This window comes from Myotis daubentonii, chromosome 9 (genome assembly GCF_963259705.1).
Source record: "Myotis daubentonii chromosome 9, mMyoDau2.1, whole genome shotgun sequence".
In the NCBI taxonomy this organism is placed as follows: domain Eukaryota; kingdom Metazoa; phylum Chordata; class Mammalia; order Chiroptera; family Vespertilionidae; genus Myotis; species Myotis daubentonii.
Genome location: NC_081848.1, coordinates 44,076,652 through 44,136,174, shown reverse-complemented (window position 1 = coordinate 44,136,174; position 59,523 = coordinate 44,076,652). Strand labels below are relative to the sequence as shown.

The 59,523-nt window shown below is 45.6% G+C and overlaps 1 protein-coding gene across 4 annotated transcripts; it reads left to right on the top strand.

The window, feature by feature from the left end:
* The first annotated feature begins 7,271 nt into the window (after positions 1 to 7,271).
* LOC132240874 (zinc finger protein 883-like) lies at positions 7,272 to 46,709 on the top strand. Of its 4 annotated transcripts, none has more exons than XM_059708663.1 (3): positions 7,276 to 7,646; positions 11,322 to 11,377; positions 16,603 to 19,639. In XM_059708663.1, the coding sequence occupies exons 2-3, from the start codon at positions 11,362 to 11,364 to the stop codon at positions 18,744 to 18,746; spliced, it is 2,160 nt and encodes a 719-aa protein (XP_059564646.1). In that variant the 5' UTR covers positions 7,276 to 7,646; positions 11,322 to 11,361; the 3' UTR covers positions 18,747 to 19,639. The 4 variants fall into 4 exon arrangements, with proteins under 4 accessions (XP_059564647.1, XP_059564646.1, XP_059564648.1 ...); XM_059708665.1 differs by lacking the exons at positions 7,276 to 7,646; positions 16,603 to 19,639 and adding exons at positions 7,690 to 7,952; positions 46,438 to 46,709; XM_059708662.1 differs by lacking the exon at positions 7,276 to 7,646 and adding an exon at positions 7,708 to 7,952.
* The last annotated feature ends 12,814 nt before the right edge of the window (positions 46,710 to 59,523 follow it).

Below are 59,523 nucleotides of genomic sequence, written 5' to 3'. Positions count from 1 at the left end.
GTAGATGACATAGGAAAGTGCCTATAGTCAGCCATCCACATCTCCTGATCCCCAACCACAGAGAGAAAACACTGTTTTTGCTCCTCAGTTGAATCCATGAATTTAAAACATGGGGTATTGCCGAAACCGGTTTGGCTCAGTGGATGGAGCGTCGGCCTGCGGACTGAAAGGTCCCAGGTTCGATTCCGGTCAAGGGCATGTACTTGGGTTGCGTGCACATCCCCACTAGGAGATGTGCAGGAGGCCACTGATCGATGTTTCTCTCTCATCGATGTTTCTAACTCTCTATCTCTCTCCCTTCCTCTCTGTAAAAAATCAATAAAATATATTTTAAAAAAATAAATAAAACATAGGGTATAGAATTGACTGTGTACTTACTGAAAAAAATCCACGTATGAGTGAACCCACACAATTCAAACCCAATTTTCTGTGAGAAGCTTAAAGGTGTATTCAAGTCTGTGATAGCATAACCTGCTTGGCACGTTTTACTTTTTCTCTTCAGGCAGGAACCATCCACAAAGAAAGAAAGGATATCCAAAGGGGTATCTAAGAGATCCACTGGGAGCATGAATAGTTTTATACCAGGTAAAGCAGCCATGGGGTTCTGCGTCAGTAGGTGACGGAAGGAGGATGGCCAGGCTTAGAGGATTGCAGCAATGCAATTCATGGAATAAATGCTTTTCATATTGATGTGTGAGGGGGAAGGCAACAGTGTATCACAGGAGGTGACTTGAAACCAAATTTGATTAGGGAGCAGGGCAAAATGAGGATGTTCTGTCTATGAAAGTCTGTACAGCACAGGGAAGGGTAGTGGAGACCTGAGAACTACGTCCATCGAAGCTTCCTCCAGCTTTGCTGCTGCTGCTGCCATAGTTCTTGAGCAGCGGACATGCCTTGTTACTGCTGCTAAGGGTTATGGGCCTCTGACCAGTGCCCTGCTGAGCCATTTGGAGCCTGTGCCCTTGGGTACATGTTTTTTTTTATTTGTTTCATGATTTCTTTTTTCCAGAACATTTCTTTTAAGTCACAAAGTATTTGAAAATGGAAAGTAGGTTATTATGATTCACATTATTTTAAGCTCAAATATTTTATTTATAGCAAAAAGAGTTTATTATAATTGAACATTCCTGGGTTTAATAAAAAGCAAATTCATCCCAGAGCAATAAAAGAGTAATAAATTTCTTTATATGAAAACAAAATGATTTTATTGTAAGAAAACAAAAAAAAATCTAAAATAAATGACAAGCTGAGAGAAACTATAACATGTAACATACATGAATGTATAGCATCTCTAACACACAAAGACGTTTTAAAATTGAGAAGGGAAAGTTGAAGAAACATGATGCATAAGTCAAAGACATGAACAGATGCTTCCCACACACAAAAAAAGAATAAAAAATGTTCCTTAGCCCTAACCGGTTTGGTTCAGTGGATAGAGCATCGGCCTGCGGACTCACGGGTCCAAGGTTCAATTCCAAGAAGGGCACGGAGTGTGCAGGAGGCAGCTGAACGATGTTTCTCTCTCATCGATGTTTCTAACTATCTCTCTCTCCCTTCCTCTCTGTAAAAAATCAATAACATATATATATTTTTTAAAATGTTCCTTAAGCATATGAAAACTATACAACCGTTTAATGAGAAAATTGCACATTAAAATAACACTGAGATATTTCTCACCTATCAGATTAGCAAAAATTAAAAAGTACACGAACACATTCTGTTGGCAAGCCTGGGGGGAAATAGGGACTCTTGGATATTGCTGGTCGGAATGCAAATTGGTATGCCAATTGTGGGAAAGCGGGCAACATCTAACAGAATGACACATGCTTTTCCCAGGTTACCCTGGTCAAACATTGCCAGTTGTACAAGAGTATGTATGCCCAAAGTAATTCATTTTAGCATTGTACTTGCAAAACCTTAGAAACAACCTAAATAATTGACATGGGAGAATGGCTGACTGAACAACAGTAGATCCATCCAAGGGAATACTATACAGTTATAAAAAGGAGAATAATATCTATAAACTGATATGGAATGGCTTCCAAAATATATTAAGTGAAAAAGCAAAATCTGAGAAAGTATGTCACCTTTTGTGAAAGAAAGAAGAAATAAGAAAAAAATCCTATATAATAAAAGAGAAAAATGGTAATTGGCGTACGACGATACCCTTTTCATTGGCTAATCAGGGCTATATGCAAATTAACTGCCAACTAAGATTGGCAGTTAACTGCCAACATAGGCGCAATGCTGGGAGGCGAAAGGGGAAGGAGGGAAGAAGCTGTCTGCCGCTGACTGCAATCGGAAACCCAGGCGGCAGCCAAGAGCCAGAGAACCGAGCTGCCTTTGCTTGGAGAAGCCAGGCCTCCTTTGCCGGCTTCTGTGATAAGAGAACCTGGCCGCCTTTGCTGGCCCTGGGCCAGTAATGGGAAAAGCTGGGTGGGGCAGGGAAGAGGCGGATGTCTGCCTGGCTTCTCAGATCACTGATCACCAGTGATGGGAGAACACTCAGAGGCGGGGCCAGAGGCCAGGCTGCATAGCTGCCTGGGGACACCATCTGGACCCCAGGGGCGACGCAGCCAGGCCCCAGAAGGAGACCCAGGGCCCGGGGCTGAGTTGCAGCTGTGGTACGCAATCCAGTGCCTGGGCTGAGGAGACCCAGAAGGAGACCCAGGCGCAGGGGCTGTTTTTGCCGCTGGGGCACGCAATCCGGTGCCCAGGCTGAGGAGACCATCCGGTCCGGGGGGGGGGGGGGGGGGGGGCGCGATACAGCCAGGCCCCAGAAGGAGACCCAGGCACCAGGGCTGTATCGCTGCTGGGGCACGCGATCCAGTACCTGGGCTGAGGAGACCCAGAAGGAGACCCAGGGGCCTCGCAAGAGGAGAGTCTCCATGGTCAGATGGCGTGGTGTCGGGACAGGAATAAAGACCCGAGGTGACTCAGATGCCTGGCCACAGGGTTAGACCAGCCAGCAGGGCCTTTCAGTTGGGACTGGGGTGGGGGTGGGGCGAGGGAGGCAAGCCGGAAATAGAGAACTACAACTCCCAGGAGGCTTAGCGGCCAGGGCCTGGGTGCCTGGCTGTGAAATCCGATGGGCTGTAGTTTCGCAAGCCACTTTAAACTAGAGGCTTGCAAGGTTGGAAGTTCCGCGCCGGGAGCCAGGGAGAAATGGAGCTGGAGCAGAGAGAGGGGTCCATGGCAGCTGTGGGCTTTGAGGAGTTCTCAGCACCTCCCGGCTGGGAGCTGGCGCTGCCTCCGCTGTTCGGTGGTCACATCCTGGAGAGCGAGCTTGAGACCGAAGTGGAGTTCGTGTCTGGGGGTCTGGGCAGCTCCAGCCTCCAGAAGCGAGACGAAGAGGAGGAGGCAGCCTGAGGCCAGCAAGGGCGGCGCCAACAGGAACTCAATCGCAGGAAGTACCAGGCGCTGGATCGGCGCTGCAGGGAGATTGAGCAGGCGAAGGAGCGGGTCCTGAACAGGCTCCATCAGATATAGAGGATAACATGGAGACTCCAGCAGGAGCGGAGGTTCCTCATGAAGGTGCTGGACTCCTACGGTGACAACTACCGGGCCAGCCAGTTCACCATCTTACTGGAGGACGAGGGCAGCCAGGGCAGAGACGCCCCCAACCCAGGCAACGCTGAGAACGAGCCTCCAGAGAAAGAGGGGCTGTCCCCGCCCAGGAGGACGCCAGCGCCCACAGAAGCCAGCAGCCCGGACCCTGGCGAGGGGCCCAGCAGTTGGAAGAGGCGGCGAGTGCCATAGGAAGGGCACTGGGCAGGAGTCCCGCTGACTCCGGAGCTGGCCCCATGCAGATAAAGGTGGAGGAAGACTTTGGCTTCTAAGCCCTCGAGGCTCTGGACTTAAGTTGGGTTTCTCGGGGGCCAGACAAGCTGCTGCCCTACCCCACCCTAGCCAGCTCCCCCTTTGACTGACCCCCCAATAAATGGACCCGATGCAAAAAAAAAAAAAGCTTATAGAGGCATGTTTATAGGATCAAATAGTATAAATATAGATGTAACAGGACAATAAAAAGAGAACCTGGCTATGATGATAACCTGAATGCTGCCTCTGTGTCATTCCTTCTTTGGGAACCCCTGGACCTGCTGGGGCTGGACCCCAACATTCCTCTTCTTATAAGGACTTCAGTGAGATGGGCTAAGGGTCCCACTGGAACTGCCACAATTTAATGTAATCCCCTCTTTAAAGATCTTATCTCCATATAAAGGTACATTCTGAGGTTCTGGGGATTAGGATTTTAACATACATTTTGTTGATTACCCAAATCAGCCCTTAACAACCAGCATGTTTCAGAAAGTAGATTCCTACAGGGTTATTTACCAAACATTCAGAAGTATTTTTAAAAGAGCTAAGCCCCTCGCCCACCATGTGGGCCCCTCCCAGCGAAGAGGCCTGGGTTCCGGGCACCGGAGGAAAACTGGTGCCAGCAGCCAGGGGAAGGGGCCCCAGATTGCGAGAGGGCACAGGGTGGGCTGAGGGACCCACCCGAGTGCACAAATTTTTGTGCACCGGGCCTCTAGTGTGTATATATATATATATATATATATATATATATATATATATATATATATATATCGTCTGTACGATTATACGCAAAGAAACTTGGGAAAGATAACCCAGAAACCAATGAGATTGGTTACATCCAGGGAGTGAGTGGAAATCGGGTGAAAATAATTAGATGGTGGAAACAGGGTACAAAATATGGCAACAGTGAGAATTGGTAGAATTTTGGGGTTTGTGCAGTTCTCACTTCTAGAACCACCTTAACATTTCACATACCCAAACTTTTTAATGAATAAAATCAAGAATAAAAGGGGAAAACTCTAACATAGAAAACATTTGGGAAAAAATGCACCTGAAATGAATGTCAGACACAGTGAAAAGGGGAGTACGTTTTGAACCAGTATTTTGCCTCCATACTCTCAGGTTCTAACAAATATTGAACTCTATGTAGTAGATTTGTTTTCCACAGCAGACTTAGTAATTATGCAAGTATATTCCATGTATTCTAGGATTAAGTAAATATATTGTAGATAATTGAAGGCTGGTTTTTCACTTTTGGAGAAGGAAATTACATATGGAAAGGGCGGGCGTGGACCTGCAGACTGAAGGGTCCTGGCTTTGATTCTGGTCAAGGGCACATGCCCAGGTTGTGGGCTCCATCCCAAGGTGGGGGGCATGCAGGAGGCACCAATGATTCCCTGTCATCATTGATGTTTCTATCTCTCCTCTCCCGCTCCACAATCAATGAAAAAAAAATTTATTTTATTTTTTGAAGGAAAAGGAAGAAAGGGAAGAGGTTGAAATGAACCTTAGGTGTTTGATTGGACCTGGAGGTATCATATGACGTCTTAGTTTTTTAAGCTGGATAGATAGAGAGTGTGGACGAAAGGGGCCGCAAGCTCAGGGGAGGCCTGCATGGCCGTCTTGCAAACTCAGAGACCTAAAGTAACCACAAAGGATGGTCTGAAATTAAACTTTAAAAGCAGTTATGGTGGGCAGTTACCTCCTAGGCCAGTATCTTCACTGATGTTAACATAAAAAAAAATTGAAACCTGTAAAGAATTTTCGTGAGTTTATTTGAGCCAAACTGTTGACATGTGCCGGGAAGCACAACCTCAAGGAATTGATATAATGCTCCAGGGAATGGCGGGGTTACATGTGTATTTATACATTTCAATCAAAGGAGGAACATAGTTGAGTTACATGAAATTCATTGGTGATAGATTAAGGAGGAGGGATAAAGCAAAGCGGGGGGGGGGGGGGGGGGCGTTGGTGGAGGGCGGAACCCCTGGGATTGGATAAAAAGTAAAATGATGGACACATACTTAGGTGGGTACAGGATCAATTAACATGATAAATGAAGGAATCAGTGGTATCTGTCCTGGGCCCAGCACACCTGGCTGTGCTCCAGGTGCTCCATAAAAAGGGAAGTCACAAGTTACCTAGTCATCCCAAGGGTATGTTATCATAAGTACAAAATGACAGATAAGCTCAGTTAAGGTAAAGGTTGACCTTGTTAGTGAAGATACTGGCCTAGGACGTAACGTCCCACCATAACTGCTTTTAGTTAAAGTTTAATTTCAGACCATCCTTTGTGGTTACTTTAGGTCTCTGAGTTTGCAAGGCCTCCCCTGAGCTTGTCAGGTCAGCATGTGGCCCCTTTCCTCCACACTGACAAGATCTACCTTTTTTTTAAAAAAAAAATATTTTATTGATTTTTTTACAGATAGGAAAGGAGAGGGATAGATAGTTAGAAACATCAATGAGAGAGAAACATCAACCAGCTGCCTCGTGCACACCTCTCACTGGGGATGTGCCGGCAACCAAGGTACATGCCCTTGACCGGAATCGAACCTGGGACCCCTCGGTCCACAGGCCGATGCTCTATCCACTGAGCCAAACCGGTTTGGCCAAGGTCTACCTTTACCTTAACTGAGCCTATCTGTCTTTTTGCATCTATAATAACACACCCTTGAAATGTCTGGGTAACTTGTAACTTCCCTTTTTCTGCAGACCCTGGGGAACAACCAAATCTGCTGGGCACCAGGACAGACACCCCAATTCCCTCATTATCATGTGAATTGATCCTGCACCCATCTAAGTCTGTGTCCATCATTTTACTTTTTATCCAATCCCAGGGGTTTCCCCTGCTTTGCTTTATCCCTCCTCCTTGTTCTGTCACGAAGGAGGTAACCCACCCACATCCCTCCTTTGATTGCAAATGTATAAATTCAAATGTAACCCCTCCATTCTCGGGAGCAATATATCAATTCCTTACAGTTTGGCTCAAATAAACTCACAAAAATTCTTCACAGGTTTCAATGGTTTTTTACGTTAACATTACTAACTTCATTTCCTTCTTACAGAGGCTTAGATCAACTTTCTGCTGCTGTTCCACTTCCTTGTACTTGGTTAAACCCCATTTCCTGGTACTCAGTTGGACCTGGAATACCAGCCCCACCCCTCCGGCGCTGCTGGAATTTGCCATTAGCGCCAGATTGGGAAGCCACGCCCTTAAGCCAATGGGGGGGGGGGGGTAGCCGTGAGTCAGCGACCGAGGACCGGGTTCACTTTCGGTGTGCTCGGCCGACACATTTCCCTGTGGCCCATGCACGCTTTCGGAGAAGTACATCTGCCTTGCCAAGTGATTCTCCAGTTCCGTGGCGCCTTTTCGGAGCATTTCTAACAACAACACCCCAGACCACCAGCACTCACTGCACAGACCAGGGCTCGCAGCTCGGACTCTGACCGGGCAGGACGGGGTAGCACCGCCCCCGAGGACCTGGGGCTTCCCTTCCGGTCCCCACAGCCCCAGGGTCCCGCCGAGCGCCTAAAGCAGCCTGGCCGCGGGGTCGGGCTTTGCCTGTCACGCGGCGGGAGGAGGTAGCCCCGCCCACGAGGGCGGGTCTCCAGGACGGAGCTTCCGGTGGTGGGGGCGCGCGCCCGGCTGGTGGGGTTGGTGCGCGCTGGGCGCACCCGTGTGCCCGTCACCGTCTGCGAGGCGGCCGCGGGCCCCTCAGAAGTTCAGGGCTAGACCCGTCCCCGGGCCGCGCCGGAGGGAGCCCGAGGAGCGCCGGCGGCCTTTCCTTGCGGGTCACAAAGGGAAACGCGAAGTGGAAGTGTGGCAGGTGAGTCTGGCGGGCGGGGGAGGCAGCACCCCAGACGGCACGGGGCAGCGAGGGCCGGGGAGGAAGAGAAGTAAGTGGGAAGGGCAGGGCCGGAGAAACAGTGTTCTGAAGACCAAGGGAAGCAAGTCTCCGCCCGAGCGGAGTGCCCCCTGGTTAAATGCCACTGCGATGCCCTGCGGAACATGAGGAACCAAATGAGGGCACTGGATTTGGCGGAGAGCGGTGTGTGGGTACTTCGTGTCCCCCTTACACTGAAGCCCGGACAGCTTTAGAAGTGGCCGTGGAAACACCGGTGATAGAGGAGAGGTATGCTTAGTGTCCTCCCCTCACCCGCTTCCAACATAATGACTGAGTCCCTTGGAATTTCAAAAGGTTAAGTGATTAAACCAAAACGAACTCTTGGCTTTTATATGTTAGATTAGTTTAGTCAACTGTTCTCAACCTGTGGGTGGAGACCCCTTTGGCGGTCGAATGACCCTTTCACATGGGTCGCCTAAAGCCATCCCGAATATCACATATATACATTATGATTCATAACAGAAGCAACATTACAGTTATGAAGTAGCAACGAAAGTAATTTTATGGTTGGGTCACAACATTTGGAAGTGTATTTAAAGGGCCAGAAGGTTGAGAACCACTGGTTTAGATCCTTGGGGGGACACACGTGTTTCCACTGTCCTCTAGGCAAGGGCGCTCAGGGATTAAGCATAAGGATTCCAGTAAACACCCAGGGGTCTGCATATGCACAGATATGTTTGCAAAGATCAGGGAATAATTTGGGGCACCGCCTTGGACACTCCCCTAAGTCGGCATTCTGGTAAACAGGGCAGGCGGCCTCCCACACACTTCCCTTTTATCAGAATGTCCTCCTTACAAACTTTCCAACCAAGTCTCTGTGCTCCCCAGCATGTAAGGAAGGGGTAAGAAAACAGTCAGAAATCTGGGGTGAATGAAACCTAAACCAGTCAGTCCCTTGGACCTTTAGGACCTTTGTGGATGAGCATAAAGGGCATCCAACCTCCACATCTGCGGGTGACGGTGTAGCTTATATCGTAGAAAAGCTGAATAAAATACTTAAAGTACCGGAAGGTATTAGAGAAAAATGAAGTCAGGCAGAACCTGAAGGAAATTGCTGGAGAGAATGTGGGAGCACCTAGGCAAGACCCACATTACCTGTGCTTTCCCCCCAGGGCATTTACTAACTGATAGAGCAAGGAACAGAAACCAAGCTGCACCTCCCACCTGGCGGGCTTGACAGCACCCCTGAGGATGTGTCCTCCACACTTGCCTGGGGGACCTGAGGATGTGCCCCCCCACCCAGCTGGGCTTGGAAGCGTCCCTGAGGCTGTCCCCCCCCACGCCCCGCACTGGGCCAGGGGACCTGAGGCTGGGCTCCCCACCTGGTGGGGCTTGTCGGGGGTGGGGCCGGCTGGGTCTCCTGTGATTTTGAGGAGTGCACAGGTGGCATTTCAGTTGGCTGGGAAGAAGGAAGTTGGCATTCAGAGATGCCATGGAGTCTGAAATTTGAAATGGAAGCGGAAACCTTAGAGAAATGAGCCCAAGATTCAATGTGCAGTTTCCACTGGAGGTGTTTGTCAGGTCCTAAGCCAGCCGTGGGCAAACTACGGGCCGGACGTTTGAAAAAAAAAAAAAGACCGTACCCTTTTATGTAATGATGTTTACTTTGCATTTATATTAGTTCACACAAACACTCCATCCTTGCTTTTGTTCCGGCCCTGCGGTCCACTTTAAGAACCCATTGTGGCCCGCGAGTCAAAAAGTTTGCCCACCCCTGTTAAGCTGTACATGCTCAGGGCAAGATTCCCAGCCTCTAAGTTGAAAGCAACAGTTGCGTGGCTAAACAGTTGTGCAGCCCAGCCAGCACAGCTCAGTGGTTGAGCATCGAACTATGAACCAGGAGGTCACACTTTGATTCTCAGTCAGGGCACATACCTGGGTTGCGGGCTCAATCCCCAGTGTGGGGCGTGCAAAAGGCAGCTGATCAATGATTCTCTCTCACCATTGATATTTCTATCTCTCTCTCCCTCCCTCTCCCTTCCTCTCTGAAATGAATACAAATATCCTATTTAATGAAGAGGGAATATGCAAAACGACCATCACAAAGATGGCTGCACCCACAGCAGAGGTGGGGGTTTTAGTAACACAAGATGGCTGCACCCAAACAGAAGTTAGGTAAAGAGACTTAACAAGCAATCAGCCGGGACCTGAGGCTGCATCCCCCAACTGGCGGGGCTTGATGGGGGACCTCAAGGAGCTCCCCCATCTCCAGCACTGGGCTAGGTAACCTCAGGCCACACCCTCTTCTGGGGGAGGGGCGGGGGGGGCGTGATGGGGACCTCAAGGCACGCCCCTGGCCTGGGGCAGGGGAGCTAAGGCTCCATCCCCAACTTTCATTCACCTGGGGACCTGAGGCTGCACCTCCCATCTGGTGGGGCTTGACGGCACCCCTGAGGCTGTGCCCTGCACACTGGGCTGGGGGACCTGAGGATGTGCCCTCCCACCCAGGGGTGTTGGAATGGTCCCTGAGGCTGTGACCCTTGCCCTGCACTGGGCCAGAGGACCTAAGGCTGTGCCTCCTGCCTGGCACCGGCCCAAGGAACCTGAGGCTAGGCCCCCCCCCCCCCCCCCCCCCGGCCTGGTGGGGCTTAATGGGGGTGGGGCCGGCTGGGTCAGGGTCTCCTGTTATTTCGATGAGTGCATAGGTGGGCGGAAACTTGAGTCTGGGTGTCACGGCACACCCCAGACTCTAACCGGAGGAAGATTTTCATGTACATTTTACTAATTTTTCATCTCTGACACTTCTATTATAGATAAAGGCCAAATAACAATATTAAACTGTTTCCTCTAATTCCCTTTTAATGTGCATGAATTTCACGGACCAGGCCTCTAGTATTAAAATTTTAAAAAAGATTTCACAGCCAAACTGGCTTAGCTCAGTGGATAGAGCATCGGCCTGCAGACTGAAAGGTACCAGGCTTGATTCCGGTCAAGGGCATATACCTGGGTTGCGGGCATATCCCCAGTAGGAGATGTGCAGGAGGCGGCTGATCGATGTTTCTCTCTCATCGATGTTTCTTACTCTCTATCCCTCTCCCTTCCTCTCTGTAAAAAACCAATAAAATATATTTAAAAAAAAAAAAGATTTCACCAAAACCGGTTTGGCTCAGTGGATAGAGCGTCGGTCTGCGGATGAAAGGTCCCAGGTTCGATTCCGGTCGAGGGCATGTACCTGGATTGCGAGCACATCCCAGTGGTAGGTGTGCAAGAGGCAGTTGATCGATGTTTATCTCTCATCGATGTTTCTAACTCTCTATCCCTCTCCCTTCCTCTCTGTAAAAAAATCAATAAAATATATTTGAAAAAAAAAACATTTCACAGAGTATACAGTTGAAATTACTGCACTGAGCAAGAGGACAAAGAAATCAACATTTTCATGCGATAAAAAACATTTCCCTAGTTCTTTGAGGCCCCAAATGAGGAATTTGTGAAAGAGTGGATGTGCCAATGAGTATACCAGTGTACTGATCCATTAATATTTTTTTGAAATTAAATTTCCAGAGTTTTACTTTTTATATTAAGCACTATCATTTTTGCATACAGTAAATCTAATTTGGAAGTTTACAGGTTAATATTTTTCTCTGTGCTTCCTCCAAGCTACCTGAGCTCCAGCTGCTCTTCTTCCCTAAGAAGATCCATGAGACACTCCTCAGGTGAGTTCTAGTCCATACTTCAGATTTTAGACTCAGAAATATGTCCAGGCCCGAGTAGAGGAATATGTAACAGTGACCTCTGCTCCCTCCCACCTGTCAAGATGACCAACCTCCTGAGAAAATCACATCCTGGGCATGAAGATGTCTCGATTTCCGTGCCTGAATCTTGGTTCTCTCCAGCTGGGCTCTCCTCATCATTCTCAGATTTCTATGATGTCACCACATAGTTTAATGGAAATTACCATCCCCTGGAGCCAGGAGAACCAATTTACTGCCTGAACCTACTTCTTTTTTTTTTTCCTGCAGTTTATCCAGTTACTTTCCCTGGGCCTCATTGAGACCTGTGCAGCTCCAATGGCAGTTGTCCGAGATTTCGCAGGACTGAGGTTTCCCAGGAGGCAGACTAGCATTCCAGAGCCTCCCCAGGAAAACTGGGTTGAGTCGGTTCCCCTCTTAACGGTGGAGTTTGTAGTCTGAGCTAGTGCACATGTGAAATTCTTTCTTTTTTTTTTTTTTTTTCAAATATATTGTATTGATTTTTTACAGAGAGGAAGGGAGAGAGGTAGAGAGTTAGAAACATCGATGAGAGAGAAGCATCGATCAGCCGCCTCCTGCACATCTCCTACTGGGGATGTGCCCGCAACCCAGGTACATGCCCTTGACCGGAATCGAACCCGGGACCTTTCAGTCCGCAGGCCGACGCTCTATCCACTGAGCCAAACCGCTTTCGGCTGTTTTGTTTTTAATACTTTTTTAAATATTAAATCTTTATTGCTCAGATTATTACAGTTGTTCCTCTTTTTTCCCCCCATAGCTCCCCTCCAACTCGTTCCCACCCGACCCTCTGCCCTTACCCACGCCACCCACTGTTCTCATCCATAGCTGTACAATTTTTGTCTAGTGTCTTCCCAAACCTCCCACACCCCTTCCCACCCCCGCAGAGTAGTCAGTCCACTCCCTTTCTATGCCCCTGATTCTATTGTATTCACCAGTTATTCTGTTCATCGGATTATTTATTCACTTAATTTTTAGATTCACTTGTTAATAAATGTGTATTCGTTGTTCATAGTTACTTCTATCTTTACCTTTTTCTTCTTCCTCTTCTGAAAGGATACCTTTCAGCATTTCATATAATACTGGTTTGGTGGTGATGAACCCTTTTTAGCTTTTTGTTATCTGTGAAGCTCTTTATCTGACCTTCAATTCTGAATGATAGCTTTGCTGGGTAAAGTAATCTAGGTTGTAGGTTCTTACTATTCATCACTTTGAATATTTCCTGCCACTCCCTTCTGGCCTACATAGTTTCTGTTGAGAAATCAGCTGACAGTCATATGGGCACACCCTTGTAGGTAACTGACTTTTTTTCTCTTGCTGCTTTTAAGATTCTTTGTCTTTTGCTCTTGGCATTTTAATTAAGATGTGTCTTGGTGTGGTACTCTTTGGATTCCTTTTGTTTGGGGTTCTCTGCACTTCCTGGACTTGGAAGTCTATTTCTTTCACCAGGTGGGGGAAGTTTTCTGTCATTATTTCTTGAAATAGGTTTTCATTATCTTGCACTCTCTCTTCTTCTGGCACCCCTATAATTCCGATGTTGGTACGCTTGAAGTTGTCCCAGAGTCTCCTTACACTGTCTTCGTATTTTTGGATTCTTTTTGTTTTTCAGGTTGGGTGATTTTTGCCTCTTCGTATTTCAAATCTTTGACTTGATTCTTGTTATCCTCTAGTCTACTGTTGGAACGCTGCATAATATCCTTTATTTTAGTCAGTGTATAATTTCTAGTTGGTCCTTTATCACAACCTCGAGGGTCTCACTAGATTTCCTTAGGATCTCACTAAATTTATCGGGGGTCTCACTAAATTTATCGGTGCTTTCTAGAAAATTCTTGAAAAACCTTAAAAGTGTGCTTTTGACCTCTATATCCAGTAGTTTGCTTTCCTCCATTTCTGTCATTTGTGACCTGTTTCTTTGTCCCTGCATTTTTTATGCTTCCCTGTGTTGGTAGAGTGGCTCTGTGTGCTACGTGTCCTATAGGGCCCAGTGGCTCAGCCTCCCCAATTACCTGAGGTGGACACTCTTGGTGCACCCCTTTGTGGGCTGTGTGCACAGTCTTGTTGTAGTCAAGCCTTGACTGTTGCAGGCATCAATGGGAGGAACCAACCCCCAGGCCAATTGGCTGTGAGAATCAGCCCTGTCTGCAGTGGGAGAACCCCCGAGCTGGAGACACCCATCTTGGGCAAGACCCGTGTCAGCGGGGCCCTGGTGCTCACTGAGTCCACCCCCTGAGTGTGTCCCTTATGGGTCTGAGGAGCTGCAATCTGGATGGTCCCACTCTGACCAGTGTGTACACTGGCTCTTGGATCTCTAAGGAGGTGCTAATTTAGCCTCTGCCTGAGGCTACCCAGCAGGACCTATGGAGAGATTCCTCTTCTTTGTTTGGGTTTGGAGGTGCCCAGAGGAGGCCCAGCTGTGAAGCAATCCAAGCTGCTGTGGGGCCTTGGGCCTTTTTTTTTTTTTTTAAATATTTTATTGATTTTTTACAGAGAGGAAGGGAGAGGGATAGAGAGTCAGAAACATTGATGAGAGAGAAACATCAATCAGCTGCCTCCTGCACACTCCCTACTGGGGATGTGCCCGCAACCAAGGTACATGTCCTTGACTGGAATCGAACCTGGGACCCTTCAGTCCACAGGCTGACGCTCTACCCACCGAGCCAAATCAGCTAGGGCTTTGGGCCTTCTTTTGGATGTTCTGGGTTGCTCTGATTCAGCTGCAGTTTGTTAGGTAATTTTCAGGTTGCAAAGGGCCAGGCCTTACATATGCAAAAGCCTCTGCGACAGCTTGGGTGGGTCGCGGTCTCGGGATCAACAGGGCAGAGCAAGCAGCTATGGCTGCTCCCCAGTCCTACCCTAAGAGGCTCCGCATCTCAATGTCCCGGTCATTGCTGCAAGCACCTCTGAGAGAAAGCCGCCCTCGAGTTCTTTCCGATGCCAGACAGTCCAGTTTCTCCCCGTATGAGTCTGGGTCCACATACTCACCCGGAACTGGAGTTCAGAGCAGTCGGGAGCTTGAGACTCCCTCCCAGTTGAAAAGACAACCATGTCCTCAGTTTCTAGCCCTCTCCATGTGCACCACGTCCTCACCTGCCAGCACTTTCCCCGGGCGCCTCGTCCTCAGCTGCCAGCCCTTTCCATGTGCGCCATGTCCTCAGTTGCCAGCCCTTTCTGAGTGTGCCCAGTACCTCTGCACTTTACTTCTGCACCTTCTCTGAGTCTCAGTGTGATTTTCTCTTTCCTTCCAGTTGTAGAATTTCCACTCAGCCAGCCTTCCTGTGGTTCTGGATGATGTCCGCTTTGTCTTTTAGTTGTATTTTTGAAGTGGCTGCGCGAGGCAGCAATTTCCAGTGTTTATATATGCTGCCATCTTGGTTTCTCCTCGGGAATTTCTTGGTGGTGATGGAACCAGCGTGCTTCCTGTTGGTGGGAATGATCCCCTCTGGGGAAACTGGATAAACGCTCAGGAACTCTTTATACTATTTTTGCAATGTCTTGTGTACCTTGAACTATTTCAAAGTAAAGAGTTTTTTTTTTTATTGTTTTTTTTTTTTTTTTTAACATTATAGTGTCAGCCCTGGCTGGGTGACTCAATTTTTTAGAGCAGCAGTTGCCATCCAGTTATCCGTGGACCACTGGTGGTCTGTGATGTCCGAAAGGTTGGTGATTGCTGGTTTAGAATGTCATTCTGTGCACTAAAAGTACTCTGTGGGTTCAATCCCCAGAGGGAGTGTATACAGAGGGCAACCGATCAATATTTCTCTCTCACATCAATGTCTCTTCGCTCCCTTCCTTTCCCCTCCCCTCTCCCCTCCCCTCCCCTCCCCCTCCCGCCCCTCCCCTCCCCTCCCCTCCAAAGTTCTTTCCCTTCATGTTGAGGATGTGCCGATGGGTGTACCAGTGTACCTGTCCATTAGTAATTTCTTTCAAAATTAAGTTTCCAGAGTTTTACGTTCCATATTAAGCACTAGCATTTTGTGCAGACAATAAGTCTACATTTAGAACGAGGCTGTTGACAATAAATGTGGGAAAGTATATGAGGAAACAACCCCTTCAATTAAGTCACTGCTTCATATAGGCCTCTCTGCTCTGGAGTCTGGAGGTGGGGAACATCTAGAGCAAGAATTCTCTCAGAGCCTTATCTTCTCTAGGGAGGACAGGACTTTGTGTCATCACAAAATTATCTCCAGAGCCATGGTAACTGTTTCTCTTCATCTGTCGCTGAGGCTCGGGGAAGTCTTGTTGGAGTGAGCCAGTGCGCTGACAGCTGACAGATGTGGCTCTAAGAGCTAGAGGAAGTGGTGACATGTGGCTGCATGGGCCTTCCTGAGATCTGCGAATTCTGGCCACTGTTGCACTGATCAAGTCAGATGTTTATTTTAGCTAAACATGATGTATTTAATTTTCATTTTTACTGAGATGGTTTTCCCTATAGTTAGTGTTTCTTTAATGTTATGAATGTCTTTTTTGTTACTGCTTCTTTTCTATCCATTTCAAAAATTTTCATCCTAGAAAAAAATGTTTCTCTCAAAGTTATTTTATGTCTCTCTGTAATTACTTCTATGAGAAGGTCCACCTTCTCCAGACACCTTTTCATTTGAAATCAGTAGCAATTCTCTTGTATTTCTGTGGCCAAACACATGATTTTATCTCCTCCAAATTCCTTCCAAACCCAGGCAACAAGTGTACTTTAGGACATGGGTAAACTGACTCTTTTTAAGCTATGCTTGCTCATACAAATTCTTTGCAGTGCAATTGTTTGCACTTTTTTTAAAACAAAATATATTTTGTTGATTTCTTTACAAAGAGGAAGAGAGGGGGATATAGAGAGTTAGAAACATTAATGAGAGAGAAACATCAATCAGCTGCCTCTTGCACACCCCCTACTAGGGACGTGCCTGCAACCACTTTACATGCCCTCGTCCAGAATCGATCCTGGGATCCTTCATCCGCAGACCAACGCTCTATCCACTAAGCCAAACCAGTTAGGGCAGTGGTTTGCCCTTTTTAAAGTCAACAGTTGGCCCTAGCTAGTTTAGCTCAGTGGAAGTGTTAGCCTGTGGACAGAAGGTTCCCAGGTTTGACTCCTGTCAAGGGCATATGTCCGGGTATAAATACAGTCAATAGTTGACTTCCAGTGTTCTCTTTGTGATGGGCATTTCCTCTTCTCTCAGGATCACCTAAGTGGGTCAGAGCATCCTCAGCACTAGGTCTTGGTGGAGACGCCAGAATGAGAAGGCGCAAGAGTCCTGGTCCCCACCAACCAGCCTCCCCGGTGACGAGTGCGGGGCCTGGGACAGGGACCACTGTGCTCCTGGCTGCCTCCTCTCCTGCCATCCTCACCCCGTTCAACCCACAGAGGCCCCCAGCTGATGTTCGTGTGACCTTTGAGGATGTTGCTGTGCGCTTCTCTAAGGAGGAATGGTGCCTCCTTGATGAGGCTCAGAGACACCTGTTCCTCGAAGTGATGCTGGAGAACTTTGAACTCATATCCTCTCTAGGTTGCTGCTGTGGAGCAGAGGATGTGGAGGCACCTCCTGAACAGCATGCTTCTGTGAGAGTGTCACAGGCAAAGAACCCCAATGTAGCTGTGTCCTCCCAGAAGAGCCACCCCTGTGAGAGTTGTGGACCAGTCCTGAGAGACATTTTCCACTTGGTTGAGCAGCAGGGATCAGAACACAACCTGAAACTATTGAGGTGTGGGGCATGTGCAAAGCAGTTTTATTTCAGCAAGAAAGCCATTGGCTGCAACCAGACGCTTGCTCAGGACCATGGTGTCTGTAATGGAATACAGTGTTTTGTGTGCCGTGAATGTGGAAAATCTTTTACAAAAATCTCTGATCTCCATTATCATCAGAAATTGCACTCAGGAGAAAGTCCATACGAGTGCAGTAAATGTGGGAAATGCTATAATCAACACTCCAAACTTATTCCACACCAGCGAGTTGATTCTAAAGAAAAGGGTCATGAGTGTGGTGAATGTGGGAAATATTTTACCAGAATCTCTGGTCTTTATTGTCATCAGAGCCTCCACACTGGAGAAAGGCCTTATAAGTGCAGTGAATGTGGGAAATCTTTTGTCACGAACTCTGAGTTGAGTTATCATCAGAAATGTCACACTGGAGAAAGGACTTATGAGTGCAGTCTGTGTGGGAAATCTTTAACCACTCCCACAGGCCTCCGTTATCATCAGAAACTTCACACTGGAGAAAAGCCTTATAAGTGCTCTGAATGTGGGAAATCTTTTGTCTGGAACTGTGACTTGCGTTATCATCAGAAATGTCACACTGGAGAGAAACATGAATGTAGTCAGTGTGGGAAATCTTTTTCCAGTAAGTATAACCTCCATTGTCATAAGAGAATTCACACTGGAGAAAGGCCTTATGAGTGCAGTCAGTGTGGGAAATCTTTTACCACTAAGGGTAACCTCTGTCATCATCAGAAAATTCACACTGGAGAAAGGCCTTATGAGTGCAGTCAGTGTGGGAAATCTTTTACCAGTAACGGTAGCTTTCGTTATCATCAGAGAATGCACACTGGAGAAAGGCCTTATGAGTGCAGTCAGTGTAGGAAATCTTTTACCACTACTGATGGCCTCCGTCATCATCACAGAATTCACACTGGAGAAAGGCCTTATGAGTGCAGTCAGTGTGGGAAATCTTTTACCAGTAAGAATAAGCTCCATTGTCATCAGAGAATTCACACTGGAGAAAAGCCTTATGAGTGCAGTCAGTGTGGGAAATCTCTTACCAGTAGGGGGAGCCTCCGTTGTCATCAGAGACTTCACACTGGAGAAAAGCCTTATGAGTGCAGTCAGTGTGGGAAATCTTTTACCAGTAGGGGGAACCTCCATTGTCATCAGAGACTTCACACTGGAGAAAGGCCTTATGAGTGCAGTCAGTGTGGGAAATCTTTTACCAGTAAGGGTAACCTCTGTCATCATCAGAAACTTCACAGTGGAGAAAGGCCTTATGAGTGCAGTCAGTGTGGGAAATCTTTTCCCAGTAAGAGTAACCTCTGTCATCATCAGAAACGTCACAGTGGAGAAAGGCCATATGAGTGCAGTCAGTGTGGGAAATCTTTTACCAGTAGGGGGAGCCTCCATTGTCATCAGAGAATTCACACTGGAGAAAGGCCTTATGAGTGCAGTCAGTGTGGGAAATCTTTTACTTATAAGTGTAGCCTCCGTTATCATGAGAGTCTTCACACCGGAGAAAGGCCTTATGAGTGCACCGAATGTGGAAAATCATTTGCCCTGAACAAGCAGTTGCATCGTCATCAGAGAGTTCACAGTAAAAAGGGTTCAGGAATGCAGTGAATGTGGGAAATATTTTGCCAGAAAGAGTCACTTTCATTCTCATCAGAGTGTTCACAGGGTGTGCTGATACTTTTGAAGGGAATTACTTTCAAAGATCTTGCAAAGGTCCGTGTGTCATAATGTCTGCAATTCCATTGGTGATGGTCACTTGGGTGTAGGATAGTAGGGTTTAGGCAGCCGTGGGCAAACTACGGCCCGCGGGCCAGATCCAGCCTGTTTGAAATGAATAAAACTAAAAAAAAAAAAAAGACGATACCCGTTTATGTAATGATGTTTACTTTGAATTTATATTAGTTCACACAAACACTCCATCCATGCTTTTGTTCCGTCTCTCCGGTCCAGTTTAAGAACCCATTGTGGCCCTCGAGTCAAAAAGTTTGCCCACCCCTGGTTTAAGGCAAAGCATAATTGCTACAGAATCACTGGCCCAATAAGGATTGTGCATAATTCTTAAAATATAGATAGGTTTCATTTATCTTTATAAATAACTCATAATGCAATTTCCAAGTCAGAGAAGAGGTGAATTTTTAACTTAAAGAAATTAGGAAATTCTGAATTAAGCCAATTGCACGTTTTTGCATTCTCCCAGCAGTGTATGACAGAGTTAATTCCTCCATATCCTAGAAAAGGTTTGGTCAGTTTTCCTTTATTTAAACTTTTTTGTGCCGTAGCCGGTTTGGCTCAGTGGATAGAGCGTCAGCCTGCGGACTGAAAGGTCCCAGGTTCGATTCCGGTCAGGGGCATGTGCCTTTGTTGCGGGCACATCTCCAGTGGGGAGTGTGCAGGAGGCAGCTGATCAATGTTTCTCTCTCATCGATGTTTCTGACTCTCTATCTCTCTCCCTTCCTCTCTGTAAAAAATCAATAAAATATATTTAAAAAAAAAATAAAAAAATAAACTTTTTTGTAACTTTGTCATGCTTTATTTACTGTTGTTCTATTTCATTCTTCCTAAGGCTTAATGGTGAGCCTTTTTTCAGATGTGCATTTGCTATCTCTATATTTGGTTAAATGTCTGAGCATATGCTCTGCCAAATCTATGAATTTTGGCAAGTTTATTTAACATACGGACAGTGAAACAAAAATGCAGGTTAGAATCTCACTCATTTTGTGTCTTTTTTGCTTTGTATGATAAGTGTTTTTCATATTGGAAAAAAATAAACAATTGACTTAAGATAAGGGTCTTATTTCATTCTTTGCATGTGAGTATCTAGTTTTCCCAGCACTGTTCATTGAAGAGAAAGTATCCTTTCCCAACTGTGTATTATTGGCTCGTTTGTCAGAGAGGAGCTGGCAGTATATACATGGGGCAACAGGACTACTTGGAAATAGGTCATTCTTCGGGACATCACAGTTGGCTGCAGAGGTTATCAAGATGAGGCACTGAGGGGAAGAGGAAAATGAACCAACTTGGAACTGATCTTCACAGTCAGTTTAGAGCAGTGGTTCTCAACTTTCCTAATGCTGTGACCCTTTAATACTGTTCCTCATGTTGTGGTGACCCCCAATTTCATTGTTACAAATTGAACATAATTAAAGCATAGTGATTAATCACAAAAACAATATGTAACTATAGTGTGTTTTCCGATGGTCTTAGGCGACCCCTGTGAAAGAGTCCTTCGAACCCCAAAGGGGTCACGACCCACAGGTTGAAAACTGCTTCAAAGGAAGCACTGCAATGTTACAAGAGCCCTGAGTTGAAATTTGTACTAACTACATGACTTTTCAAAGAATAAGAAGCACCTTTCACCATGAGATATAGTTTCTAAGAAGTAAAGTTTGTTGAGACTTTAAATATAGTAAGACAGTGGCTTACACAATTCTCAGTTCCCACCACATTGCCATGATGTAATAGTTCTGTTAGTGCATTTTATAGAACAGGAAGCTAAGGCTTAGCAGAGTGAGCTAAACTGTCACAAATCACAGGGCTAATAAGTGACACAACCACAGACTGTGCTGCCAGATCTTCTGGGTCAAAGACTCTTCCTCAGCCCTGGCTGGTGTGACTCAGTGAATAGAGCGGCGGCCTATGGACCTAAGCGTCCCGGGTTCGATGCCTGTCAAGGGCACATGCCCGGGGTTGCAGGCTTGATCCCCGGGTGGGGGGTGTGCAGGAGGCGGTCGATCCATGATTCTCTATCATCATTGATCTTTCTATTTCTCCTCCCTTCCTCTGTGAAATCAATAAAAATATATATTTTTTAAAAAAAGGCTCTTCCTCAGTTCTGCTGCCTCATTGTCAGCCACGTCCTGCTCTACCTGTGTCTCTGTACCTGTCCCTCTGTCTCTATGCTTTGTGAATTGTGTCCCTGTCCATTTCTCATATTAATTGAAATGTATCTGCATTACATGAAAAGTCTCCTAATTGCTTCTGGCATAATTTATTAAATTGCGCTAAAATTTACAAGGATTCAATTAAAAAATATCTTAATTCTAAATAATGTAATAGAAAATATATAAAAGTGTAGTTATAAGCACTTATCTGAAAATACAGATTTAAAGAAGTGAATTTAAAGAAGGGATTAGCCAAAGAATACATATGCACAACCCATGGACACAGACAACAGTATGGTGATGGCCAGAGAAAACTGGGGGGCAAGAGCTGGGTAGACGGGGCAAAAGGGGGGAAATAGGGACATCTATCCTATCTAATAAAAGAGAAAAATGGTAATTGGCGTACAACGATACCCTTTTCATTGGCTAATCAGGGCTATATGCAAATTATCTGCCAACTATGATTGGCAGTTAACTGCCAACTAAGATTGGCAGTTAACTGCCAACAACATGGCGGTTAATTTGCATATGTAGGCACAATGCAGGGAGGCGAAAGGGAAAGCAGGAAGAAGTCCCCTGCCAGTGACAGTGATCGGAAACCCAGGGGGGAGCTAAGAGCTGGGGGGCAGGGCAAAGGCGGCCCTGGGGGCGCCTTTGCCCTGCCCCCCAGCCATGATCGGAGAATCAGCTGCCTTTGCCGCCCTGGCCAGTGATAGCAGGAAGTAGGGGTGGAGCGAGCGATGGGAGCTGGACACGGTCGAAGCTGGCAGTCCCAGGAGCTGGGGGTCCCTTACCTGGGCCTAAAGCGGAGCCCACGATCGCAGGGCCGCTGCAGCTGTGGGTCCCTGCTGCCCGGGCTGGACGCCTCAGCCAGAGGTGTTAGGCCTGGGCAGGGGGGAGCCTGCAACTGCGGGGAGCTGGGGGTCCCCTGCCCAGGCCTGACACCTCTGCCGGAGGCCTCAGGCCTGGTCAAGGGGCCAATCCGGTGATTGGTGATCGGAGGGTGATGAGGGTCAACTCCTCTGGCCGAGGCATCAGGCCTGGGCGCGGGGCTGAGCCGGGGATTGGGGGAATATGATGGTCCCCTTGCCCAGGCCTGAAGCCTGGGTCAGAGGCGTCAGGCTTGGGTGGGGGGTGGAGCAAGCGATCAGAGGGAGATGGGGGTCCCCTGCCCATGCATGATTCCTGGGCCAGAGGCCTCAGGCCTGGGCGGGGGCCAGAGCCAGTGATCGGGGGGAGATGTGGGTCCCCTGTCCAAGCCTGACACCTCTGGCAGAGGCGTCAGGCCTGGGCAAGGGGCCAATCAGGTGATCGGAGGGTGATGGGGGGCTACGCCTCTGGCTGAGGCATCAGGCCTGCGCAAGGGGCCGATCAGGCGATCGGAGGGTGATGGGGGTCTATGCCTCTGGCTGAGGCATCAGGCCTGGGCTAGGGGCAGAGACAGCAATCGGAGGGGTCTGGGGGTCCCCTGCCCAGGCCTGATGCCTGAGCCAGAGGCATCAGGCCTGGGCTGGGGGCAGAACCAGTGATGGGGGAAATGAGGGTCCCCTGCCCAGGCCTGACACCTCTGTCAGAGGAGTCAGGCCTGGGCAAGGGGCCGATCCTGCGATTGGAGGGTGATGGGGGTCAACGCCTGAGGGCTCCCAGTATGTGAGAGGGGGCAGGCTGGGCTGAGGGACACTCCCCCCCACACACCCAGTGCACGAATTTCGTGCACCGGGCCCCTAGTATAATAATAATAAAAAAAGGCTAATGTGCACATTGTTGAACAGCAGAATGACCGATTGCTATGATGCGCACTGGCCACCAGGGGGCAGATGCTCAATGCAGGAGCTGCCCCCTGGTGGTCAGTGCACTTCCACATGGGGAGTGCTGCTCAGCCAGAAGCTGGCTCATGGCTGGCCAGCGCAGTGGTGGTGCCAGAAGCCTCTCCCACCTCTGTGGCAGCACTAAGAATGTCCAACTAACGGTTTAGACCTGATCCCTTGGGGGCCTAAGCCTTTAGTCGGACATCCCAAAGAGCTCCCTGGCTGTTAGAAAGATGTCTGACTGCAAGCTTAGGCTTGATCCCCTAGGGATAGGGACTAAACAGGTGGACATCCCCCAGGGGGTCCTGGACTGTACATGGGCACAGGCTGGGCTGAGGAACAGCCCCCCTCCCCCGAGTGCACAAATTTTTGTGCACCGGGCCGCTAGTCCTATCTAATAAAAGAGAAACATGCAAATTGACCATACCCAGAACGCTTCCCAATGGCTAATCAGCAGGATATGCAAATTAACTGCCAACCAAGATGGCGGCCGGCAGCCACACAGCTGAAGCGAACAGGAGGCTTGCTTGTTCCAGTGAAGGAGTAAGCCAACGTTCCCGGCCTGCGGCAGCCCAGTTCTAAGGTCCGGATGCAACAAAGTTGTAATTATAGAAGCTAAACAAGCTCCAGATAGCTGCTTCAGTCGGCAGCTGGCTCAGAGCTTAGAGCGCCATTGACGGCAACAGAGTTTCAATTATAGAAGCTAAACAAAGCCCAGATAAGCTGTTTTCAGCAGTTGAGGCTTCAAGCTGGAGCCGGCCTCAGAGCTAAAGCCGGCTCTCACCTCCAGTGACAGCCATAGAAAGTAAGTATATCCCAGAATAAAAAAGAAAAAAAAAGAAAAATAGGAGAGGTTGGGAGCTTCAGTCACCCGCCAGCCTGAAAACGGCCCTCGCCCCTTATACAGACTGGCCAGGCACCCCAGTGGGGACCCCACCCTGAAGGGGATGTGATCAGTTTCAAACAGCCATCATCCCCTCATCCACGCTTGCCAGGCACCCAAGCGGGATCCCCACCCTGATCCGGGACACCCATCAGGGCAAACCAGCCGGCCCCCACCCATGCACCAGGCCTCTATCCTACACTATTGGCAGGGCGGGACAACGCGAGCTGCCATCCGGGCCCCATGTGCAGCCGTGAGCAGCGGGGCATAAGCCCTGCCCCCAGCCGCGACCCCTATGTGCCACCTGAGCCCCACCCGGGACCCTTGTGCCGACTAAGCCCTGCCCCCAGCCAGAACCCTATGAATATTGGAGAGCAGGAAAGTGCCCCTGGGCCCTGGGTCACTATGGTGATCCGGCCATCGGTAAGTAGAAAAGTGCGGCCTGTAGGCAGCCCGCAGCTGGGCCTGATCCAGGAGCAGGAAAGCCTGGCCTGCAGGCAGCCCCCACCTGGGCCTGCTCCTTGGTTGCCATGGGGATCCGGGAGCAGGGGAGCAAGCCCAGCCTGCGGGCAACTCCAAGCTGGGCCTGCCCCCCGGCTGCCATGGAGACCTGGAAGTGCAAAAGCCTGGCCTGTGGGCAGCCCCCAGCTGGGCCTGCTTCCCCGTCGCCATGGTGATCCTGGAGCAGGAAAGCCCGGCTTGCAAGCAGCACCCCCATCCTGGCCATAGCTCAAGGGAGAGTACAACATGCAGTGGAGGCCAGGAGCCTGAGAGATCAACACAGAGGGGCTCCTGATCCAAGCCTCCATGGCAGGCCCCCAGCAGACACACACACACACACACACACACACACACACACAGGACACCTGCTCCAAGCTCTGCTGCCAGACTGTGTCCATCAGTAGGACATCCACTGAGGGCTCCCGGACTATGAGAGGGGCAGGCTGGGCTGAGGGAACCCCTGCCCCCCAGTGCATGAATTTCATGCACTGGGCCTCTAGTAATCTAATAAAAACCTCACTGGCTGACAGTTCAACTTTTTAATATTTTTTAAAATATATTTTATTTATTTTCCACAGAGAGGAAGGGAGAGGGATAGAGAGTGAGAAACACCGATGAGAGAAAAACATTGATCAGCTGCCTCCTGCATGCCCCCCACTGGGGATGTGCCCGCAATGAAGGTACATGCCCTTGACTGGAATCGAACCCGGGACCCTTCAGTCCGCAGGCCGACGCTCTCTCCACTGAGCCAAACCAGTCAGGGCCAGCTTTTTAATTTTTTTAATACCTTATACACACATGTTTGCATTTTACCCATCAATCCAAATCCAGCTATTCTCAAAAATAACCAGACAAATTGTAAAATGTACATTAAAAGATAATTATCATACCATTAGTTAGAACACTAAGAATTGGGAAGAACACACCAATAAAAAGTATTTTCAAAAGTGGATAAATTAGTTTGGTACATCCATGTAATGGACTGCTTGCTTGCATTAGCAACACCGTTGAACCTTGAGCGACATAGGGGTTAGGGCACCAACCCCCCATTTTACCATAGTGGAAAATTTGAGTGTAAGTGTTGACTCCCCAAAAGCTTAACTACAATCATACCCTGGTGTCCACAGGGGATTGGTTCCAGGACCACCCAGTGGATACCAAAATCCATGGATGTTCAAGTCCCTTTTAAAAAAACTAGAGGCCTGGTGCATATTCGTGCACTGGGGGCTGGACGTGGTTGTCCTTAGCCTGGCATGCGCCCCCTCAAAGTCCGGGACACCTTGCAGTGGTTCTCAACCTGTGGGTCACAAACAATGAAAATACCTCCTGCATATCAGGTTTACATTATGATTCACAAGAGTAGCATAATTACAGCTATCAAATAGCAACAAAAATAATTTTATGGTTGGGAGTCATCACAACATGAGGAACTGTATTAAAGGGTCACAGCATTAGGAAGGTTGAGAATCACTGCTACGAGATGTGCGCCTGCCAGCTTAGGCCCACTCCCCATTGGATATCCCTCTCGCAGTCCAGGGCTCTCATAGTCTGAGGCTCTCGCAGTCTGGGACCCCTCGCTCCTACTGCCCACCTGCAGCAGAGGCAGTAGAGGCTCACACCACCCTCGCTGTGCTCGCCAGCCGTGAGTCCAGCTTCTGGCTGGGCGGTGCTCCCCCTGTGGGAGCACACTGACCACCAGGGTCAGCTCCTGTGTTAAGCATCTGTCCCCGGTTTTCAGTGCACACCATAGCGACTGCTAGTTCCACTGTTTGGTCAATTTGCATATTGGGTTGTTTTGGTTTTTTTTTAATTTTTTTTTATTGATTTTTTAAAGACAGGAAGGGAGAGGCATAGAGAGTTAGAAACATCGATGAGAGAGAAACATCGATCAGCTGCTTCTTGCACACCCCCTAATGGGGGTGTGTCTGCAACCCAGGTACATGCCCTTGACCAGAATCGAACCTGAGACCCTTCAGTCCGCAGGCCGACACTCTATCCACTGAGCCAAACCGGTTAGGGCAATTTGGGTTTTATTATATAGGACTACTGGCCCGGTGCACAAAAATTTGTGCACTCGGGGGGAAGGGGGCGTCCCTCAGCCTGGCCTGTGCCCTCTCGCAGTCTGGAACCCCTCCGGAGATAATGACCTGCTAGCTTAGGCTTGCTCCCGGGTGGCAGAGGGCAGGCCCAATCCCTAAGTGCAGCCCCTGGTTGGGCACAGAGCAGGGCTGATTGGGGAGTTGGGGCGCCACCCCCTGGCATGCACAGAGCAGGGCGGATCCTGAGGTTGCGATGCCACCCCCAGTCACGCTCAGGTTTGGGCCGATTGGGGGGTTGGGGCACCGCCCCCTGTCACACTCAAGGCAGGGTTGATGGGGAGGTTGCGGCGCCACTCCCTGTCACTCACAGAGCAGGGCCAATCCTGGGGTTGGGGCGCTGCCCTCTATCACCCACAGAGCAGGGCCGATCAGGGGGTTGTGGTGCCGCCACTCTCACACTCAGGGCAGGGTTGATGGCGAGGTTATGGCTCTACCCTGTCACACACAGAGCAGGGTCCCTGAGGGGGTAGGGGGGTCCGCACCCTGTCACACACAGAGCAGGGCCGATCAGGGGGTTGTGGCACTGCACCCTGTCACACACAGAGCCGCAGGGCGATCAGAGGTAGGGGAGCTCCCCGGTATCAGGCACAGAGCAGGGATGATCAGGAGGTTGGGGCGCCCTCCCCTGTCACAAACAGAGCAGGGCGGATAGGGAGGTTGTGGCCCCACCCCCTGTCACACACAGGGCCGCAGGGCAATCAGGGGGTTTGGGCGCTGCCCCCTGTCACGGTGATCCCGTTGCCAGGAGGCCTCTCGGCTCTGCTGATCCTGGTGCTGGGAGGCATATTACCCTTTTACTATATAGGATAGAGGCCTGGTGCATGGGTGGGGCTGGCTGGTTTGCCATGAATGGTGTCCTGGATCAGGGTGGGGGTCTCCACTGGGGTGCCTGGCAAGCCTGGGTGAGGGGCTGAGGGCTGTTTTCAGGCTGGCAGGTGATGGAAGCTCCCAACCACTCCTTTTTTTCTTTCTTTTTTTTTTTAATTCTGGGCCAGCTTTCGCTCTGAGGCTCCAGCACTTAGGCCTCCGCTTCTGAAAGTAGGTAATCAAAACAATGTATAACTCCAGCTCTGACTCCAGCTCTGAGATCCGAGCTCGCTGAAAGCTGGTTTCTGCGGGTTTTTTTTAGCTTCTATATTTGTTAAAATGTGTCAAACTGCAGGCTCAGAGGCCGGCAAGGCAGGCAGGGTATGTTGGTTTCCTCCGTCACTGAAGCAAGCAAGCCTCATGTTAGTTTCAAGCTGCCTGGCTGCCGGCCGCCATCTTGGCTGTCAGTTAATTTGCATTTCTCGCTGATTAGCCAATGGGAAGGGTAGCGGTCGTACGCCAATTACCATGTTTCTCTTTTATTAGTGTAGATGACATAGGAAAGTGCCTACAGTCAGCCCTCCACATCTCCTGATCCCCAACCACAGAGAGAAAACACTGTTTTTGCTCCTCAGTTGAATCCATGAATTTAAAACATGGGGTATAGAATTGACTGTGTACTTACTGAAAAAAATCCACATATGAGTGGACCCACACAATTCAAATCCAATTTTCTGTGAGAAGCTTAAAGGTATATTCAAGTCTGTGATAGCATAACCTGCTTGGCACTTTTTACTTTTTCTCTTCAGGCAGGAACCATCCACAAACAAAGGAAGGATATCCAAAGGGGTATCTAAGAGATCCACTGGGAGCATGAATAGTTTTATACCAGGTAAAGCAGCCATGGGGCTCTGCGTCAGTAGGTGACGGAAGGAGGATGGCCAGGCTTAGAGGATTGCAGCAATGCAATTCATGGAATAAATGCTTTTCATATTGATGTGTGAGGGGGAAGGCAACAGTGTATCACAGGTGACTTGAAACCAAATTTGATTAGGGAGCAGGGGAAAATGAGGATGTTCTGTCTATGAAAGTCTGTACAGCACAGGGAAGGGTAGTGGAGACCTGAGAACTACGTCCATCGAAGCTTCCTCCAGCTTTGCTGCTGCTGCTGCCATAGTTCTTGAGCAGCGGACATGCCGTGTTACTGCTGCTAAGGGTTATGGGCCTCTGACCAGTGCCCTGCTGAGCCATATTGGAGCCTATGCCCTTGGGTACATGTTTTTTTTTTTTATTTGTTACATGATTTCTTTTTTCCAGAACATTTCTTTTAAGTGACAAAGTATTTGAAAATGGAAAGTAGGTTATTATGATTCACATTATTTTAAGCTCAAATATTTTATTTATAGCAAAAAGAGTTTATTATAATTGAACATTCCTGGGTTTAATAAAAAGCAAATTCATCCCAGAGCAATAAAAGAGTAATAAATTTCTTTATATGAAAACAAAATGATTTTATTGTAAGAAAACAAAAAAAATCTAAAATAAATGACAAGCTGAGAGAAACTATAACATGTAACATACATGAATGTATAGCATCTCTAACACACAAAGACGTTTTAAAATTGAGAAGGGAAAGTTGAAGAAACATGATGCATAAGTCAAAGACATGAACAGATGCTTCCCACACACAAAAAAAGAATAAAAAATGTTCCTTAGCCCTAACCGGTTTGGTTCAGTGGATAGAGCATCGGCCTGCGGACTCACGGGTCCAAGGATCAATTCCAAGAAGGGCACGGAGTGTGCAGGAGGCAGCTGAACGATGTTTCTCTCTCATCGATGTTTCTAACTATCTCTCTCTCCCTTCCTCTCTGTAAAAAATCAATAACATATATATATTTTTTAAAATGTTCCTTAAGCATATGAAAACTATACAACCGTTTAATGAGAAAAATGCACATTAAAATAACACTGAGATATTTCTCACCTATCAGATTAGCAAAAATTAAAAAGTACACCAACACATTCTGTTGGCAAGCCTGGGGGGAAATAGGGACTCTTGGATATCGCTGGTCGGAATGCAAATTGGTATGCCAATTGTGGGAAAGCGGGCAACATCTAACAGAATGACACATGCTTTTCCCAGGTTACCCTGGTCAGACATCGCCAGTTGTACAAGAGTATGTATGCCCAAAGTAATTCATTTTAGCATTGTACTTGCAAAACCCTAGAAACAACCTAAATAATTGACATGGGAGCATGGCTGACTGAACAACAGTAGATCCATCCGAGGGAATACTATACAGTTATAAAAAGGAGAATAATATCTATAAACTGATATGGAATGGCTTCCAAAATATATTGTTAAGTGAAAAAGCAAAATCTGAGAAAGTATGTCACCTTTTGTGAAAGAAAGAAGACAGAAGAAAAAAAATATATATATACACACACAAAGAATGTACACAAAGAAACTTGTGAAAGGTAACCCAGAAACCAATTAGATTGGTTACATCCAGGGAGTGAGTGGAAATGGGATGAAAATAATTAGATGGTGGAAACAGGGTAGAAAAGATGGCAACAGTGAGAATTGGTAGAATTTTGGGTTTGTGCAGTTCTCACTTCTAGAACCACCTTAACATTTCACATACCCAAACTTTTTAATGAATAAAATCAAGAATAAAAGGGAAAAACTCTAACATAGAAAACAATTGGGAAAAAATGCACCTGAAATGAATGTCAGACACAGTGAAAAGGGGAGTACGTTTTGAACCAGTATTTTGCCTCCATACTCTCAGGTTCTAACAAATATTGAACTTTATGTAGTAGATTTGTTTTCCACAGCAGACTTAGCAATTATGCAAGTATATTCCATGTCTTCTAGGATTAAGTAAATATATTGTAGATACTTGAAGGCTGGTTTTTCACTTTTGGAGAAGGAAATTACATATGGAAAGGGCGGGCGTGGACCTGCAGACTGAAGGGTCCTGGCTTTGATTCTGGTCAAGGGCACATGCCCAGGTTGTGGGCATCCATCCCAAGGTGGGGGGCATGCAGGAGGCACCAATGATTCCCTGTCATCATTGATGTTTTTATCTCACCTCTCCCGCTCCACAATCAATGAAAAAAAAATTTATTTTATTTTTTGAAGGAAAAGGAAGAAAGGGAAGAGGTTGAAATGAACCTTAGGTGTTTGATTGGACCTGGAGGTATCATATGACCTCTTAGTTTTTTCAGCTGGATAGATAGTGTGGACGAAAGGGGCCCCTAGCTCAGGGAAGGCCTGTATGGCGGTCTTCCAAACTCAGAGACCTAAAGTAAACACAAAGGATGGTCTGAAATTAAACTTTAACTAAAAGCAGTTATGGTGGGCAGTTACGTCCTAGGCTGGTATCTTCACTGACAAGGTCAGCCATCACTGAGACTATCTGTCTTTTTGCATCTATAATAACAAATCCTTGAAATGTCTGGGTAACTTGTAACTTCCCTTTTCCGAACCCCTTGGGGGAAACCTAATGTGCCTGAGTCCCTGGACAGATACACAAATTCCTCCATTGTTATGTTTTTCACATTAATTGTTGACTGTTAACTATCCTACACCCATCTAAGTATCCTGCCATCCTCTAGAGCACTATCCCAATCCATTGAGATACTGCTTCCTGGCAATTGCGAATAGTTGGTCTCAAATAAACTCACAAAAATTCTTTACAGGCTTGAATGTTTTTACACTAACAGGAGATACATAGGAAAAGAAATACGAAGATGATAGATGTGTGTGATTGTGTTTGTGTGTATATATTTATGCTAGATACATAGGTGTGTGTGTATGTAAACATATACACGTGTATGTACATAATAATGTATTATACACTGTAATATACATATCGTATACATACATGCCAGGGTTCTTGTCCCAGCATTACAAAGGGTTCAGCGATCTGGAGAAAGGCTGTGCGTAGATTAAGTAGGAGTCCAAAGACGAAAGATAATTTTGAAAGGCATTGGGGTTCAGAGGAGCTTCAGGTAAAGGAGCTAAAGACTCCAAGTTCTTAGTTCGTCTTTGTTCTTGTCTCAGGACCCTGTGCTTTTTATTTTATGTTTTTCAAAATATATTTTGATTTTTTTTTTTTACTGAGAGGAAGGGAGAGGAATAGAGAGTTGGAAACATCAATGAGAGAGAACATTGATCCGCTGCCTCTTGCACACCCCCTACTGGGGTTATGCTCCCAAGCCAGGTACATGCCTTGACCAGAATGGAACCTGGGACTCTGTAGTCCGCATGCTGACGCTCTATCCACTGAGCCAAACCGGTTATGGCGCCTTGCTTTTTATTAACACAAATTGTCCTAAGGCAAGGTGGAGACATACACTTCAAAGGGTAGGGATTACAGAAGCATTGTCAGATTGGGGAATAGCCTATAGCTGTTCAGCTGTTTGGCCAAAAGGAGGCAATAACACGTAGATTAAGATGTCCTGAGCTGTCTGGCTGTAAACAATAATCCTATTCAGGTTTGGGGGACGTGCCTATTAGCCATTCCAACATATGTGATTATATATGTGACTCAGCCCTTGTTGAACCCACAAGTTTCATCAACATTTTGATAAAATTCTTGTAATTATGACATGGTGGAATTGGCTCCCGGCACATACGTACTTGTGTATATATATTTAAAGCATATGGTAAAGGCCATGCACAGGTCCTAGAAAGGCAGAGTTTTAATTACACCCCTCTTTCCAGCTACAATATGGCACATATTTGGCAGCAGAGAAATCACCAGCTCCACAAGGGTTGCCTCTCACCTTCCTAGTGAGGCCTTAGATCCAGAGCAGCCAAGACTCCATGGTGCCAGGACCACAGCATGGTGTCCCCATGCCCCAATGCAGGTCCCACACCTCCCTGTCACCTCAATGACCTGCCCAACAACTCCGACTTAAAGATCTCACCTCTCCTAGAAGGTTTCTGGCTTTCCATACAAACAGAAACACTGGGAAGACCAGAGTGAACCCAACTACCTCACGGATCCTACAGCCATGGGGTGCAGGCCTACCGCAAAGCTACACATACACACATGCACGCACGCTCCAGGAAGAGCTGGTGCTGAGGGACAACCAGTGGCTGTGGGACTGCAGCAGCTACAAAGTGAGGACAACTCTGACAGGAATCGGCCAAGCAAAAGCAGATTCAGGCTTCCTCACCAGGAAGAGAGAAGCCACCAGCGGTCAGCAAGGTGGGTCCTCAGGCGACCTCTCTGTGGGGCAAGGGCTGGATTCTGCCCAAGAAGAGCACCACCTGCATGGAAAGGAAGTGTCTTCAGGCAAAGAACTGCACCTGACAATCCATCTTCCTCCCTGAGCTGTCACCCACCGCACTGTTGCCATCACCCTCCTAGGGGTCCTCTGGACGTGGGCATCATCCTCCCAGCCTGGACACCAGCGCCTGCTGAGCCACACCGCTTGGCCTCTTGGCAGCTAACCGTAGACAAGTGATGGCGAACCTATTGTCTGACACGGGAACTCATTTTTTTGGTTGATTTTTCTGTTAAATGACATTTAAATATATAAAATAAACATGAAAAATATAAATCTTTCTTTTACTATGGTTGCAGATATCAAAAAATTTCTATATGTGACATGGCACCAGAGTTAAGTTAGGGTTTTTCAAGATGCTGACACGCCGTGCTCAAAACGTTCGCCATCACTGTGACCATAGGACGCTGTTACCCTCTCCTAGATAGAGAAGAACGTCAGTGTGCCCAGGATAAATTCTTCCCGGCCCTGAGTAGGAGCAGGGGTGATGGGAGGAAGGCAGGCCACCTCCCAGAAATAAGCCTCCCAGAGTCCACAAGTCGCCATTGTGGGGAGGCCCAGGGCAGCTCAAGGGCACACCCTCACCTCCCTCAGGGGAGAACTCTGAAGTATGGTAGCAACCATTTCAGGTGGAAACTGTAGTTTAACTCTAACCCTGTTGTTTGGCTTAACAATAGAAAGGTTACTTTGATTTTCTAAATTGTATAAGTCATCCCATTCGATTGAATGCCTTATTGATTGAATGACTATTCCATTGATTCTTATCATACTGGTCTTAGAGAGCACATTCTTCTGTACCTGGGAAACAGGACAGCACAATTACCCTAAATTGTTTTAGTGGCCACAGGTGGTGCATTCCAGCTGCCTCAGTGGTCCCGAGACCAGGACAGCACAATTATTCTAAATTGTCCTGACAACTCAGTTGTCGGGAGACCCGATAGCTTCAGATAATGTGTTTCTATCAACTCAGTGATCCAGAGACCCAAAACTGTAATTTAGATAACATGCCTAAGTTTAACCCAGGTTACCTAAGGACTCTAGATAATGTATTTCTGTCAATTCAGTGACCCCGAGACCCGAAACTCTAATTAACATGCTTAATTCTGCTTCTGTAATTTGCTTTTTTGTGAGCCAGGTGCCACATTCCAAACCCTGGGATGTAATCAATACCTTTGTGATTTTTGCCTATATAAGTCTGGTTTTGCCACGATCTTATTGCTATGAGATTTGGGAATGCCCCCTCATAGTCCCGGATTGCAATAAATGTGACTCTTTAATTCAACTTCTTGAGGCGTCCTTCTGTGATTCGCGGGGTACATTACAACATTTGGAGGCCCCAGCTAGATGCAGCCCCTTAGGGGTGCTGTTTCGGATGCAACGGGAGGCAAAACCTCCCCTGAGCCGTTTGTGGAGACTGAGGGATCTGTAGGGGGTGCGCACCCTGAGAAGTTGCAGGGCTCCGGAGAACTCCCTTCGGATCCAGCGAACGGGCAGGGGACGTTGGCCCGTCCCTAAAAAAATTCATCGGAGTCACCTGAAAAACCTCTAGAGGTAGGTTCTGGGACCTTGCCTTAATGGCAACATGGGACCTGCAGGACTGGCGGATGCCGAAGGGTCCCACAGCTTCTCCCCCCCCCCCCTCTGTCCATACGCTGTCTCTTGCCTCATGAGAGAAGGGGAGAACGGAGCCGGGCCCTGGACTGGGGTTTCCGGATGAAAGGAAACTGGCTGTGGAGAAGACAGGGGCTCCGGCTCCGGACCGGGGTCATTTGCCACCGTGGGACCGGTGGGGGGAAGAGCATACGGGGGAGGCCTGACCCTGGGGAGTGCCTCCTCACCCGTATCTTGCAAAACAGGGGGAGTTTTGCCCTTCTTGGCTGAGGTCAAAAGGACTGTCTGTCTGTCCCAATTTCCCTTCTTTATTCTGACAACTCTGTAACCACCTTGGTTTTTCAGTCAAAATATCGACCCACACTTGAATATAGGGAATTTGGTTGGGGTGGCCCTGCCGGCCGTAGATAACATGGTGAACCCGATAAGCAGTGGTTAAATCATAAGTCCCTACGTCCGGCCATCCCACCTGGAAAGTGGGCCACTCCCTTTCACAGAATTTCTGCAAATCAAAAGCATTAACATCATGACCATATCCTTCAGCTCGCTCCTTGAAGTCCTGAAAATTGTTCAAAAAACATTGCAGTGGGGTGCACACAGAAGCAGACGACGACGACCCTTGACCCATTTTGACAAACACCAAGACAACAAATATCAGACAGACAAACCCTGTTCAGCCTACAGCCGCACGAATCAGGGACCCCTGCCACCGTCGCGGCCGTGGGTCAGGACCAGGAGTACCGCTGCGTCCAGCCCACCATATAGGTCCTTCCGTGGGACGTCCCAATTCCAGTTTAACGACCGGTCCTTACCTCGATTGAGAGTCCAGGTGGATCGGTTTCCAAATTGAAAGTTTTGGGTGGAGTGGAGGCCTCCTTGGTAGTCGTTTTCCACAAGTGTGCGGTATCTAGCCGAGTGCCTGGCAACAAGTGGGGGAGAGCCTCCTGCCTTGAATAGGGGGTCCGTCTCCTCCCTTCCGGGGGAGAGCCTCCAGCCCTAAATAAGGGGTCCCTCTCCTCCCTTCCGGGGGGAGAGCGTCCATCCCTAAATAAGGGGTCCCTCTCCTCCCTGCCAGATATCTCGCTGCGGGCCTCCAAATTTTATGGGTTGGCTCAGCGAGATAGACCACCGACACAGAATTTAAATTTAAGAGCCTTTATTAAGCTGTCCAGCTGACCACAGCCTGCACCTCCCCCTCTGGGAAGGTTTGAAGCATGTGGCAGAGACCAAGGGTGCAGTATGATCCTTTAGCGCAAAATCACACAGTGTTAGAAAAAAAGAAAAAACCAACTACAAAGCATTTCATTATAAGTTCATAAAAAGTTCATAAGTACAAAGGGGAGGTAAACAGAGTCACACCTCGCTGGAGCGTATCATAACACATTGTTTTTCTAAGACAATCTAGCAATTTTTCTTCCATGGTCTCTAACCCTTACACAATCCTTCATAACCTGACACAATCCCTCTCCATATGTCAGTCCCCCCTCCCAGCACATTCAGTTTCTCATGTTTCATTTCCTTTCCTTAGTACGGTCTGTAACATTTTGTAACCCTTCCATGGCTCAGTCCCTCACCCTAGCACAGACCACCGACTCAGAATTTAAATTTAAGAGCCTTTATTACGCTGGCCAGCTGGCTAACAGCACGTCCCTCCCCCCACAATAACCTCCCACCTGCAGTGCCGAGGAAGAGTGCAACCAAGCTTTTATTGGAAAAAAACTACAAAGCTTTAACTGGCAGGGTAAAAGTTCAGGAGGAAAACGGCGTCACACCTGGCCTGGAGCATATCATACCACTTGTTTCTTTAAAACAATCAGTAATTTTTCTGTCACAGCCCCTACCCCCAACACATTCAGTAATCTTTCCATGCCATGGTCCTTCCCCCAGCACATTCAGTAATCTTTCCATGCCATGGTCCTTCCCCCAGCACATTCAGTAATCTTTCCATGCCATGGTCTCTGCTCCCCATCACAGGCACTGGATTTGGCGGAGAGCGGTGTGTAGGTACTTCGTGTCCCCCTTACACTGAAGCCCGGACAGCTTTAGAAGTGGCCGTGGAAACACCGGTGATTGAGGAGAGGTATGCTTAGTGTCCTCCCCTTACCCGCTTCCAACATAATGAATGAGTCCCTTGGAATTTCAAAAGGTTAAGTGATTAAACCAAAACGAACTCTTGGCTCTTGTGTGTTAGATTAGTTGAGATCCTTGGGAGGACACATACGTTTCCACTGTCCCCTAGGCGAGGGAACCCAGGGGTTAAGCATAAGGATTCCAGTAAACACCCAGGGGTCCGCATATAAACAAACTTGTTTGCAAAGATCAGGGAACACTTAGGGGCACCGCCTTGGACACTCCCCTACGTCGGCATTCTGGTAAACAGGGCAGTAGGCCTCCCACACACTTCCCTTTTATCAGAATGTCCTCCTTACAAACTTTCCAACCAAGTCTCTTGTGCTCCCCAACATGTAAGGAAGGGGTAAGAAAACAGTCAGAAATCTGGAGTGAATGAAACCTAAACCAGTCAGTCCCTTGGAGCTTTAGGACCTTTGTGGATGAGCATAAAGTGCATCCAACCTCCACATCTGCGGGTGACGGGGTAGCTTATATCGTAGAAAAGCTGAATAAGATACTTAAAGTACCGGAAGGTATTAGAGAAAAATGAAGTCAGGCAGAACCTGAAGGAAATTGCTGGAGAGAATGTGGGAGCACCTAGGCAAGACCCACATTTACCTGTGCTTTTCCCCCAGAACAGTTACTAGTTCATTGAGCAAGGAACAGAGAGCAAGCTAAAAGAGGTGGCCAGGGCTTGTGGCATTTCAGTTGGCTGGGAAGCAGGAAGTAGGAGTTCAGAGATGCCATGTGCCGGGGTCCAGCCCCGGGGGTCCAGCGGTTCCCAAAGGTGTGGACCGAGTTGGTGAAGAATGTTTTACACGGAGACAGCGTTCAGAACTCTCTAGCTCTCTTTAGTCTCTGGGGATCTTTCTGTGCCTGGCTGAGGCCACAGGGAAAGATCCTGAGGCAAACTGAGCCTTTATTTTATAGTCAGAGGTAAACAAGGTAGTGGTTACCAAAGTTACACTGTTCTTGTGAGTTTCACTTGCTTACACTGTTCTGGTGGGTTTCACTTGTTTTTGTTCTTGTTGCACTACCCTCAGCCCATTAGCTTCCCAGGTAAGATCTAGGGAGCCCTATAAGGTCAAGCCTAATTATGCTAAGAGGACTGTGCCCTCTAAGCTGGGACTTGTTTGTGACTTTGCCAACAGGTCAGTCCGAATCTTGTAATCCTATATTGGCTCCCCACAGCCATGGAGTCTGAGATTTGAAATGGAAGCGGGAACCTTAGAGAAATGAGCCCAAGATTCAATGTGCAATTTCCACTTGAGGTGTTTGTCAGTTCCTAAGCCGTTCATGCTCAGGGCAAGATTCCCAGCCCCTAAGTTAAAAGCAGCAGTTGCGAGACTAATCAGTTGTGCAGCCCAGCCAGCGTGGCTCAGTGGTTGAGCATGGATCTGTGAACCAGGAGGTCACAGTTTGATTCTCAGTCAGGGCACATTCCTGGGTTGCGGGCTCAATCCCCAGTGTGGGTCTTGCAAAAGGCAGCTGATCAATGATTCTCTCTCACCATTGATATTTCTATCCCTCCCTCCCTCTCCTTTCCTCTCTGAAATCAATACGAATATCCTATTTAATGAAGAGGGAATATGCAAAATGAACATCACAAATATTGTGGTGCCCACAATAGAGGCAGGGGTTTCTGTAACAAAATGTCTGCACCCAAGCAGAGGCCAAGTTCCCGTAATGAGACTTAACCAGCAGGGACCTGAGGCTGCATCCCCCGCCCGGCGGGACTTAAAGGGGATCTCAGGCCATGTCTCCCACCTGGCAGGGCTTGACAGGGGAGCTCAAGGAGCTCCCCTCCACCGTGGCATTGGGCCAGGGAACCACCTCAGGCTGCACCCCCACCTGGCAGGGCTTGATGGGAGACCTCGGGCCACTCCCCCCAGCCCTGGCACCATGCCAGGGAACCTCAATCCAAGCCCCCCTACCCAGCGGGGCTTGAGGGGGGACCACACGGCACGCCCCTGGCCAAGGCCTGGGGGCCTAAGGCTCCACCCTCACTTGGGATGCACTGGGAGATCTGAGGCTGGGCACCCCTCCTGGCAAGGCTGGACAGGGGTGGGGCCAGCTGATCTGGGTCTTGTGCAATTTCAAGGAGCGAGCGGGTAGACTGGGATTTGACTCTGAGTCCCACAGCACACCCCATACTGACAAGAGGAAGATTTTAGGGTTATGGGCCTCTGACCAGTGCCCTGCTGATCCATATTGGAGCTTGTGCCCTTAGGTACAGGTTTTTTTTATTTCTTACATGATTACTTCTTTCCAGAACATTTTTTTTAAGTGAAAAAGTTTTGAAAAATGGAAAGTAGGTTATAATTCACATTATTTTAAGCTCAAATATTTTATTTATAGCAAAAAGAGTTTATAATTGAACATTCCTGGGTTTAATAAAAGGCAAATTCATCCAGGAGCAATAAAAGAGTAATAAATTTCTTTACATGAAAATAAAATTATTTTATTGTAAGAAAACAAGAAAAATCTAAAATAAACGACAAGCTGAGAGAAATTGTAACATGTAACATACATGAATGTATAACATCTCTAACATACAAGAATGTTTTAAAATTGATGGGAAAGTTGCAAAAACGTGATGCATAAGTCAAAGACATGAACTGATGATTCACACACACAGAAAAAGAAAAAAAAATGTTCCTTAGCCTAACCGGTTTGGTTCAGTGGATAGATGGTCGGCCTGCGGACTCAAGAGTCCCAGGTTTGATTCTAGTCAAGGGCAGGTACCTTGGTTGTGGGCACATACCCAGGAGGGAGTGTGCAGGAGGCAGCTGATCAATGTTTCTCTCTCGTCGATGTTTCTAACTCACTATCCCTCTCCCTTCCTCTTTGTAAAAAAATCAATAACATATATATTTTTAAAAAATGTTCCTTAAGCATGAAAACCTATACAACCGTTTAATGAGAAAAATGCACATTAAAATAACACTAAGATATTTCTCACCTATCAGATTAGCAAAAATTAAAAAGTACACCAACACATTCTGTTGGCAAGCCTGGGGGGAAATAGGGACTCTTAGACATCGCTGGTTGGAATGCAAATTGGTATGCCAATTGTGGGAAAGCGGGCAACATCTAACAGAATGACACATGCTTTTCCCAGGTTACCCTGGTCAAACGTCTCCAGTTGTACAAGAGTATGTATGCCCAAAGTAATTCATTGTAGCATTGTACTTACAAAACCCTGGAATTAACCTAAATAATTGACATGGGAGCATGGCTGACTGACCAACAGTAGATCCATCCAAGGGAATACTACCCTATCACATAATAGCCAGACATGGTAATTGACCGTACCTTTTCTATGCCTCCCATTGGCTAATCAGCATGATAGCAAATTAACCACCAACAAAGATGGTGGGTCATTTGCATATACCTGCTGGGAGCGAAGCAAGACAGGCGGCGGAGAGTGGAGCAAAAGAGGCTGGGAGGCAGAGCGAAGCAAGCTGGGCAGGGTGGCAGAGGGAGACGGGAACGAAACAAGCCGGGCCAGGCGGAGGAGGGAGGCGGGGGCAAAACAAGCCAGGCCTGGGAGCTGCGGGAGGCGGGGGCGAAACAAGATGGACATTTCCCGAGGGGTCCCAGACTGCAAGAGGGAACAGGCTGGGCTCTGGGATCCCTCCCCCTGAGTGCACAAATTTTTGTACTCCGGGCCTCTAGTACAGCTATAAAAAGGAGAGACCTGACCAGTTTGGCTCAGTGGCTAGACTGTCAGCCTGTGGATTGAAGAGTCTCAGGTTCAATTCCGGACAGGGTATGTACCTTGGTTGTGGGCACATCCCCAGTAGGGGGTGTGCAGGAGGCACCTGATTGATGTTTCTCTTTCATGGATGTTTCTAACTCTCTATCCCTCTCCTTTCGTCTCTGTAAAAAATCAATAAAATGTATTTTTTTAAAAAAGAACAATATCTATAAACTGATATGGAATGGCTTCCAAAATATATAGTTAAATGTAAAAGCAAAATCTGAGAAATTATGCCACCTTTTGCGAAAGAAAGGAGAAATAAGAAAATATATATCATCTGTACGATTACACAAAGAGAAACTTGGGAAAGGGAACCGAGGAACCAATGAGATTGGTTACATCCAGGGAGTGGGTGGAAATAATAAGATGGTGGAAACAGGGTAGAAAAGATGGCAACTGTGAGACTTGGTAGAATTTATGGTTTTGTGCAGTTCTGACTTCTAAAACCACCTTAATATTTCACATACCCAACCCCAGGGGTCCTCAAACTATGGCCTGCGGGTCACACGCAAATACAATTATTTTATTGTATGCCCCGATTTCAAGATCCCAAAGACCACACCAGGGAGCCGAGTCCCATGCAAAAGCAGAGAGCCTTCATTCAAGCTCGAGCCCGGTCCCTCTGCCTCTACCGACGCAGAGGCAGGATGCGAGGGAGCCCCGAGTCTCAAGAGAACAAAGATTTTATAGGGCTTGGGGTTTGGAGGTGGGGGCATACTTCTAATTGGTTGGGTGAGGGCTAGGGGCTAGTGAAGCAAAGGCAGGGTGTGGCTAGGTTCTGGTTACACAAAGACGGGGTGGTCAGCATACTTTTGGCCTTGGGTTAGTTCCCCTTGCATTCCCATTGGCTGACTTAATGGGCGGGATGGGTAACTGACACATTCTGTGGTTTTTTTCTTGGAAGAGGGGTCAGGGACACAGCTACCAGTCCCGTTCTGTCCTTTCAGTATTTGTTCCCATTTTGTTTTTTTACTTCAAAATAAGATATGTGCAGTGTGCATAGGAATTCGTTCATAGTTTTTTTTTGAAACTATAGTCCGGTCTGAGGAACAGTGAACTGGCCCCTTTTTTAATAAGTTTGAGGACCCCTGCCCAACCTTTTTTTTCTTCAACCTTTTTAATGAATAAAATCAAGAATAAAAGGGGAAAGCTCTAACATAGAAAACAATTGGGAGAAAATGAACCTGAAATGAATGTCAGACACAGTGAAAAGGGGAGTATGTTTTGAACCAGTATTTTGCCTTCATACTCTCAGGTTCTAACAAATATTGAACTCTATGTAGTAGATTTTTTTTCCATAGCAGAGTTAGCAATTATGCAAGTATATTCCATGTCTTCTAGGATTAAGTAAATATATTGTAGATAATTGAAGGCTGGTTTTTCACTTTTGGAGAAGGAAATTACGTATGGAAAGGGAGGGCGGGGACCTGCAGACTGAAGGGTCCTGGCTTTGATTCTGGTCAAGGGCATATGCCCAGGTTGTGGGCTCCATCCCAAGGTGGGGGGCATGCAGGAGGCGGCCAATCAACGATTCTCTCTCATCATTGATGTTTCTATCTCTTTCTCCTCTCCCTCCAAAATGAACGAAAAAAATTTTATTTTATTTTTTTAAGGAAAAGGAATAAAGGGAAGCGGTTGAAATGAGCCTTAGGTGTTTGATTGGACCTGGAGGTATCATATGACCTTTAAGATGGATACATAGAGAGTGTGGATGAAAGGGGCCCCATGCTGACCTGACAAGTTTGCATGGTGGTCTTGCAAACTCAGAGACCTAAAGTAACCACAAAGGATGGTCTGAAATTAAACTTTTAACTAAAAGCAGTTATGGTGGGTAGTTAAATCCTAGGCCAGTATCTTCACTGACAAGGTCAACCTTTACATTAACTCAGCCTACCTGTCTTTTTTTTTTAATTTTATGTTATTTTATTTTATTATTTTTTATTGCTTAAATTATTACAAAGAGTATTACATATGTCTCCTTTTTTCCCATCCTTAACAATCCCCTGGCCTCCCGTACCCCCAGTGTCTTATGTCCATTGGTTATGCTTATATTCATGCATACAAGTCCTTCGGTTGATCTCTTACCCCCCACCCCCACCCCCCACCCCTGCCCCTCAACCCTACCCAGCTTTCCTGCTGTAGTTTGACAGTCTGTTCAAGGCAGCTCTGCCTCTGTATCTATTTTGGTCATAAGTTTATAATGGTTGTGGGAAACTGATATAGGATTGAGCCTTGGACTGACCTGCTGGCAAAGTCACAAACAAGTCCCAGCTTAGAGGGCTCAGTCCTCTTAGCATAATTAGGCTTGACCTTATAACACTCCCCAGATCTTACCTGGGAAGCTAATGGGCTGAGGGAAGTGCAGGGAGTGTAAACATGATCAAAACAGGTGAAACCACTGCATTGTTTACCTCAGACTATAAAAGGTCGGTGCGGACTGAGCACGGGTGGAAGTCCTTCCTCTTGAGTTGGACGTACCCGCCTGGTCCCCCAATATTTCCAAATTATCTCTTGTCTTTTCCATTTCATTTGTGTGCGGCTCCACTTCCAGATATTGAACCCTGAACCACGTTGGACGTGGGAGGAAACATTTACGACATCTGGCGCCCGAGTGGGACTCTGGAAGTGAAGGTTTTGCTAGAGCGAAAAAACGAAGTTTCACTGGCAAAAGTGAGGAACGAAGAATTCACCGTAAAGGTAGGAAAATTCACCATAAAGGTGAGGGGTTATTTCACCGCACACAAATGGCCACAATCAGCTACAGTAGTCCGGAGCTGTAGGCGGTGTGGGAACGTTTTCTCAACTAGGCTAACGGGGCAGGATTCGGCTTTAAAAAAGTAGATTCGGCTTTTAAAAAGTAAGAAACTGTAATCTCTTATAATTTTTGCTTGATATAACCCTTGGTTTCTTGAAAAAGGTACATTAGATCTTAAATGCTTGCCAAAAAGTTAGAACTTTAAAAAGGGTCAGCAGCAGGGAAAAACTTGCCTCCAAACTGTTTTTCCTTGTGAAACATGGTACTTAATTTGCTAGAGCCTTTAAGAGAGACCAAGGAGGCCGAAACCGGTTTGGCTCAGTGGATAGAGCGTCGGCCTGCAGACTGAAAGGTCCCAGGTTCGATTCCGGTCAAGGGCATGTGCCTGGGTTGCAGGCACATCCCCAGTAGGAGATGTGCAGGAGGCAGCTGATGGATGTTTCTCTCTCATCTATGTTTCTAACTCTCTATCTCTCTCCCTTCCTCTCTGTAAAAAATCAATAAAATATATTTAAAAAAAAAAAAAAAAGAGAGACCAAGGAGGATAAATCTCTTCCCTTTGCACCCTGTGCTCCTTAAGAGGAGCAGAAAGAAAAGAAAAAATAGGAGGCATAGCCTTCATGGCTCCCTCCACCTCCATGTCCTAATTAATTCTCCATTAAGAGAATCACCTGTGCAAAAACGCCGGATTATAAAGAAATTGGAATATTAAAAGGTACTCTTTTAAATCAGGCTGAAAAATAGAGTGCCATGGTCATCGTAATGTGGTTTCTTTTTCAAATTAAAATCTTAATTTATATTTGGAATCTAAAATCTGTAATAAGAAATGAAACCCTCCTGCCGAATCCACCTCAGGTGTGGAGAGATTCAAAGGTGGCAGGAGAGAGCAGAGCTATTGGCTCGCCCCCCAAAAAGACTAGCTTTATTACACCAGGCAAAACAGATTATCAAGGAAGGTCCCACTTGCATGTTACATCTACCTCAAGGGCCTAACACAGGAGTCAACCCTAGAGGTTTGCTAAGGGACCATATCTGGCAAGTGGATGTAACACATTATACTCCTTTTGCCGTCTTGGGAATGCCAAGAATTATTAAAGCTGATAATGGACCTGCTTATACAAGTTGTCAATTCCAGGAATTTTGTAAAAGGTGGAAAATTCAGCACATTACAGGAATACCATATAATTCCCACGGATAGGCCATTATTGAACGACAGCATCAGCGGCTAAAATCCCAACTTGAAAAACAACAAGGATGGACGGTGGAGAAATCACCTACGGTAGGTTGCACCAAGCCTTGATTACTTTAAATTTTTTCACTTGTGATGCTGATGGAACGACACCTATGGAGCTACATTGGTGTCAGAATAAAACAAAAGAAAATGGTCTATTTAAATGGAAGGATCCCGAATCTGGTTTATGGAAGGGACCTGACCCATTATTAACCTTTGGCAGAGGGTGTGCTTGTATATTCCCAGAGAATTTTTCCAAACCCATGTGGATTCCTGCTAGAAATATTAAACTGCAACAGGGATCCAAGAGAGAATCTACCCAGACTAATGAGGACCTTGTGTCTTGAGCCACATCATGCAGCTGCAGACAATCCACTACCTTAGCCACAGAGAGCAGCAACTCCAAGCAGTCTACTGAAGCTGAGCAGCAGGAGGAGGACAAGCTGGACAACAAACAGCCTGGAGACCACCTGAGGCATGGTAAAGAAGATGGTACAGACACCTGACGTCTGAGAACATCTTTCCTGCCATGCCAGTGGTAATCATCTGTACGGTAATATTACCTAGGGAAACTCCCCCCAGAAAGCATGTGGGGAAGAGAAGAAGGGAGCACATGGCAATCCAATATGGACGCCCCCTCCCTAAGTATTCTAATCTAAAGTATATTAATTATGAAGGTTCAGTGGCCCAGGGAGAAACTAGCTTAGCTCTTTGACATTTAAATGGACCAGGTGAGACCAGGGGAAAACAGTTTTTTCCTGAGGCTGCGATCTCGTGGCCAATTTTGAAATTTCCTGCTGGCAAGCAACCGGCAGGAAATAATGTAGCTCTTGACTTTCCCCAGAGAAAAAATTATGGTCGTTTTAAAGTCAAGGGCTGGGCCAGGCCTGTTTGCCAGCCTTAAGCGTGGTTTTCCAGAGCCACTGGGAACTTGGGACCTTGAAGTTTACAGAATCAAATGATAAAAACTTATACCTAAATATTTTGAAGTGAAATAGTATGAGGATGCTGATTAGAAATTACTCTGCAAGAAAATAATAGAAAGGGGTTTTTCCTTCAAACATCTGGAGGACTGTAATTAAATGTACTAGGTTTAATATAGAAAGGTAAATAATTCAGGTTTTTGCCTTCCTGAATATAGCTAGTGAAAAGTTACTGAAAGACTAATTGAAGAAATTTAATTAATGTCATTTCCAGCTTAAAATTGACTTGCCATGGCCTAGAGCAAAGAATATCCTTACGTGTTATTATTCTACAATGTCATCAATGATTTTTGATATTTCACAACAGTATATTGTACATTTATCCCAAACAAACTTACAAACTAATTCTTTGAATGTTTGGAAGGACACGAAAGGATTTAATCCTTTCCACTGTGTGGAAGGCCTCCCTGAGAAGGCACTTGAGCATTCTGTACTGACCTCTCTTGCCCTTTTTGCCAAGAGGGTCCCTCTTCTTACAATCCAATTGCCCACAGCTGTTGCCTGAGCTCTGTTCATGCTGAGGTTGAAGCCTCGTGATGGTTGGTACCATGGATCTGTCTCTCGCCCAACGGCATGAGCTGGGCCCTCTCTGGAGAAGAAACCTGGGTTCCCCATGATCAATGCCGGGGCCCCGCCAGCAGGCGAGGGGATCCCAAGGCAATTGCTGGGCGTGGAGGCCACAGGGGCATAGGCTACCAAGGAGACAGAACTGAACCTCACATCACCCTGCTTGGCCCCAGAGGATGGCTGGTAGTCAATGACAGGTAAGACCCCTCTGGGAGGGGCGACCTAAGACAGGCACAGTCACAGTCACAGAGGGGCCACCAGGAGAGAACTTGGGGGTCAACAGAGGTGGGGCACAGATCCTCACCGCCCCAACTATGCAGGGGCTTGAACACTCGCCCCTTCTGAGGGAGGTCTCCTGCCCCAATGGCTTCTGCGCTTCCCATGCCCAGCTCAGATAGGGACCCAGATAACAGAAAGAGACTTGGCCCAGCTGAGATTGGTACCCAGAAAACAGAGACTTGGCTAACAACAGCTACCTTATATCTAAATCCAGACTAACACCAGGAATGCTTAGGGCCTCCTCAAGGATGCAAAATAATCCTTTCCATTAATACTTACAGTGTAAACTAAGATTGTTGTTAGAGTATTAAATTTGACAGTAACAAGTTTAATTGAAATAAGTAGTATTAACCAAAATTTTCATTTCATGGTAAGATTGCTTAACACACAATGAACTTAAAGCAGTCATTTATTTGTGTAAAAAATTAAAAATTTAAAGTTATCTAGACTGCATTATAAAAATTTTCCAAAAGTCTGCTAATAATTAAATCAAAAAAGGAGGGATAGTGGAAAAATACCATGTAAGGAAAAATATCCTGTAACTAATTTACATCTGGAATTTTTTTTTCATTTGTAATGCTAACAGCAAGACACCCATAAAAAACATACATGGTGTCAAAATAAGCCAAAGGAAAATCATTTGGGAAAATATAAAAAGGACCCCAAGTAAAATTCCCTTTATTAACCTTCGGTCGAGAATAGGTTTGTATGTTTTCAGAAAACAGCTCCAAGACCATGTGGATTCCTGCCACAGAGAGGAATTCTCAGGAATGCTCCAGCCATGAAGACAAGAGTAAAAACAATCCAGGGATGGAAGACACTGAAGACGCCTTGCCATGCTAGCAGTCACCAGCTGTGTGTCACTGCAGGTTGCCCAGGATCAAACCAGAGAAGTTCGGACCTGCATTGTCATCATTTGTCCACCATCCAGAACTAAAATATCATTGCTGACATGTACACATAAGGAACTGTCGGACATTGAAACTTGGACTCAGAAATTGGGATTTAAACATTCTTTGTTCTTAAAATGATATGTTTAAGTTTTAAAATGTTTTGGGTTATGGATTGGCATTGTTTTGTTATTTTTTTAATAGCCAGAGTTCTGTTCTTGATGTTTAAGTTTTATTTTCATTATAGTAGCTAATAATAATAATAATTTAAGAAAAAAGGGTGAGATGTGGGAAACTGATATAGGGTTGAGCCTTGGACTGACCTGCTGGCAAAGTCACAAACAAGTCCCAGCTTAGAGGGCTCAGTCCTCTTAGCATAATTAGGCTTGACCTTATAACACTCCCCAGATCTTACCTGGGAAGCTAATGGGCTGAGGGAAGTGCAGGGAGTGTAAACATGATCAAAACAGGTGAAACTCACAAGAACTGTAACTATGGTAACCACTGCATTGTTTACCTCAGACTATAAAAGGTCGGTGCGGACTGAGCACGGGTGGAAGTCCTTCCTCTTGAGTTGGACATACCTGCCTGGTCCCCCAATATTTCCAAATTATCTCTTGTCTTTTCTATTTCATTTGTGTGCGGCTCCTCTTCCAGATATTGAACCCTGAACCACGCTGGACGTGGGAGGAAACATTTACGACAATGGTCTTTATTATCCATGAATGAGTGAGATCATGTGGTATTTTTCCTTCATTGACTGGCTTATTTCACTTAGCATAATGCTCTCCAGTTCTATCCAGGCTGTTGAAAATGGTAAGAATTCCTTCCTTTTTACAGCAGCATACTATTCCATTGTGTAGATGTACCACTGTTTTCTAATCCATTCATCTACTGATGGGCACTTAGGCCGTTTCCAGATCTTAGTTATGGTGAATTGTGCTGCTATGAACATATGGGTGCATATATCCTTTCTGATTGGTGTTTCTGGTTTCTTGGGATATATTCCTAGAAGTGGGATCACAGGGTCAAGTGGGAGTTCCATTTTTAGTTTTTTGAGGAAACTCCATACTGTCTTCCAGAGTGGCTGCACCAGTCTGCATTCCCACCAGCAGTGCACGAGTGTTCCCTTTTCTCCGTATCATTTGTTGATTTGTTGATGATAACCATTCTGACAGGTGTGAGATGGTACCTTCTTGTGGTTTTGATTTGCATTTCTCCGATGATTAGTGATTTTGAGCATGTTTTCATATGTCTCTTGGCTTTCTGAATGTCCTCTTTTGAAAGGTGTCTATTTAGGTCCTTTGCCCATTTTTTGATTGGACTGTTTATCTTCCTTTTGTTGAGTTGTATGAGTTCCCTATAAATGTTGGCGATTAAACCCTTATCGGTGATAACATTTGCAAATATGTTCTCCCATGCAGTGGGCTTTCTTGTTGTTTTGTTGATGGTTTCTTTTGCTGTGCAGAAGCTTTTTATTTTGATGTAGTCCCATTTGTTTATTTTCTCTTTAGTTTCCAATGCCCTAGGAGCTGTATCGGTGAAGAAATTGCTTCGGCATATGTCTGAGATTTTGTTGCCTTTGGATTCTTCTAGTATTTTTCTGGTTTCCTGTCATACATTTAAGTCCTTTATCCATTTTGAGTTTATTTTTGTGTATGTGTAAGTAGGTGGTCTAGTTTCATTTTTTGCAGGTATCTGTCCAATTTTCCCAACACCATTTATTGAAGAGACTATCTTGGTTCCATTGTATGTTCTTGCCTCCTTTGTCAAATATTAATTGAGCATATTGGTTCGGTTCGATTTCTGGGCTCTCTATTTTATTCCATTTATCTATATGTCTGTTCTTGTGCCAGTACCAGGCAGTTTTGAGAACAGTTGCTTTGTAATACAGCTTGATGTCTGGTATTGAGATCCCACCTACTTTGTTCTTTCTCAGGATCGCTGCAGTTATTCAGGGTCTTTTTTTATTCCAGATGAATTTTTGGGGAGTACGTTCTAGGTCTGTGAAATATGCCGTTTGTATTTTAATGGGAAGTGCGTTGAATTTATAGATTGCTTTGGGTAGTATGGACATTTTAATGATGTTGATTCTACCAATCCAAGAACATGGTATGTTTTTCCATCTGTTTATGTCTTCCTCTATATCTTTTTTTTAAACGTCCTGTAGTTTTCTGAGTAGAGGTCTTTTACCTCCTTAGTTAAGTTTATCCCTAGGTAGCTTAATTTTTGTGGTGCGATGGTAAATGGGATTGTTTCTTTAGTCTCTCTTTCTGTAAGTTCACTATTGGTGTATAGAAATGCCTCAGATTTCTTGGGGTTAATTTTGTATCCTGCTACATTGCCAAATTCATGTATTAGGTCTAGTAGTTTTTTGATGGAGTCTTTAGGGTTTTGTATGTATAATATCATGTCATCTGCAAATAAGGACAGTTTTACTTCCTCTTTTCCAATTTGGATGCCTTTTATTTCATCTTGTTGTCTAATTACAATGGCTAATACTTCCAGTACTATGTTGAACAGGAGTGGTGATTGTGGGCGTCCCTGTCTTGTTCCTGTTCTTAGGGGAAATGGTGTTAGAGCCTACCTGTATTTTTGCATCTATAATAACAAATCCTTGTAATGGCTGGGTAACTTGTAACTTCCCTTTTTCTGAACCCCGTGGGGCACAACCTAATATGCCTGAGCCCCTGGACAGATACACAAATTCCTTCATTGTTATTTTTATCATGTTTATTGTTGACTGTTAACACATTGTATGCGAGATGTATTTATACGTTTTACTTTGGTAGTTGAGCGTAGGACGCGTATGAATACGTTTTTCATAGACTAGTGGTAGAATGTGGGTAACGTATAAATACGTTTATTTTTATACTTTTTATTACTCTAAAGGGATGCTAACATGCAGATATACAAATTCCAAAGGACAAAATTTGGGTCTCTAACACATACAATGGTAAATTATGTATGTACTTCCAGGTATAATGGTAATCTATTCAACTGCGTAGAGTCATCCCTTCACACAATTCTCTGCCTTGCCACGCATTAAGTGCGATTCTAAGAAAAATAATTCAGTATACATTTTATAGTAAATCACAAAAAGTTTCATTGAAAAATAAATATGTAAAACTAAAGTTCTCATATTTTTGGAACGTTGCCATTTGTGCAAAAAATTAGCAGAAATGGCCCGCGCCACCTGTTAGCGCACGATAAAAACTACCCGCAAACAATGTGTTAACTATCCTACACCCATCTAAGTATCATGCCATCCTCTAGAGCACTATCCCAATCCATTGATATACTACTTCCTGGCAATCGCGGATAGTTTGTCTCAAATAAACTCACAAAAATTCTTTACAGGCTTGAATGTTTTTACACTAACAGGAGATACATAGGAAAAGGAATACGAAGATGATAGATATGTGTGATTGTGTTTGTGTGTATATATTTGTCCTAGATACATAGGGTTGTGTGTGTATGTAAATATATACACATGTATGTATATAATATAAATGTGTAAATATATTTAAATATACATTCATATGTATTATACACTGCTTATATACATACTGTATACATACATGCCAGGGTTCTTGTCCCAGCATTACAAAGGGTTCAGCGATCTGGAGAAAGGCTGTGCGTAGATTAAGTAGGAGTCCAAAGAGGAAAGATAATTTTGAAAGGCATTGGGGTCAGAGGAGCTTCAGGTAAAGGAGCTTAAGACTCCAAGTTCTTAGTTCCTTTTCCTTCTTGTCTCAGGACCCTGAGCTTTTTATTAACACAAATTGTCCTAAGGCAAGGTGGAGACATACACTTCAAAGGGTAGGGTTTACAAAAGCATTGTCAGATTGGAGAATATCCTAAAGCTGTTCAGGTGTTTGGCCAACAGGAGGCAGTAACACGTAGATTAAGATGTCCAGAACCAAGATGGCGGCATAGGTAAACACCGGAGAATGCTGCCTCGCACAACCACTTCAAAAATACAACTAAAAGATGGAACGGACATCACCCAGAACCACAGGAAAGCTGGCTGAGGGGAAATTTATGCTGGCTGAATAAAAGAGAACACCATACTGAGACTCAGAGGAGGCGCAGTGCAGAAAATATAAAGGTGCGGAGGTGAACGCAGAGCGGGCTGGTGGCTGAGTGCGCAGTTGTTGTTTTCAATCGGGAGGGAGGCTCAGGCCTTGAGCTCCAGTTCTGGGCGAGTCTCTAGGGACCCAGACTCAAACGGGAGAAGCGGGACTGTCTGGCATCGGTAGGAATGCGAGGGCAGCTTTCTCTCCGAGGTTTGAAGCAGTTGCTGGGACTGTGAGAGGCAGAGGGTCTGGGGACAGGACTGAGAGCAGCCATAACTGCTCCCTCCGCCCGCTCTGTTGATCCCGTGGGACCCGCCCCGCCCAAGCACTGCACAGAGCCATTTGCCCGATAGCCTCAGGCAAAGGCTAGATTAGCACCTCCCCACAGGACAGAAGTTTTCCCACTGCAGACACAGCTGACTCTCACAGCTAGTTGGCCTGGAGGTCAAATCCCCCCAGTATTAACTACAACAATCAAGGATTAACTACAACAATACTGCACAGAAAGATCACTAGGAGGTGCATCAAGAAAGCATAAAAAAAATGCGGAGACAAAGAAACACAACAAAATTGTCAATGGAAGATATAGAGTTCAGAACCACACTTTTAAGGTCTCTCAAGAACTGTCTAGAAGCCGCCGATAAACTTAATGAGATCTATAAGAAATCTAAAGAGACCCTCGATGTTATGATAAAGAACCAACAAGAAACTAAGCATACACTGACTGAAATAAAAAATACTATAAAGACTCCCAACAGCAGGCCAGAGGAGCGCAAGAATCAAGTCAAAGATATGAAATGCAGAGAAGCAAAAAACACCCAACCGGAAAAGCAAAATGAAAAAAGAACCCGAAAATACAAAGATAGTGTAAGGAGTCTCTGGGACAGCTTCAAGCGTACCAACATCCGAATTATAGGGGTGCCAGAAGACGAGCGAGAGCAAGATATTGGAAACCGATTTTTCAATCCCAGCAACAACACAGAGTGGTGCCTGGTACACGATGCTTTGTTGTGTTGTATTTTGTGCCTTTAAATCAACGCAGCAGATCCAAACAACAGCAGCCTCCTGAGCACCACACCCTCTGTCTGAGGAACAGCAGCTGTACATGAAACCTCCACCTACCAGCCAGAAGAGCCACCACAGCTGTGAACAGCACCCACCAGAGGAGCTGCTGCCAACTGAGAAGCAGCTGCTACCGCAACCGCCTGAAGAGCAACCACAGTCCAAGGAGTCACTGCCACCAAGGGAGCAGCCACTGAACGACTCAACGTCTAGATATGTCAGTGAGATCAAACATGGGTAGACAAAGAAACCCCCAAAGGAAAGAAAAAGAGGACTCGCCAGAAAAGCAGCTAAGTGATACAGAGGCATGCAACATGACCGAAAAAGAATTCATAACAAGGGTCCTAGAGTTCATAAACTGGATGGGGGGAAAAATCAATAACATATGCAAGAAGCTAGAAGAAACAGATGAAAAAATCAACAACTTAAGTAAGACCCAAGAAGAAATGAAGAGTGATATAGCTGCAATAAAAAACACCATTGAAAGTATCAACAGTAGACTAGGAGAAGCAGAGGACCGAATTAGTGAATTAGAAGACAAGGAAGCAAAACACACCCAAACTGTACTGCAATTGGAGAAAAAAATTAAAAGACAGGAGGAGAGCCTAAGGGAGCTTTGGGAAAACATGAAACGAAACAAAATACGAATAATAGGGGTGCCAGAACAACAGAAAGAGGAACAAGGATTAGAAAACCTACTCGAAGAAATAATATCAGAAAACTTCCCTGAGGTGGGGAAGAAAAAAGTCACACAAGCCCAGAGAGCCCCAAACAAGGTGAACCCGAAAAGACGCACACCAAGACACATCATAATTACCATGGCAAATGTTCAGGACAAAGAGAGAATCTTACAAGCTGCAAGAGAGAGACGGAAAGTTACATACAAGGGATCTCCCATTAGATTATCAAATGATTTCTCAACAGAAACACATCAAGCCAGAAAAGAATGGACGGAAATTTACAAAGTGATGCAAAGCAAAGGACTGAATCCAAGAATACTCTATCCAGCAAGGCTATCATTCAAAATTGAAGGGGAAATACGAAGCTTCACAGACAAAAAAAGGCTAAGGGAGTTTATAACCACCAAGCCAGCAATGCAAGAAATGCTAACAGGACTGGTGTAAAAAGAAGAAATAAAAAGCTCAGAAAGAAAACAGCCACACAAAAAAAGAAATGGCTACAAACAAGTACCTTTCAATAATAACTTTAAACGTAAACGGACTAAATGCTCCAACCAAAAGACATCGAGTGGCTGAATGGATAAAAAAACATGACCCATACATCTGCTGTCTACAAGAGACCCACCTCATTAGAAGGGACTCAGATAGACTGAAAGTGAAGGGATGGAAAAATATCTTTCAGGCAAATGGAAAGGAAAAGAAAGCTGGGGTAGCAATACTTATATCGGACAAAATAGACCTCAAAGTGAAGGCCATAACAAGAGATAAGGAAGGCCACTTCATAATACTAAAGGGATCAATACAACAAGAAGATATAACCCTGGTAAACATATATGCACCCAATGCAGGAGCACCCAAATTCATAAAAAAAACTCCTGGAAAATATCAAAGGAGAGATCAACAACAATACTATCATAGTAGGGGACTTTAATACACCACTGACAGCACTGGATAAGTCCTCTAGACAAACAATCACCAAAGATACAGCAATCCTAAATGACTCACTAGATCAGATGGACTTAATAGACATCTTCAGAACACGTCACCCCAATGCCACGGAATATACATTCTACTCAAGTGCTCATAACACATATTCAAAAATAGACCATATATTGGGTCACAAGCAAAGTATCCCCAAATTCAAGAAGATTGAAATCATAAAAAGCGTCTTCACAGACCATGATGGCATAATATTAGAAATAAACTACAATAAAAACAACCCAAAATACTCAATCACCTGGAAGCTGAATAGCATGCTATTAAATATTGATTGGGTTACCAATGAAATCAAAGACGAAATTCAAAACATCCTGGAAACTAATGACAATGAAAACACAACAATCCAAAACCTATGGGACACAATGAAAGCAGTCCTGAGAGGGAAGTTTATAGCTCTACAGGCCTATCTCAAAAAACAACAAAAGCCGAAACTGGTTTGGCTCAGTGGATAGAGCGTTGGCCTGCGGACTGAAAGGTCCCAGGTTCGATTCCGGTCAAGGGCATGTACCTGGGTTGCGGGCATATCCCCAGTAGGAGATGTGCAGGAGGCAGCTGATCGATGTTTCTCTCTCATCGATGTTTCTAACTCTCTATCTCTCTCCCTTCCTCTCTGTAAAAAATCAATAAAATATATTAAAAAAAAAACAACAAGAAAAAATGGTAGTAAATCATCTAACTCTACAACTCAAAGAATTAGAAAGACAGCAACCAGAAAACCCCAGAGTGAGCAGAAGGAAAGAGATAATAAAGATCAGAGCAGAAATAAATGACATAGAGACCAAAAAAACAATACAGAAAATCAATGAAACCAAGAGCTGGTTCTTTGAAAGGATAAACAAAATTGACAAACCTCTAGCCAGACTCACCAAGAAGCAAAGAGAGAGGACCCAAATAAACAAAATCAGAAACGATAGAGGTGAAATAACAACAGACCCCACAGAAATACAAATGATTGTTAAAAAATACTATGGACAGCTCTACTCCAACAAACTAGACAACATGGAGGAAATGGACAAATTCCTAGAAAAATACAACATTCCAAAACTCAATCAGGAAGAATCTAAAAATCTCAACAGGCCAATAACTATGGAAGAAATTGAAGCAGTCATCAAAAAGCTTCCATCAAACAAAAGCCCAGGACCAGACGGCTTCACAGGGGAGTTTTACCAAACAGTCAAGGAAGAACTAAAACCTATCCTCCTCAGACTACTACAAAAAATTCAAGAGGAAGGAACACTTCCAAGCTCATTCTATGAAGCCAGCATGACCCTAATACCAAAACCAGGTAAAGACAACACAATGAAAGAGAATTACAGGCCAATATCCCTCATGAGCATAGCTGCCAAAATCCTCAACAAAATCTTAGCACATCGGATCCAGCAGTACATCAGAAAGATCATATACCATGACCAAGTTGGATTTATCCCAGGGATGCAAGGATGGTACAATATCCGCAAATCAATAAACATGATACATCACATAAACAAATTGAAAGAAAAAAACCACATGGTCATATCAATTGATGCAGAAAAAGCATTTGACAAAATTCAACACCCATTTTTGATAAAAACTCTCAGCAAGGTGGGAGTAGAAGGATCATACCTCAACATAATAAAAGCCATATATGACAGGCCCACAGCCAACATCATACTCAATGGACAAAAACTAACACCATTTCCCCTAAGAACAGGAACAAGACAGGATGCCCACTCTCTCCACTCCTGTTCAACATAGTACTGGAAGTGTTAGCCATTGCAATTCGGCAAGAAGAAGAAATAAAAGGCATCCAAATTGGAAAAGAGGAAGTAAAACTGTCCTTATTTGCAGACGACATGATATTATACATACAAAACCCTAGAGACTCCACCAAAAAGCTACTAGACTTAATACATGAATTTGGCAATGTAGCAGGATATAAAATTAACCCAAGAAATCTGAGGCATTTCTATACACCAATAGTGAACTTTCAGAAAGAGAGATTATAAAAACAATCCCGTTTACCATTGCACCAAAAAAATTAAGCTACCTAGGAATAATCTTAACTAAAGAGGTAAAAGACCTCTACTCAGAAAACTATAGGACATTGAAAAAAAGATATAGAGGAAGACATAAACAGATGGAAGAACATACCGTGTTCATGGATTGGTAGAATCAACATCATTAAAATGTCCATACTACCCAAAGCAATCTATACATTCAACGCACTTCCCATTAAAATACCAACGGCATACTTCAGAGATCTAGAACGAACTCTCCAAAAATTCATCTGGAATAAAAAAAGACCCCGAATAGCTGCAGCAATCCTGAAAAAGAACAAAGTAGGTGGGATCTCAATACCAGATATCAAGTTGTATTACAAAGCCACTGTTCTCAAAACTGCCTGGTACTGGCACAAGAATAGGCATATAGATCAATGGAATAGAATAGAGACCCCAGAAATCGGCCCGAACCAATATGCTCAATTAATATTTGACAAAGGAGGCAAGAACATACAATGGAGCCAAGATAGTCTCTTCAATAAATGGTGTTGGGAAAATTGGACAGATACCTGCAAAAAAATGAAACTAGACCACCAACTTACACCATACACAAAAATAAACTCAAAATGGATAAAGGACTTAAATGTACGACAGGAAACCATAAAAATTCTAGAAGAATCCAAAGGCAACAAAATCTCAGACATATGCCGAAGCAATTTCTTCACTGATACAGCTCCTAGGGCACTTGAAACTAAAGAGAAAATGAACAAATGGGACTACATCAAAATAAAAAGTTTCTGCACAGCAAAAGAAACCATCAACAAAACAACGAGAAAACCCACTGTGTGGGAAAACATATTTGCCAATGTCATATCTGATAAGGGCCTAATCTCCAAAATTTATAGGAAACTCACACAACTTAACAAAAGGAAGATAAACAATCCAATCAAAAAATGGGCAAAGGACCTAAATAGACACCTTTCAAAAGAGGACATTCAGAAAGCCAAGAGACATATGAAAACATGCTCAAAGTCACTAATCATCCGAGAGATGCAAATCAAAACAGTAATGAGGTACCATCTCACACCGGTCAGACTGGCTATCATCAACAAATCAACAAACGACAAGTGCTGGAGAGGATGTGGAGAAAAAGGAACACTCGTGCACTGCTGGTGGGAATGCAGACTGGTGCAGCCACTATGGAAGACAGTATGGAGTTTCCTTAAAAAACTGAAAATGGAACTCCCATTTGACCCAGTGATCCCACTTCTAGGAATATATCCCAAGAAACCAGAAACACCAATCAGAAAGGATATATGCACCCCTATGTTCATAGCAGCACAATTCACCATAGCTAAGATTTGGAAACAGCCTAAGTGCCCATCAGCAGATGAGTGGATTAGAAAACTGTGGTACATCTACACAATGGAATACTATGCTGCTCTAAAAAGGAAGGAACTCTTACCATTTGCAACGTCATGGATAGAACTGGAGAGCATTATGCTAAGTGAAATAAGCCAGTCAATGAAGGAAAAATACCACATGATCTCACTCATTCATGGATAATAGAGACCATTATAAACTTTTGAACAATAGATACAGAGGCAGAGCTGCCTCAAACAGATTGTCAAACTGCAGCAGGAAGGCCGGGGAAGGTTGGGGGGCAGGATGTAGGGGGGTAAGAGATCACCTAAAGGACTTGTTTGCATGCATATAAGCATAACCAATGGACATAAGACACTGGGGGATAGGGGAGGCTAGGGGACTGTCTAGGGCAGGGGGATAAAATGGACACATATGTAATACCCTTTGTAATACTTTAAGCAATAAATAAAAAATAAAAAACAAATAAATAAATAAAAATGATGGTAAGTAGGGAAATATGCAATAATAGTATTAACATTTGCCTTTTTTTCCCTGGAAACACTAAGCATGTTGCTTCCTAACTATACTGCCTCATTCTGAGAAATCCCAGAAAGCTTGTGATGCTCCAAACCTCCGTCTGAGGATCTTTGAACGCAGCCCCCATGCTACAGCCCTCATGACTGGATACCAGACACAGCAGTTTGACTAAGAATCAGCATCTGCCCAAAGCAACCTCTCCTAGGCTGGCCTGTAGTCTGAGAGATGGCCCAACACCACTCTACACCCCAGGGCACTCTCTGTGTGTCAGTGACTGACTATGTAACCCAGACACTCTCTTGGGAGAATTTGAATGGGAGACATTCAAAATGGGTCCCTAACCGGTGGTTGATATTCCCTGGGGTGAGGAGTTCAAAGGCTGGTTCATCTATTGTGTGTGCATGTGAATCCTGCAGAGCCATCTCTGAGGGCCCTTGATTCAGCAACTAGAACACTACAACTACAACACCCAGTAGGTACTTAGAAAATATTTGTGGGCTGATTGATGAGAATAGGGAGAGCAGACTGGAGGCAGGTGTCCTACCATATTACAAGTGTAAAGGCCTTGAAAAGCATAAACCCAGCACCCTTGCATAGTAGAGAAATACACAATGTGATTACATGTGATTATATTCCTATGTCATTCAAACAACAGAAATTGGCAAATATGCTAAAGTATAAGTGTGCCAAATTGACAGCTATTTTTTTTTTTAGGAAAAAACATGTGTCTTTGATATTTCCTTTGAGCAAATGCATTGAAACTGAATGACACAAGTGGTGATTACTATCCCCCTCCCCCATCATATGTACCCATTGTAGAGAGTGATTCCTATGATCTGTACTGTGAACATGCATTATTGATCAGTATTTGGACCAATGGGACTGGTAAAATCAACCGCAAGTTAATAAAATGTGAAGAAAAAAAAAAAAGATATTGAAAACCTATTTGAAGAAATAATGACAGAAAACTTCCCCTACCTGGTGAAAGAAATAGACTTCCAAGTCCAGGAAGAGCAGAAAACCCCAAACAAAAGGAATCCAAAGAGGACCACACCAAGACACATCATAATTAAAATGCCAAGAGCAAACACAAAGAGAGAATCTTAAAAGCAGCAAGAGAAAACAAGTCAGTTACCTACAAGGGAATGCCCATACGACTGTCAGCTGATTTCTCAACAGAAACTTTGCAGGCTAGAAGGGAGTGGCAAGAAATATGCAAAGTGATGAATGCCAAGAACCTACAACCAAGATTACTTTATCCAGCAAAGCTATCATTCAGAATTGAAGGTCAGATAAAGAGCTTCACAGATAAGGAAAAGCTAAAGTAGTTCATCACCACCAAACCAGTATTATATGAAATGCTGAAAGGTGTCCTTTAAGAAGAGGAAGAAGAAAAAAAGGTAAAGATACAAATTATGAACAACAAATATGCATCTATCGACAAGTGAATCTAAGAATCAAGTGAATAAATAATCTGATGAACAGAATGAACCGTTGATTATAATAGAATCAGGGACATAGAAAGGGAATGGACTGACTATTCTTGGGGGGGAAAGGGCTGTGGGAGATGCGGGAAGAGACTGGACAAAAATCTTGCACCTATGGATGAGGACAGTGGGTGAGGAGTGAGGGCGGATGGTGAGGTGGGAATTGGAAGGAGGGGAGTTATGGGGGGAAAAAAAGAGGAACAAATATAATAATCTGAACAATAAAGATTTAATAATAAAAAAAAAAGGATGTCCTGAGCTGTCTGGCAGTAAACAATAACCCTATTCAGGTTTGGGGGAAGTGCCTATTAGCCATTCCAACATCTGTGATTACATGTGACTCAGCCCTTGTTGAGCCCACAAGTTTCATCAACCATTTGATAAAACTGTTGTAATTATGACATGCTGGAATTGGCTCCTGGCACATACATACGTGTATATATTTAAAGCATATGTTAAAGGCCATGCATACACATCAGGTCCTGGGAAGGCAGAGTTTTAATTACACCCCTCTTTCTAGCTACAATAGGGCACATATTTGGCAGGAGAGAAATCACCAGCTCCACAAGGGTTGCCTCTCACCTTCCTAGTGAGGCCTTAGATCCAGAGCAGCCAAGACTCCATGGTGCCAGGACCACAGCATGGTGTCCCCATGCCCCAATGCAGGTCCCACACCTCCCTGTCACCTCAATGACCTGCCCAACAACTCCGACTTAAAGATCTCAC

Excerpts from the sequence above, each read along its gene's own strand:
- LOC132240874 (XM_059708662.1), top strand. The coding sequence starts at position 7,804 with ATGCCACTGCGATGCCCTGCGGAACATGAGGAACCAAATGAGGGCACT. Across the intron at positions 7,953-11,321 it reads ACACCGGTGATAGAGGAGAG|CTACCTGAGCTCCAGCTGCT; the intron begins GTATGCTTAGTG and ends GCTTCCTCCAAG. Across the intron at positions 11,378-16,602 it reads ATCCATGAGACACTCCTCAG|GATCACCTAAGTGGGTCAGA; the intron begins GTGAGTTCTAGT and ends CTCTTCTCTCAG.